General features: G+C 41.4%; 3 protein-coding genes across 4 annotated transcripts in view; 1 reads left to right on the top strand and 2 right to left on the bottom strand.

The window, feature by feature from the left end:
* The window catches only part of FLT1 (fms related receptor tyrosine kinase 1), a 110002-nt gene extending 109588 nt beyond the window's left edge, over nt 1–414 (bottom strand). Inside the window, exon 1 of the mRNA XM_083855079.1 lies at nt 329–414. Within this exon, the coding sequence (XP_083711205.1) occupies nt 329–386 (58 nt within the window). The 5' untranslated portion in view covers nt 387–414. The remainder of the gene's footprint in view (nt 1–328) is intronic.
* Nucleotides 415–38040: 37626 nt separating this feature from the next.
* POMP (proteasome maturation protein) lies at nt 38041–49096 on the top strand. Its single transcript, XM_083854742.1, has 6 exons — nt 38041–38102; nt 39459–39556; nt 40309–40369; nt 41749–41850; nt 43538–43631; nt 45328–49096. Exons 1-6 carry the CDS (start codon nt 38100–38102, stop codon nt 45393–45395), a joined length of 426 nt encoding a protein of 141 aa, XP_083710868.1. The 5' UTR covers nt 38041–38099; the 3' UTR covers nt 45396–49096.
* On the bottom strand, nt 48179–60650 carry SLC46A3 (solute carrier family 46 member 3). Of its 2 annotated transcripts, none has more exons than XM_083854740.1 (5): nt 60305–60650; nt 54363–55232; nt 53866–53949; nt 52277–52433; nt 48179–50677 (listed from the first exon to the last, which is right to left on the bottom strand). In XM_083854740.1, the coding sequence occupies exons 1-5, from the start codon at nt 60498–60500 to the stop codon at nt 50590–50592; spliced, it is 1395 nt and encodes a 464-aa protein (XP_083710866.1). In that variant the 5' UTR covers nt 60501–60650; the 3' UTR covers nt 48179–50589. The 2 variants fall into 2 exon arrangements, with proteins under 2 accessions (XP_083710866.1, XP_083710867.1); XM_083854741.1 differs by lacking the exon at nt 60305–60650 and adding an exon at nt 57936–60293 and having other exon boundaries at nt 54363–55236.
* Between the last annotated feature and the right edge of the window lie 11136 nt (nt 60651–71786).

Raw genomic sequence — 71786 nt, 5'->3', positions numbered from 1 at the left:
ATGCGCCGGTTGGTTCGGACAAGTCCCGAGGATGCACTGCGGTCCCCTGTGCCACCGCTGCCCTGCCGGGAGGAGCAGAGGCACCTCTCCTCATCCCCGGGGCACGTAACGACCGCTGTGGGATGCGGCGTTTGCGCGCTCCCTGGAAAGCAGGGATCACTTTGCTGGCCCCGTCCAGAGGAGAGGGGCGAAGGGGAGGCAGGTGCCCGCCGGCTCCATCCCACACTCGGGATGCGGCGGGGCGCTCAGGCACATCCCTGCGGGCCCCTCGCAGAGAGCTGGCCGCAGAGCGGCTCTGCCCGGGGCAGCGGTCCCGGCGGTCCCTTACCTGCCAGCAGGAGGGCGGCTCCCAGCAGCACGGTCCCTGAGAGCAGCTGCCGGGGCATGGTCCTGCCTGCGGGAGCGCAGGGCTGTTCCCCTGCCGAGGGCGGCGAGGCAGGAGCGGGGGGGCCGGCTGGGCTCCGGCGGGCTCTCCTGGGTCCCGGGCGCTTCCCGCGGCGGCGGCGGAGATAAGGGCAAAGCGAGGCGCGGAATCCGCATCCAGCAGCCCCCGAATCCCGCCCGCCCGGCCCGGCCCGACCCGGGGAAAGGGAGTATCCGCTGCGGGCCGCCCTGCCAGCTACACCTCCCGCGGGCATCAGACAGGCGGCAGCCCCGGCCCCGGTCATTTATAACTTCCCCACCCCTCGGCGCGCACCCCTCCGCCCCCCCGCCCACATCCTCCGCCGGGAGCACGCCCTCTCCGGCCCGGGCCCCCGCCCGTCGGCGGGCACGGTGTGGCTGCCCCGCGGCTCTCCCCGGCCTCTCCCGGCCCCCGGGGAGCCCGGCCGTGCCGTGCCGTGCCGTGCCGTGCCGTGCCGTGCCGTGCCGTGCCGTGCCGTGCCGTGCCGTCCCGCCGGAGCCCGGTCGGGGCTGCTCCCAGCCGCCGTGCCCGCAGTGCTGCCGGGCGGGCAGCGGGACTGGTCCCTCGCACGTCGCCGGGCTCCCCTGGGGAGGGCGTGCAGTGGACTTGCCATTCCTGGAGCAGATGCTGAGCGCTGGGGTCCTGGTCCTGCGGAGCCCCGGTCCTGCAGAGCCCCTCTCCCGCTCCGCAGGAAAACCTCGACAGCGCCGCGTCCCGTCACCGGCGGCGGGCCCGGGGCCGTTTCCAGCCGCTCCCCGGCCGCCGGGCGGGATGCTCGGAGCGCCCCAAAGCGCTGCCCGTGCCCCAGGGGTTCGGGGCTCCGCTCCCCGCCTTCCCTGGGGACAGGGAGCCGCGAGCAGACCTCTCTGAGCGGGGCCCGACCAGAGCAGCACGGGTCCCCAGCCGGCAGCACCGGGAGCGCTCAGAGCAGGGAAGCCAGGAAGGGGCAGCACTGGCTAAGGATGCTTAGAGAGCCTGCCCTGCCAGCTCTCCTGCTGGCCTTTACTGACCCTAAAACATCCAGAGCAACGCTGGAAATATATTTCTGCCCCACTACGCACATACCCCACATTTCCCATACATGTTTTACTTTGTGGAAGATCAGCAGAGAGCCCATGACAGCAAGACTCAAGTCCTGCGTTTCCACTTTTTCCTTTTGTAGCCAGAGAAAGGCTGTTGCGTGAGTCAGGTCTTCAGTTTGACCCAGTGTGGCCCTTCCTATATTTTTATGCTGTGAAATAAGTCACAAGAGTGTCTGCATGGGGCAGGTGAATGTGATCATTCCCCTCTCACAGAGAAGGAAACGGAGGCACATGGAGAGGTTAGGCAGCTAGTCCAAGGTCATAGGAAGCTGGTGACAGGAGACACAAATAGAACTCAGACCTCCCATGTCCCACCAGACCATCCTGTGCAAGAAAAAAAAAAAAAAATAAGAAGTTGATGTTGTTTTTAACTTGAGAACTGTTTAGCCTTAAAGTTTAAAGTCTGTGAGAATATTTCCTGCACGCGTCTGTTTGACTCCTATTCATAAATTACACCCTAAGCTACAAATTTAAGTCTGCATTTTCCAATCTTCCTGCCCCCAGCTGAGACCTTGAAAATAAAATAGCTATAGATACCTTCCCCCTCAGCTGTTTCACCGTGGGGGGAAGAATCCAGAGGTTTCTTTCCCGAAGAGGATGACTCACATGAAGTCACCTCCTCCACTGGAGACGACAGCAGCTGGGAAAACAGTCAGCCAGGGAGGACAGACCAACAAGAACTAGGACATGGAGCATCCTGACAGCTTAGACCCCCTAGGAGCAAGGGCCCCCCTATGGAAGGACCTCAGGGAACAGTTTGTGCCTGCCTTTGGCCAACCCAGTGCTGAGTACGTGCCGAGTCTGAGATGATGCAAACCCAATCACAAGCTCAGCAGCCGTGCCACACCAGTTCCTCCCCATCTCCTTCACACCTCCTACATCACAGCTGCATTCAGTCATGGCCCTCCAAAGACCACATTTCTTTGGCAAGACATAAGTTCTTCCTTCTCCAACAGATGTCATCAGCTCCTGATCCACTCAAGTAGCTGAGGACCAGGGAAGCCAAACCTGCAGATCTGTTCCTAATCTCTTTTCACTCATATGTTAAGGTCAGGAAGAGATGAGATATGGAGCTTGTAGAATGGAAAGACCCTAGCAGTGAGATATGGGAAAGAAAGAAGAAGCAGACATTCCCATAAACCAGAAGGAAGGTACAATAGGAAGCTTGTGCCTGGAACTGGACTGTCTAAACACCTAAATTGGAACATCTGGACAGCTGTACAATGCATATGTGAAGGGGAGGGCTGTGTGGAATGTACTTTACCTTTTTTTTGTACTACTACCCTGCAATTCTCAACACCCAGTAGGATGCAAACTACCTTTGAAGAGTAGTTTAGGTGCCATGGCTGGAAAAAACACCAATGAGACAGCCATATATCTGTCCCAGGCCAAAGTCTATCCTGAAGGCAATATGAACTCTTCATACCAGAATCTTGGGCCTTGGTTTGATCCTAAGTAGTGGGTGGCACATGTGAGGTCAAATTTATGATTGGAATTCAACCATTACTCACTGAGGCAAACCGCTCCAGTACAAGCACATCTCACAGCAGAGCCAGGGATCATGGAGAATAGTGTGAGTTTCTAAAGTCGGGGGAAATCCAAGATAGGCCCACATGGAACTGATATCTTGCACAAGAGAGGCTGACTCAGCATGGGACAGAGCCAGGAGCCACCTGGGGAGTACGAGCATGAATCTAGAGACATCCCACACAGCTGGAAGCTGGCTAATGTCCTAGGCTTCAAGGAGGGCAAGAAGGATAACCCTGATAACTACAGATCTATCAGCTGAACGTAAGTCTCCAGTGTGACTCCTATTAGTGACTCCTATCAGTGAATCCTGGAAGCCAAATATATCAGCATCACCAGCTGACCAAGGGAGGGGGTTGTCCCACTCTGCTCTGCCCTGGTGGGCTTCAGCTCCAGTGCTGTGGGCAGTTTTGGGTGACACAATATAAGAAGGACATAAGATTATTATAGTATGTCCAGAGGAATAGGACTAGGATTGTAAATGCCCTCAAGAGCAAAACTTAGAAGGAGGAGCTCAAGCGTCTTGTTTGTTCAGCCTAGAGAAGAAGAGAATGAGGGGATACTTCATAGTGGTCTATTGCTTCCTTACAAAGTGAAGAGGAGGGGTGGTAGCTTTTATCTTCTTTCTGGTGACCAGTAATAGGCCCCATGGGAACATCACAAAACTGTGTCAAGGGAGGTTTAGGTTGCATATTAGGAAAAGATTCTTCATCCAGAGCATGGCAGGGCACTGAAACAGCTTCCCCACCACACCAAGCCTGCCAGAGTTCAAGAAGTGTTTGAACAATGCTCTCAGGCACATGGTGAGATTCTTGGGATGTCATGTGCAGGCCAGGAGTTGGACTTGATGAATCCTGTGGGTCCCTTCCAACTCAGAATATTCAGTGATTTTATGTTTCCATGAATAAATGGATACATTTTCTGTTTCCTTCAGCTCTGAAATGTGGGAATTTTCATTTTTCTAGCATTTGTTAAAAATACTATTACTACATACTAGGAAGGAAAACAGCCAAATTTAGCAGCTGAGAGTAAGCCCTCTGAAACATATCAGGCAAACATTTTGCAAGACTGATCATCTGCTCCATCTCCAGCACTACTGAAGCTGAAAAAGAGAGAGGAGAAACAGCCTTCTTAGTAGACATTTGTTTCCAGTGTTCACTTGCAGCCCAGCAGTACCTTGTATTGTTGAATTTTACTCTGCTCTGCAGGAAGATCAGAGTACGGCTTTTGCCTGAACAACCCACACATCTGACACTAAAATCATCAAGTTGTCAAGCAGCAAAAGCACCAACTCTCCCATTTGCATCCTTTGCCCATCCCTGGCCAGCAAGGCTCATTGGAACAACACAGAAAATGAGCCATAGGAAATCTGATTGGGAAGATGAGTAATCAAGGCTCTCAGACCTTAGGTCCATGTTGAGCAGCAGACTACCATGATAAAGGAACAGGGACATCACCCTGAGCATATTGGATTTTTCGTAGCTGAATATTCAGCCAGCCCATTGTCTCTTGTCTGCTCTCTGTCTCTTGCATGTCTGGCTTCAAGAGTTGGATGGAGTGGCAACTCCCCTATGGATGTAACACAGTCAAGCCACAGGGACATATTCCAAGGTTGTGGTTTCTACTCCCCTATGGGAACAGGGCACTTAGAACATCCTTGGCTAAGGCTTTAGCCAGGTATTCTGGGAAGAATTGCTTGGACAGTTCCTGTGGACCTGGCAAAAATAGCAAGCCTGGAAAATCTCATTCACACCAGGAGTTGATACCCTCCCAATGTGACCTGACTCTTTCTAGTCATGGCAACAATTCCTTATTTACACCAATGCTCAGAATAGTTCCTTGTGGCACTGGTTCCAATGTTCAGAGCATTATACAAAAGGTTACCATCACTACCTGCAACAGCAGGTGCCTGCCCACAGAAGAAGACTGCACGAGTCAGAGTTATAGCTGAGGGACCTCATGATGTGTGTTGTACTCACAGCAGAGAGGTAGACACCTCACAGGAACAGACTAGACTGTCTCTGAGATGGTCCCAAGCTCTTGTTGTCAGGAGAGAAGGAAAGATGTCAATGCAGAGCAGACTGGATCTCCCTCTGCAGAATCTGCACCTGCCAATTTAATTTGACTGGATGCTTCCAGGACTGAAAATTTAATCAAAGCAATATTTCAGTTGACCACCTGAAAACATTAAAATTTTTGTAGAACCAGTCTGAAAGGTTCTAATGCTCCCTGTCTACCATACTCCATCCCCATAGTCACTGTCAGTTCCACTGGCAGAGTTGTTTCTGAGGCTTGGAACTGTTTCTGGGGCTCAATTTAAAAGTTTGGTGAAACAGTCCAGAATGTAACTTGCTTACTTCTATGGAGAGTCACTTATAACCTGGGCCATTTTACTGGTACAGCTTACAGCGAGCACATCCATACAATGGGAGATGCCATAAACTGTGAGGATTAGAAGAATATTGGCACTTTCTGTACTGATCCAGCTACTGGGGAGACTGTAACCTGGAGCAAGAGGTGAGATGGGCTGGTCTACCCAAGACCTTCCTCTGACTCTCTTTTCCTCTTTCTTTTCAATGAGGTGTTTCCAATCACTATTATTTTGACACCCTTTGTCAGGAACAGAGTTCAAGAAGCATTCTGTCAAGGAAATCCCTTTTACCATCATCGTTACCTTTAGTTTTCTCAAGGAATGTGAGAAGTAGAAGACGAGACCTCTTCTCTGTACTATGATGTTTGCTGGGACATCAGCTTATACCTGCTCCCTGGGCACATGGATAGGTAAATGTGTGCAGAAACAAAAACTACAGCTGTGGTGGTACTTTCTCTCAGCAAGGCTGAGCTTTACCTTATGTTCTGTAGGCTCTTGACTTTATACCCAGTCACTGTTCACCTGCATCACACTTAGGTTCATTTCTGAGGGCAAAGCAGGCAGCTGTCTAACCATAACAAGAAAGTAGAGGCAATGGGAACATGTAATTTGATGCTGCTAATTTTTCATTACAGTTAGTTAACTGGCATGAGAAATTAATTAGGTTACCTGGTATTTTATTGGGAAGTTTGGAATACTTGGGCCTGGAGAGTATCCCTCTTCCAGGATTTGCAGTGGCTGGAACTCAGCTGCTCCAGTACAGGGTCACTGCCTTCACTGGCAGTAGGTGGAGAAAGCCAGGGGAGAGAGTTCCTGACCCCAACTTGCCATTCTACATTCTGGCTCCTTGCTGGTGCTGGTGCTCTTACCTGCCTGTTTACTGCCCTTGGCTCACTTGAGAATCAGTTGGCCCTCACTGGTCTCTGGCACATCCAACCTGATTTTGGCTCTGCCCACATCTCCTCTTCTGGTCAGGACCATACAGCAGAAAGGCAGTGATTTCAACCCCCTAATAAAAGCAAATTCTACTACAATGCACATTTTCTTACAAAATACTACACAATTGGTTTTATATGTGCACTCAGCAATATTTTACTGAACAGGAAAAAAAAAAAGAGTGGAACAAGATTTTTTTTTTTCCCCTGAAAAACACAAGTACAATAGAAGAATGCTAGTAAGCATTTCCACTGCATGCTGGACCCCACTCACATGCACTCACACCTGCATCAATATGGGAATGAGCAGCTTTCAGCACAGCAGGGTTAGTGTGGTGGTGACATAGTGCTCTTGGTTTCATCTCCCAGGCTTCTGAAATTTAGTTCCCAACCATTTCTTCTTCTCTTTATCCAAGAGGATATATATATAGGCCTTTCCTAGAGCCATAAGTGCATGAATACACCAGGATAAGTGTTTAGAAAGAGTCAAGACCACATGAAAGAATCAACAGCACATCCTCTCTGTGGCATTGGGCCAAGGTCACTGCCTTTCAGTGGGAAAGACAACCAGAAGGTCAGCAAAAGAACCACAAAACCAAACCAAAACACTTTGAAAAGGGAAAACTACCCAAGAAAATATTGAGCCCTGGAAAGTAAACCAAATTTACTTTTCCTCTTACCACCCCAATCACTAACCCCTAGAGGTTTAGTGTTTCCCTGACCATAACACAAACCAGGCCTCCTTGCTGGGAGCCCACGCAGCTGCTGCTTCAGAGAAGCTGGTGAGTCAGTGATGTGCACAAATGCCTATGCCCTGATTGTTTTGGAACAAATCAGATACAAAATGTGAAACAAAAGCAAACAGTTATCTGGCCACAGAAATGGTGTTCACAGCAGTGTCTTGGGAGCTGTACTGGAAATGTGGGATGCTGTTGTGGTTTGAAAGCAAAATGAGTGAGAGACTCCAAGTCAGAAATACAATTTAATAAGAAGAAAGGTAAAAAGGTAAAAATACAATAAAATAAATGCAATAACACAAAGGACCACTGACAGAGTCAGAATACAACCTGAGCTGGGTGGTGGAAGCAGTCCAGATGAGGTGCTCTTCCTGAAGCAGTGATCCTGTAGAAAGGTCTGGTAGCTCTGCTCCTCTGGGAATCCAGTGGGTAAGGGCTGCCTGTACTGTCCCAAATCCCAGATTATATCCAGGTGAGAATGCTTGGCTCCTCCCCCTGGGTGGAACATCTCACAATGGGATGATGGGTTGTGAAGTGGGTCCTTGATGTCCCATTAAACAGAGATAACTCCTGGAGGGAGTTACCTGTGAGTCCTGGGCAAGGCATTGATGGGCCATTAGCAGAAGACAGCCCAACATTAGAGCACTGTCCCACCTGGTTTAACAGTTCATGAAGATGGTGATAGAATAAATACTTTGTGTACATCCCACACTACAACCCAGGACAGATGCATACAGCACTCCTGTATCTCTTGTCATAGTCCTGCAACACCAGAATAATGCTTATGGTTACACCACATGTGCCCCAAATAGCAGGACCAGTGCACTCCATGCTCCACATGCTGGTTCACTTACACAACCACAGGGAAAGGCATTTCAGAAGACAGAGTTCAGGACACAAGTTTGGAGCTCTGGGTCCAGGGCTTAACTGGGCTAAATCAGTAGCAAAGCAAGTCTGCTGAACAGGTGGAAAGAAAGAAGATCCAATACAATGTTTGTCTGGAACCCCACACAGCTGTGTCTAATTGTAATGTTTGTCCAAAACCATGTCAAAGATATCTCCAGATCCATCTACAAGTAGCAAGGATGACATTGTACAGAGGAAGACTAAGGAGAGCTCCACTGGTCCAGTGGGAGTAAAAGTTTCCTCCAAAATGCACTAAATTGTCTTTTCTTTCTCTAGTCATAACTGAGATTTTGAAGACAACAGTTTTAAGACAGCTCTTTTCCACAGAACACTTCCTTGAAAACAAGCAAAAAAGGTAAAGCATAAAAGTGTTAAAAAAATAAATTAGCTGACAGGAATAGTTGATTGTTTCACTTCTGTTTCCACAAGATACTCATGGTGATGTGGGCAGTCATTACTTAATTTACTTCATTTACTACTGTGATGCAACAGTGTCATTTCCAAGCTATGAAATGAGTAGCTTTGCTTCCTTCAGTGCAGGAAAATCTTAACTGGCAGAACAGCATGAATGGGGGATGCAGAAAAGGGTCACCCACTGACTTGACAAGCCTCAGAGCTGCCCAAATGGTGCTTAGAAATTTCATCTGGAAATGCTCTCTTGTCACTAGGTGCAGCACAAAGAATCCATTACAGGTCTAGGAGGGAGAATGATCTGTGCACAAACTCACCTCACAAGCACTAGGACCTGCTGATATGGTTCATGTGTGTCTTTACCTTGCAAAGATAGCAAGTTATCCCCTGAAGCTAAGGTGGGGGTTGTTGTTGGCAAAAAAGGGGCAAGACAAATGGAGCAGACCAGAAGATTTTGGTGATGGGAGATCTCTTGACATATGGTCAGGGTTTACACTGACTTTTCCTCAGTCCCAATAGTGGGCAGAGTGAAGATGGAGAAGCCAGAACTGGGTTGCAGCCACAGAACCCAAACCTGAACACTGCAGAGACAACCATAACATCATTTGAGGAACAATTTTGGAATGTGTATTATATTTTACACACACGCAGTCTTTTTGAAGTCAAATTTGCCCCAAAGATCCATGTCTATACAGGACTATGTAATTTTTAACCTGATAATCTCTCCTGGGGAGAACTGGATTAAAAAGACATTCAAATGTCCTATTAACAAGTGTGGCTTTCCTGGACAGCCATTGTGCAAGGACTAACATCCTTAGAAGAAACTGATTAAAACCTATTTTGTGGAATCAGACTTTACAGGTACCTTGAGTTGTCAAAGGGTGGAGCTCTCTGTTTGTTTGTGTTGTGGTTTGAAAGCAAAACGAGTGAGAGGCTCCAAGTCAGTAACACAATTTAATAAGAAGAAAGGTAAAAAGGTAAAAATACAATAAAATAAATGCAATAACACAAAGGACCACTGACAGAGTCAGAATACAACCTGAGCTGGGTGGTGGAAGCAGTCCAGGTGAGGTGCTCTTCCTGAAGCAGTGATCCTGTAGAAAGGTCTGGTAGCTCTGCTCCTCTGGGAATCCAGTGGGTAAGGGCTGCCTGTACTGTCCCAAATCCCAGCTTATATCCAGGTGAGAGTGCTTGGCTCCTCCCCCTGGGCGGAGCGTCTCACAATGGGATGATGAGTCGTGAAGTGGGTCCTTGATGTCCCATTAAACAGAGATAACTCCTGGAGGGAGTTACCTGTGGGTCATGGGCCAGGCATTGATGGGCCATTAGCAGAAGACACCCCAAAGGCAGGGGCTTGGGAACACTAGAGCACTGCCCCACTTGGTTTCAAGAGTTCATGAAGATGGTGATAGAATAAATACTTTGTGTACATCCTGCACTGAAACCCAGGACAGTTTGGACTTTTTTAACTCTCACAACTGGAAATAGACCCTTTTTTTCTTGGAGATTTTTTTTTCCTGGTTGGTTGGTTTTGTTTCCCTTAAGGAGATAAGCAGGCTGCGTTCTCATTGACAGAACAAGAGAAGCTGAGCCCCCTTCAGGCCAAGGCAAGCGGAGGGACAGGAGTCTGGGGATGCTGCTCAAGCACTCCCCGCTCGCCCCAGAGGATGCGGAGAAGAGGCTACTGCCGCTTCCCTTCCCTGCGAGCCCAATTTCCCGGGGTGTGTACGGTCAGCAATAAAAAGAGAAACGCACAGTCCAAGTTAATTTTCCACCCCCGAAAGGAAATGCTGCTTCCTGTATTATGCAAGGCCGGTGCCAACAACACTGACACAGGAGCCTATTGTCCTTTTCACAAAGCCGTGGTGGGGAAGGGCGCCTGAGAAAATAGTCCTTTTGCAACAGCAAGGAGCTTTTGATCTTGGGGGGTGAGTGGGGGTGGGAGGGCTGTGGAGAGAAAAGCGGTGCGGGCCGGGAGCTGGAGGGATGCGGGGCAGGGCACTGGGCTGTCCTCCGCCGTTCCTCCAGCCCCGCTCAGGAGACCAGGATGGATGCGCAAAAGTGCCTGCCAATATCTTTCCTCTTCCATCAAAGTGATCACACGGCTGCGGCCCCGCTTCCGATGTGTGCGAGCCGGAACAGAGACACCGGGAATTAGGAGCATCCTCCTCCTCCTCCCCCTCACTTAACCCTCTGGTCTAATGTAGATCACAAAGCCTCTGTCACCGGGAAGGAGCGAATGCCTCCCTCGTCAGTGGGAGGCACCCACACGGCTCAGGGGGATGGATGGTACCCACATGGCTCAGGGGGATGGATGGTACCCGCACGGCCCCAGGGGATGGATGGTACCCGCACGGCCCCGGGGGATGGATGGTACCCACATGGCCCCAGGGGATGGATGGTACCCACATGGCCCCAGGGGATGGATGGTACCCGCATGGCTCAGGGGGATGGATGGTACCCGCACGGCTCGGGGGATGGATGGTACCCGCACGGTCCGGGGGATGGATGGTACCCGCACGGCCCGGGGGATGGATGCCCGCACGGCCCGGGGGATGGATGGTACCCGCACGGCTGAGGGGGATGGATGGATGGATGGTACCCGCATGGCCCAGGGGATGGATGGATGGTACCCTCACGGCTCAGAGGGATGGATGGATGGATGGTACCCGCACGGCTCAGGGGGATGGATGGATGGTACCCACACGGCCCGGGGGATGGATGCCCCCAATCCCCCCGCCCCGGGCTCCACCCTGGCCCACCTGGGCACGGGGTACACGGTACCAACTGCAGGTCTCAGCAGTTTCTCAGCAGGAAAAGATAAGTAACATCTGAGGAAGAGCCACGGTGTTTCCAAAAGCAGTTTGGGACACTTTCCTGTCCCGATGCTTTCCTGTCACCGGCTTTAAAAATATCATGGCTTGCTTTCCTTGAAGTAAAAAAACCCTTTTTATTCCTGCTCTAGAAGGATCATGTCAGCCCAAAAGAGGGGTACATAGATTCAATGTTGCTGATGCTATCCCTTGTTAAACAATTCTAAAAGAGTTAGTCTTTCCTTAAGAAAGGATTTGAAAGAACAATTCTTATTCTTAAAATAGTTATTATAAACTTTCTTATTAGCTCTTATTAAAGGCGAGTTCCTGCCTTTCTTAATGGGATACAAAACCCATTTCCAAGGGAAGTCTATGTCCAGTAAGAGCAGCAGGGTCAGTCTCTTGCTTTGAGTGTTTTCTGGCATCTGCCTTTTTGCAGGATGGAATCACTTTGGCCGACTAATGACTGACAGTGGCTCATTATGAGAAAATGCAAATAATTTTCTTTAAATGTGCCTGCTTACAGTCAAAAAGAAAACATAATGTTCCTCTTCACACATATAGATAGACTGAGTTAAAGGAATTTTAGGGAAAGAGGATATGAGGAAACTTCAAGAATTATTTAGAAACTCTTCTATATAAAAATAGAACGGGATTTCCTATGTCCAAAGAGCAGAGTTCTTAAAAAAAAAACAAACCCAAACAAACAAAACATCACAAAACCAACCAACAAACAAACAAACAAAAACCCCCAACCACCTTCCTCAAAAAAACCAAAAAAAACCCCCAAAAAACCCCCAAAAACCCACCTAAAAAACCCCGAAGACCTAAATGGTGCCCATTTTCTGCGTCTCCTTCGTTGTGAAAGCAAAACAGAATAAAAATCCCAAGGTAAAGCAGATCACCCGGGTTTCCAGTAGCTTGCAAGGTGCTCACGGCTGAGTAAAGCTGGTTGTGCAAGGTGCTCAATGTCACTGCTGTACAACCCCACAGCTGTACTCATTCAACCCCTGCCCCCCTTCTCAGAGACACGGTTTGGGTTTTGTTGCAGTTTACAACACTTGTCCAGCTCCGGTCCGTGGTCCTCAGCTCCCACCCAACGTCAGACAGTCATTTTAAACGCGGTCAGCGTGTTCTCCATGCTCCTTCCAGGCTTTCTGTAAAGGCTGGGAATGCTGCATGCAGGAAAAGCTGCGCCTGTAGTGGTGCCTGCCCTCCCCCAGCCCTCAGATGTGAGCAATTCAAGTTTATCTCCCACCGACCCTGCCATAGACTCCTGTTATCTGGAAAAAGCCCCAGAGGCACAAGTCCTTAAAGGCATTGAAGTGCCTAACTCCCATCAGAATGAGGGATGTAGTTGTCTAAATGCCGCTGATAATCTCCAAAGTAGCTCACGATTTGTGTAACAGTGATCACGTAGGTACCCACAGTCTGACACGGGCAAAGGATGAACTTTCTTTTATTATCGCTGCTGCTGTTATTCAGCATCTCTAAACTCACGAGTCCAAGCCGGGAGTTAGGAGACTACTAGGAGAAGGACAACAAGGAGAAAAGTTTCTGCTTGTAAGATTTCACAGCCAAGAAAGAGCTGAAGAAACAGCAAGTTGGTCTGACACAGCAGTGGGAACAGGGGGAGATTGCCATCAGCACATAGCATGTTACTACACCAGCCTCCTTCTGCTTTCAAGGGGTTTTCAGGCTTGACCAAAGAAGTAAATTTGTAATCTTAAAAGTGTGTCACTCCTGGCCCTCTGGTGATGGCTGGTCACTGAGTATCAGACAATGCCTACGGTAACATCTGTCACCAAGCCGTGGAAAAAAAAAAAAAGTTAGTTGCCTGCAAACATCTGTCACCAAGCCATGGAAAAAGAGCTGCCTGCTTCGGTCTCTGTTGGGAACGGGCTGGAAATGGGAGGGATCGTTTCCTTGCACTCCCCCATGCCTGTGTGTGTAGGACCTCCTCATGGCAAAACACAAAGTGTGTTTGTGATTTCGGAACCTTGGGAAATGGCCAGTCAACGCTTTACACTGGACTCAGCCAGCGATGAACTTTAGATGCCCATCATTTCTGAGAGATGGATGAGGCTTATTAAGAGAGGAAATAGGCACAGCCCTAAAGGATAGGACATACAAAAATAACGCCTAAAAGTAAACACTTTGTATTTTCAGTTCCATGAAAGCTATTGTTGAAGTTGCCACAGAAATATTTCATAACTCTGAAACAGAAAAACACCAGAAAGGTAATCTCCCCTCTACCTGGAATATCTCAGAACAGTATAAACTTCTTACAAATTTCAGAGTCTTTGAAATTATCATTAAATCCAGATCCATAATTGTTCCTCATTAATATGACTCAAAAAAAAAAAAAAAAAAAAAAAAGAAAAAAAAAAAAGAAAAAAAAGGAAAAAATAAGCTGCTGTTAGTGACATATCTAATTCAAACACTTTAAAATATGAGTCAGTTGAAGGTGTCAGTCTGACTGCTTTGCGAAGGGTAAATGCAAGAAGTTCGCCTAAAAATGAAATTATGTGTCTAATTTCACACAGTATGAGTGACTGGGCCAGAAAATGTTTTCTCTCGGTGAAGTCATCAGATCCTCTGCAGACACATTGTTTTGTCACACACACAGTGTGACAGGCTCCAGTGCCAGAAATGTGCCACATGTGAGCAGGGGAACTACTGAAACCTATTTTCCAGTGCAAAGTGGAGCTCCTGTGTTTGAGAAAGTGTGAGCTCTGCTCGATGCCTTTCCCATGGCATTTAAATGCCCCAGTGAGCTCAGGGAAATGCTGCTGACAATAAGGCCGTGAAGTCACACTAATGACTTCCCCTCTATTGCTTCTCATTTGGGTTGTCTCTACCTAGCCTTTATTTTCATGAAAACTCTTGGAATATAATTACCTTAAAGCCTTTTCCTTTGTATCAGCTTTAATTCAAACAAGCCAACGGATTCCAAAATGAGAAGGAATTTCTGTAGAGGTAGGAGCCACGTAGGTGTTCGTGTTGCTCATACAACTCTCATTTCTTTAGAAAACAATGCTAACTGCTTAGATTGTTTGCCGTCACAGAACCTTATTCCCCTACTTTAGAGATTTTTTTTCCAATTTCCAGCCTAAGTTAATTCCTGCTGAGATGATATTTTTGTGATTTCATGCTGTCTTTTTCTTTCAAGCTTAAATAATATTTGCAGGTATTTATTCCTGGATAAATACTTATGTCAGACACAGAATTAATTTTATTTTTACTATAATCCTCTTCTCACAGGACAGAAATGTCTCCATAAACATTCCCTACACCTATCCCAGTTTTAAATCAGTTTAGTTGAACATGCAAAAACCCCATATCTTTTCATGGCAGTTTCACACTGATGGGTCACGACAATTCTGAGATTCTGAATACATCTTTTTTTTTTTTTTTTTTTCCCCTATGTCATTACCAATATATGATTGCTAAACTTTCAGCAGATATTTCTGAGGAATTTGCTCAGAACAAAAGTCAACTTTTGTTGGCAAAAGTACTTTTCTGCTTCCTGGTTCCATGAAACTATGATTGACTCACAGGTTGACTCACAGACTGTCCTAAGTTATTTTAAGCATCATGTACAAAAATATTAAATTTTGAAAGTTGGTTTTATTGGGGATTTTTTGCTCTCTCATAAATATGTACAGATAACTTTGTAATGTGAGACTTGCAACTAGATGGAATGGAACCTAGGTCTGGCCAAGGAATGACATATGTGCTTTCTGCAGAAAAGAATATTGCAAGATACACCAAAACAATACATACTGTTGTTCCAGGAGATAAACCTCTAGAAATGAAACTGAAATTTCAAACCACCAAAGTTGCCTACTTTTTCAAAAGACAGTTGCACAAGAGAAACCAAAAGCAAGGCACTTGCAAAAATCCAGTCTATTCCAAAACAAATAGGAGGATCTGAAAGGGAATGCTTTGGTTTGTGCTTCACAGGAAATGTATCTGTATTTCTGTCTCTCCTCTAAAATAAGGATCCTGAAGCTATTTCAAAAAAGTAACAGATGAACTTTTGCAACACTTTGAAAATAAGAAACATACTCATTTCTGAACCAGTCTGCTTCTCAGTGACCACATGTACTGAGGGCATGAAAAGTCTTTGCCAGCTCTGTCTGATCAGGACAAAGTGGTCCTTGAAGACCCATCATGTGAAATACTTCTTCCTTCAGCCCGGCTGAGGAGACAAATTTTCAGATAATTCTTCGTGTTCCTTAAGCAACCCTATCATTTTGGCCTCCACACAGGGCCAAACACAGGTGTCTAATCCTCCCTGTAATAACCTGTCCATCCAGAGATGAATTGCTCCAGCAAGCCCAGGCCTCTCAGGAACAATGGCCAGAATCCAGAAGGGATCCCCTGGGGTGTGTACAATGACCAGATGCCAATGTTTGGACAACTGAGTTCTCCCTCAGGCTTCTTTCTTAGCATGTCTCAGATATTTCTATCTTCTTTTCTAGCCAAGACATTGCTGGATGCTTAATATCTAGTATTTTCAAAGGAATTTACTTGCAAAGGCATTTAGACCTAGATTTAAATCAAGTCCTTGTAACTGATGTTTTCTACTATCTGCACACCTCTGGAGTGAGCCAACAGAAATTATATGCCACATGGACCAAAGTGGGCCCCCAACCATAACTGCACCAAAGGATGCAGACAAACCTCAACTCCTCCTGGTAATATTGGTAACCTTTGAACTGGAAATACTAAGGAGATGGATGAGTTGAGCTGACTGAACAAAGCCAGCCTAGATCAGGAAACAGTACAGTCATGTTTGGTTGATGTTACTTCTGAGTTAAAAAACCCTACTGCAAAATGCTCCATGGACTTGGCCTGGTTTCCACAAGGAGGATTTACCTTCTGGGTGATTTTGTCTTGTGGAGACATAATTTATTTTTTTTTCCCTTAAGATGTTTTCCTAAGCCAAGGTGGACTAGCAGTTAAGTTGGACGGCCTTTAGGCTGCCTATTGCAGCAACCAAGCCTTGTTGAAGATAGTGAATGCAGTTGCTTCATTGTCAACTACAAACACACTTCCCAGAAGGCAGGAACACTGAAACACTTCTGAATCTTCTTCCTTTCTGAGAAAATGCTTTGGTTTAAAAGCTCTGATACTGGTTCTCCAGTCTTTCTTTAGGGTGCTGAAAGCCTTCTTCTGTCAGTTTATTATGCTGTGTTGCCAGGATATTGAAGATTTTCTAGAAGTATTCATTCTGTGCCTACCTATTCTTTTTTACAGTAGAGTCAGCAACAATTCAAACCAGAAGTAGTAAGTAATTGATACTGATTTCTACTGCTGAAACCTAAATCGAACACAACTTCTACTTTCTTACATAAACCTTTGATGAAGTTCCTTGTTATAAGGGCTTATCATTAAACCTCAGGTATTCCCAAATACATTTGTATGGTGATAACCTAAATTCTGTCTTTAAACCTAAAAACTGAGTGAGGAACATCTGCTGCTGCTTTTATTCTCCCCTTCCATTTAGCACTCTGTTTCAGGGCTTGCCAGTGTTTTTTACTGCAAAGAAGATCCAATCTTTTAGGCAAAAAAGACAATCACTAGTGGGGTTGTTATAGAGATTTTCACTTAATTCTGTGAATAGTTGGCTAAACTGCTTTTATGTTTGTTTTCTGCTGCTTCATTTGACTTGCCTGCTTGAGTGCAGAATGCTTGTGTTTTTCTGGCTCACATATGGAAATTAAAATTACTCTGTGATTTACTGTTACCAGGATCAAAATTAACCCACAAGCAGTAGCTTGAAGAATTGTGGATGAGGAACTAATATTTCTTTTAGAAATTGAATCTCTGCTTTCCTTATTTGCCAGCAGTAGTATTCTTTATTCTGCTTTGGGTAGTACTGTAGAAGGCTTGTCTGCTTCTGAACAGTGTGTAGCACACGGTCAAATGCCACAGTCACTTTGGTCACATTTCTTTGTCATTGTGTTTACAACTTCCTTTTATTTCAGAGAACAGAGGCTTAATGATGTTTCCTCATCACAACCATCACAACCATTTAAGTGTTTCCCCATAAGTTAATCCTCACCTGCACATTTCTATTTTTTTTTTCTTTTTGGCATCTTTCACTTCTATTGTGCTGGGAAACGTGACAGTGTATAGTACACTGTTTCATTTTCAGTTGGCACTCTTTAAGTGTGTTTTGTCTATAGTTTCATTCTGTTGAGTTTTATTTTTAACCATTTCCAAGGTCTCATCTTGTTTGGTGTGAATTTGCAAGTCAGAAGGCTGCTGATCTGAAAGTCCATTTCACTCTTCTCTCCTTCACAAATGACTACTTCTTCTTTAGTGACATTTTCCATATATTTCTTTTCTCTTCTTGTTAGTGCTTTGGTTTTTTTATTTAATAGAGGCTTTTAACTTTATCCAGAAGGGGTATTGTTTCCTTTTATTCTTTTCTTCTTTCACACTGTCCTTATACACATCTAGACTTGAGTTATACTTGCTGGGAAATCAATCATTCTTATTGAAGCAGCTGAAAGGGACCTGGCATCTTCCTATCTTTTTGAAAGAAAGAGAAGAACAAGAAAATTGAAATATAATGCTATAATTAAATAAAAAATTCTCTCATGGAACGGAAAATAGAGTCCTTGCCATCTGGCTTAAGTATCATAACTATACATTTATCTTTTTTAAAATCTCTCTTTCTAGTTGCTGCAATTACAGAAGAAAAATGTCCAGGTCATAATTCACTTCACTCTTTTAAATGTTAATGTTTTAAATATTTAAGCCTTTAAAATTGTTCTTAACAGCTTTATAGAGTAGTTCCTCAAAGCTATCATACAGACCATTTTCCAGAACATACCAATACATAATTTTGTGCTTTTCTACTTTGTGTTTCCAGCTAATTAAAAAAAGAAAACATATAGTATGCTGACAGACAGCACTGGGCTTGAGCACAATAACATAGAAACAATAGTAACGTGATTGCTATAGAGATGGAAGTAGTCATTAACTGATCACAGGGAAAGAAAAATAACACTAGCACCAGAATCAAAGGATATAAGAGGAGTTAATGCTGTAGAAACAGGAAAGATTTTAAAAATAGTCCCATAAAAATCAACCGATGTGGTGATTTGATGATTAACAGCAGGCAGATGAACCAATCTTTTGTCAATGTATTTTTCTTAGAGGAAATATGGAGAATACCTTAAAATATTTTTCTTCTGCTCAGACTACTGGAAGTTTATGGAAACCACTAAGAAATAAGCCATATTTTTGTATTCCAACCTTAAAATTTCATTTAACCCATTTCAGTAAGCGACACACCCCCGAGCACCATAAACAGAACTTGCAGAACACATTACCAACATAGGACAAGAGAAAATTTAGAAAAATTATCACAATTTATAGAAATGTGGATTATTTTAATGACTACTTACCTCCAATCATTTATCTTTTTTTTTTTTTTAAGTATTATCTTTTTACTTTTAGAAAAAGGTCAAGAACAAAAGCTATATACCCCTTTCCAGTCAAAAAAGACTGGAGCCATTCATAGATCCATGTTGCTGTTCAATCACCTCCCCTAACCTAGCCTGACTTTCTTATTCAATAGGATTTTAATCAACCAGCCAGAATCAAAGCCATTATTAAAAGACAAAACTCAGCTCCTGTGTCTTATAACTAAAACAAGGTTATGGCAAGCCCAGACTCCAGTAAATTCAAAAAGTGATGACAAACTTATCTCACCCTCTCCATTGCAATGACCCAAAGGCTGACTAAAGAAATCAATCTTTGAAGTAGTGGATCATAAAGTAATGGTGGATATTCCTTTGGGTCCATGGACTTCAGTGGAGGAGCTGTGAGAATCATCACAGAGCACAAGAAGTAGCCATATAGAGAAGAAAACAATCATAAAGTGGGCCTCTGTATCTTGATGGATCTTGTCAATAATCAAGCTGTCCTATGTCAAAATGCTTATTCAGGAAAGAAACATGCCTTTCACAGCCAGAATTTCCACCACTGAAGTACTGGTGTTGGACGTCCTAATTATAAATGCCCAACAAAAAATTGATTAAGTGGATCTGGTTTTCAGAAAGCAGCAGGGTTTGAAATTCAAGCCTTTTGGAGACTGGCATGTAAGCTGCCCACAAAATTAAGCAACAAAATCATCTCTGACAACTGATAAGTTTCCCAGTTACTTCATCATTTCTTGAGTAGCAGTGACAGGGGAGCCAGAGATGACAGTACTATCAGGAGATGGGACTGCAATAGTGGGGAAAGGCTGTAAACCACAGAGATACTGGTGGTGGCACGGAAACTGTTACAGTAAGGAGGAGGAAACTCGAGGAGAAGTATAAAAATTCCGTCCCAGCCCTTGCAGTAACAGTAGAATTGCCCTAACTTTCCTACTACTGAAAGTAGTAATTGCTTGATCTCAGACTTTCAGACCATTAACAAAATAAATCAAAGCAAAATGATACAAGAGTGAGAATGGAGTGTTCAAGTTTATAAAGGGAGCTTAGAGACTTTTGTTTCCCTGATGAGCTGTTGGATATACCATATGTAGCCTCACCACACTCAGCCACCAATCTCACAGTCAGTCTCCAGCCCTGCCCAATATCACAGTGAGATACAACCCAGCCCACTGAGTGCAGAAGTACCTTGCACCAAGCTCCATCTGCAGCTATCCCTCAGGATAGCAAGATGTGATCTTCTGTCCTGTAACATAGCTGCAAAAGAACAATGCCTCTTTAACCCTTTGATTTTTTTCCCTCCTGTACTGCTGATCTGAAGGCAGACCAAACATATTTTCATTAGATGCAAAAAGTACATTTGTGAGAGGAAATTGGGAAAAGTATCCTTAAAAATTTACAGTATCTCCTGCTGACTATTTTTGTGATTATATTGAATTTATCTTTTATAATTTTATATAATTTTGATTTTATTTATTTATTTATTTATTTGGTATGACTTCATTCCCTATTCCATTTTACTCTAGATAATGTAACTTACTGCTCAAGATCTATCTGCCTATGATAATTTAATTTTTCTGTACACTCCGTAGTGGGGCATCTCTGCGAACACTTTGGCAAAACTTCAGCAAGTTTATCTTTGCATTCCTTTTCCCACTGAAACCCATCCTCTGAAAAACCTTTCAGAGCAGCAGTGCAATAGGGAGGTAGTATTACACAATTATTTGGAAAACAAATTCACCATCAAAATGTTGGTGTTTTCCTCTGAACAGAAAGCGGAGGCACAGTCTACTTAGTAGCCCAATCAAGGGATTACTATGGAGTATATGTTACTTTTTTTTTCTCATGGACTCTTCAAGTCTTCTGATAAAGACTTATAAGTGTGACACAGGATAAAAGTATGTACTGAGGTTTTTGTCTTAGCATCAATGCACATTTCCTTCATTCTAAAGGTGCCAAGAATTGACATTGTTAAATGAAGTTAATGGAAGGTACAAACATTCCTCCTTTGGAACAATAGGACATAATTACCTACTGGGTTGTCTTGTTTTAGATATCTGTGGTTGAAGCAATTTTACATAATATATTTTTTGGGGTCAGAATGAAAAGAAGGTAAGTCAAAAGGAAGTGGGAGCTGAAGTAAGAGGTAGGATATAGCCTTGGAATAAAAGAGAGCAGCACAGCATATTTTTAGATGCTTGGGAATGGAGCCCAAAGAGAATAAAACTAAGCAATCAAGGACACTGCTTCCCCTTCCAATCACACACACTCTCTCTATATTGTATCTAATCACTTACAGTTATGGAGTCATTTCCTTAGGAGTTCTAAGGGAATCATGTTTGGATTCCAAAATGTGTAAGCAATGCATTAATTTGATACTATAGAAACTTGCATGGGAAGTCCTTGACCAAAACATTCAGCACTACGAGTACAGTATCATTCTTTCAGTCCCTTCAGAGTTTTCCACCTGGTATGTCATTCAAAGATACGTATTAGCTTAGAAAATTCACCCCAAACTGATAATGAATCTTTGCATGACTTCATTGTCGCATTAAGGAATGTTTTTCAAGATAAATAAGAGGAACCTTGACTAATTTTATTGTTTCTGAGTAAACGCCTGTAGAAGGAAGAGTGGGTGGCAGAATAAGATCCCACAAACCATTCAGCATTTATGACAAAAAGGCAAATGTGTTGACAAGTAAAATGAAAACTCAGTGTGTTACCACTGAGTCACACATTGAGAAGCACGTCTGCTGACACAGAGCATAGAAAATATCAAGTGACAAGTAAGCCCTTACAGAAGCAGCAGAAGGTAAATGGATTTAAAATCATTACAGATAAAGGGTAAAATCAGGTAACACCTGCAGAATCTGGCACTCATGCTGTCACTAGGACAGACAGAAACAAACAAAAAAACCCGAAGTAATTTGAAAAAAATCACTTATGGACTAAGTGTAATAAGTAGACGTATTTTGTTAGCAGTAATATCTGAAACTCCACCTTGTTTGAAAAATCAGTGTAGTTTGGAATGGCTGCCCTATATATGACTTAAAATCCAACTGGACATATGTTACAACAATACAGGCACTCCAGTAACATATAGAGAAGTAATGATTGTTATTTCACTTTTAAAAGTCACTATGCCCTAGGGCACAATTAACAGGCAATAAATTCCTACATGCTACTGAAGTTCAGAGATTAGTGTTTGCCTGTCAATGCATGGAAACACATTTACACCTAATAAAAAAGGACTAATTAGCTGTTTAAATAATAGGAAATGTCAGTCAGAGGCCACAAAAGGCTATGAACAATAACTAAACCCACCCCCCAAAAAGTGACACGTGTGTTTACAGACAAATATTAAGCATTCAAAAGAACCTTAAATGTTTGCCAAGTCATCCAAAAGAGAAGAAACTTTATATAAACAGTGAAAGCAAAAGTTAGTGCTAGAAACTCACTGGAGTAGGGCATGTGTCAGTCCAGCCTGTGCACTTCTTCACAGATTGATTTAGAAAAATGTTGTACATACTAGACAGGAATTCAGTGAGAGTTTGGAACATTAGAGATCATTAGAATATGCTTTGGCTTTGTCTGGCTGTGGGATTGCAGGTGAATCAAAGAGCAAGACTGATCTCCAGGCCAGGAAACTTTATTTGGTAGTGGCAAGGATGAAAAACTGGAACCTAGCTACTGCTAATATTGAATTTGTACATCCAGATATCTGACTAGTTTTTTAAGAATGCTATAAATAGTATTTTGCTAGTTTTAACATCTTCTAGTGTTCTCCTTCTCTTTTTTCCTATTTTTCTCTAGCTTTAAATGTCAGAGAGGTTGAAGTGATCATTAACCAGCAACTATGTAAAGAGACTAACAGCATAATTTCTGATTGATTTCATGGTTTGGTCTTCTACACAGTGCTTATAATCTGAGAAAAAGAGGCCGTATCACTCAAAATTGAACATACACCATGAAGACATACCTTTTTTGCTGGTGTAAATCCCCAAATGTAAAACAGGTGCATCACAAATTGATTTTGGTCTCAGATATTTGAGTTTGCCAAATTTAACTGAGCACATCTCCTACCCAAGGCATTAAGCACCTTTCACAAATGTTAGTGAGAAAAATTTGTGGCTCAGTGGAGGCACTTGGAAGGCATACATTTAAACTAATATGTTGCATTAAGAAGTGACAAATTAATGCAAAAATCATCAAATCCAGTTTTGAAACTAAAAAGATTTTTGAACCAAAGTTCAAAGGCAGTCAGTGTTGGCTGAATTTGTGGATCTTTCCCATTCTGATTTCCTCTTTGTTTCTGGTAGGAGTCAGCCCTCAGGCAAAGAACAGAAATGATCTCACATGGTTATAAATAAATGCAGAACTTGCTTGGTGCCTGCGATTTGTGCCCTCTCTTCCATGTTGCTTGCTCTGCACCTGTATTGCCGTGCAGCACTGAATGAGAGCCAGTGCTGCATCAGTAAGAGCACAGCCAGCAGACTGAGCAGAGTGGTGACCCCTCTGGCCAGTGTGTATGAGACAAACCTGTTGTGTCCACTGTGGGGATCTTCAGTACAAGAAGCACAAGCTAGAGCAAGACCAGTAGACAACCTACCAGAATGCTTAAGGGTGGGAGTACATGATTAGGAAGTGAGAATGAGAGAATGGGTTCACTCAGCTTGGAGAACAGAAGGCAAAGCAGAGATCTGATTGCTATCTACAACTAATTAGGGGGTGGTTATGGCAAACAGATTCTTCTCAGAAAGACAAGTTGCAGCTGGGGAACTGTTATTAGATGTAAAGGAAAAAACTTCCTAATGGGCTGCCCAAGTGGGAGAAGAGGCTGCAGCAGAATCTTCATTCTCAAAGCTGCTCAAGGCCCTGACCTACACGGTGCAACTTCAAAGCTGACTCCATTTGGAGTGGGGGAATGGGCTTTGGCCAGATGAAGTCCTAAGATCCCTTCAACTCAAATTATTATATGATTATATGATTTACAGGGTCATGAGAGAGACACAATGCAGGAAGACACATGCTGAAATCTAGTTTAGTTTTAGTAGCATTTAAGTGTGTGTTTGAATTATTGCTGCAGCAGAATCAAGAGAGAAATACAGCTGCAGGACATAGAGAGATACAGTGCCAATATACAGGTTCCAAATACTTTGAAAATGAGAAGGATGTTCTGTCTAGCCTGCCAGATTGGAACCAAAGAGATCATTAGTCATTTCCAACATTTTTAATAGGTTCTTCTGATTTGGGGCAAATATCTTAATCTCACTATAAGTTAGCTGCTGATTTATTAAGTAAAAGTATACTGTTAATACTTAGACATTTGTGAATCCTTTAATAATACTAAAAGAAAGTGCGCAAGTGGATTGTAACAGGGCAAAGGAAAGGATGCATCTCCTTAAGTTCTGAATCATTCATATTACTGTAAGACAAGCTGTGCTGTAACAGTGTCATGGATAGAAAAGCTGGAAGGTTAAACTCCAGGGATCCATCATGTGGACATCTGGATTTGGTTATTAGAATCTCACCCAAGAAAATATGATGCAAAACTTCTCAAGCCTTCAGACATAGCATTAATCAGAAAAGAATAAAAAGTAGGATGGATCTTTCTTTTCCTCAGGGTCTTAATAATTGCACTTGGTGATGGGTTTTTTTGGCACCATTGCCAATAATACATTTACAAGACCACATTGTAATATCTGTATTTAAAAACTAGATCATTAAAAGCGTACAGCTGCCCCAATGACTTCCAAGAAATAAACCTCTGGATGAAAAACAAATGGTTCCAATTTAAACTTGGGTTAAATATGAATGATTCTTGGGAAAAAATATCTCTGGAACTGTCCTAAGACAAGTACATTGACTGCTTACAAACACAGAGATCTTTGCAAGTTCTTTAAACAGCAGAAATCTCATTGCACTGTGCTCTTTCAATGCCATAATCACCACAAAAATGAGAAATTACTTCTTCCACATAATGCTTAGTAGACACTATGTCCTGTATTTCCAAGTGCTGATCTGTCTGCCTGAGTTCTCTAGAAATCCCAATGCAATTATTCCCCAGGTGAGTCAGTAGGTGAAGCAGTATATAAGAGAAGCAAAAGTGAAACTCTACTCATAAGCCTCAATTCAGTAAAAGAAAGAAATCTATCTTGGAGTGAAACTCTTCTCCCAAAAATTTTATCATTGATATAAATGTAAGGAGTTGTCTCAAAAGCAAATTAATCTACCAATTTATCTGCTGCCAAGATTAGTTTCCTAACCATGCTTCTAGAATGTCCCATCTCAGCTCTCTCTACTGATATCTTCCGCTTCAACATTCTTCCTGGAATAACTGTTAGCCTGAGTTAATTTAGTTAGCTAAAGATGATTATAGAATCACTAGGCTTGAAAGGACCTTTAGGATCATTGAGTCCGACCATTACCCCAGGACGGACAACTCCACCTCTGTATCACATCTCCAAGTGCTGCATCACATTTTTCTGATACTTCCAGGGATGGTGACTCAGTCACTTCCCTAGGGCAACTTCTTTCAGTGTTTGACAATCCCTTCAGTGAAGAAATTTTTCCTAATATTCAATCTAAGCCTCCTTGGCCAACTTGAAGCCATTTCCTCTTTGTCCTGCCACTTGTTACGTGGGAGAAGAGACTGATCCTCACCTGGCTACACCCTCCTTTCAGGCAGTTGTAGGGAGCAATAAGGTCTCCCCTGAGCCCCTTTTATCCAGGCTAAACACCCCCAGCTCCCTCAGCTGCTCCTCACAGGACTTGTGTTCTGGACTTCTCCCCAGCTCTTTGCTCTTCTCTGGACATGCTCCAGCACCTCAATGTCCTCCTTGTAGTGAAGGACCCAGAACTGAACACAGGATTCAAGGTATGGCCCCACCAGTACCAAGGAAAGGAACCATCACTGCCCTGGTTCTGCTGGCCACACTATTGCTGATCCAAGCCAGTCACTGGTCTTCTTGGCCGCCTGGGCACAGCTGGCTCATGTTCAGCTGCCATTGACCAGAACTCCCAGGTCCTTTTCCACTGGGAAGCTTTTCAGCCACTGCCTCCAGCCTGTAGCACTGCATAGGGTCATTGTGACCCAAGTGGAGGACCAAGTGCTTTGTCTTGTTGAACCTCATACAATTGATCATCAACCCAGACTGTCCAGATCCCTCTGCTTAGGGCAGAGGCTTCCTACCCATGATGTAAATATTTTCTACCACAGACTGACTTACACTCTTATAAGCATATATCTGTATTCCCAAGGGTATTTTAAATCCTCAGCTACGATACAAAAAATTAAAGGTTGCAGGGCTGGTCTGCAAGCTCCACCTCTTGACGTTTCTTAAGTTTGAAGTATAAACACCTTGTAGTAAAAATTATCTTTTCATTCCCTCTATGAACATTACTGAGTAGATCATGACACTTCTCTTATATTGCAATGTCTGCATGTTTTGCACAAAGAGAAATAACTAATATTGATAAGCAGCATTTTTTTATTTTTTTAACTAACAGAAAACTTGCATGGGAAGAAAATGACTTCTAGCTTAAGAAATCAGCAAAATCTATGTATTCATAGATAAATAAAATCCAAGACACAACATGAACACAATCCACTGTCATTGCTTGCAGACCTTAGTGACCAGATGTGATTCAAAATGCTTAAACCCCACACTGATTGGCTCTTGGAAAAATCATAAAGTAGATTCAAGTGGGTAAAAAAAGCAAATATATCATTGCAACTTTTCACCAGAATCTGGGTTTCTACAAGGTCTTGGGCAATCCCAGTGATCCGGAGTGTGTGAAGCATGTGGGCTTTCTTATGCCACTGCCTGGTTTCCTCTTCCTTGAGAACAATGGTATGAATGGGACTGGGAGGGCAGGAGAGCATCCAGCCCTGGAGGACAGCTATTCATTCTGCTCCAGCCAGAGGCCTGTCAGCATTTCCACTGTTTCACACGAGTTCCAACTTCAGACAGAGATGACTTCATTTTAACCACTTTTCTCACATTTAAAAAAGTCAAAATTAGTCAAAACAAAAACAGCAACCATGTGTGCTCAGGGATGTGAGCGGAGAAATAAGGATAAACAAATCTGCTCTCTTGCATATCCTACCAGCAGTTCGTCTCAGCATGATCCTTAAAAACAGCAGGGTGCCTAGCCTCAGCTTTTATCAAATAACATTTATAGGACACCCCACATTCCCTACCAGTGGACCACAAAGAATCAACAGGGAATGAATAGGCTGTCTTTTATTCTTGAAATGTTAGGGTCCAGCTTACTCAAGACAAACCCCATGATGTATTTTATTTTGTTTTCTTGTGCTTTATAGCATGGGAAAGAATGGACGAGCAGTGACCCTTACAGGCTTACGTATGAAAAATTATGGTTCATCTTACAAGCATGTTTATGAAAACAACTGTGTGTAAGGACAAATGCCTCTCAAAATCAGTTCTGAATCTGCATGGACACAAGCAGGTAGCTGTAAAGTGGTTTTACAGGAATGTCAGTTCTTCAGTATAGGAAGAGGGAAGACATGCTCTAGTATGTCTAGACAGATGTATCCAGGGCTGTTGTCCCTAGACAGCAGAGGATATACTGCCTTTAAAGAGGAAAAAGATTGGCTTTGCTATAAAAGAACAAGTCACTTCCTGGAGAGGAAGATACAATGATTTTTTAGGAAAATGCAGACACATTGTGAGCTCCAAGGAACAGTGATCTAGAGAGGAAGGAAGAGGCTACAGTGTGAGGACTAAACATTACCTACCTACAGACTTTGTAATTAAGGCTCATAGCTTGTTATAAATAACTTCTAGTACAGTCTTCACCTAGATTACAAGAAGCAAATACTATTTGTCTTTATTGTTTTTCTCTTCTGCTTCTCCCCTGCTTGAAAAGAACAACCAACTTTTAAAATATGCCTGTAATATGGATGTCACTGCTAGTAAGGAAGAAGGCCAAAGTGGAGTATGCATTGCAAGGGAAGAAAAAGGCTCTGTGCTCAGGAAAAGATAAAGAAAGTAAGAGGATATAGAGATAACCTGATAATGCATGCCATGACTCCATACTTGGACACTGACTCCCTGGACTCTCAAAGCTTCAAGGAAAATCTGGCACTGTTGCGTTCACAGAATTAATGCAGAAAATAGGAAATGTTTTCCAAAATTTTAATAACGTATTTTGCAAAGTCAGCAAGTTATGTTTTACTACAGGAAAATTAGGAAAAGCAAGAAAAATATGTGAGTGGGAGACAATGGAAAACTGTTTTTTAGCTTTCTTGTTTCAGTAAGTAAGCACATAACATCCTTCCTTTGGTACAAGACAGCTATGTTTTCTTAATATTTTATTGTGAATAAACACAGATGTAGGTTCAAGGAGTTCTGTTCCATAATTATTGCTGTGGCTTTTAACTGCTGAATAAATGTATTGAGTTGAGTTTCTTTCTTCATAACTTTTCAAATAATAGAATTATTTTAGCAGTATTACAAAGGATAATGTATTATCATAACTCAGTAGCTTGTGGTTTTAAATGCTAGGAAAGGAAGTGGGGGAGAGGACAGATGTCAAATTCTTTGAACAGAGAAATAATCCTGAAATCTATTCTTCTCTTTCTTATCGCCTAACATTCACATCTTATTATGTTCAAATATGCCAGACAGTAGTTAATAATAGATAAGTGTATCTAGAATGAGGGCCAAGCACATCACTTCATGCTCCTTATCTCTGTAATCTTCCTTCAGAGGAATTCTCTCCTTCTGGAATCTGGGGCAACTTTTTGGGAAGCCACGGTGATACCAAACTCAGCAAGTTATCAGTCCTTACAACATCTGTGAGTTGCCACTGGAAGCAGAGCAGATGGAGATATCAACTGACAGCAGATTTTTTTCCATAATATCTGTCATTAGACTAAAGAAAGTATGAGCTCAAGGCATATTAGGTTTGAAATGATGGATGAATAATTTCACAGGCTTACAGGAAAACTGCCAGAAAAAGTGTTGGGAAATGTGACACTAAAACAGAATATTAGATTATTGCATTAGCCTCTCACTACCAGACTAGTGAGAAGCTAGCTGAGATCCTGGAATCACAGAATCAGTTAGGTTAGAAAATAATTGAGATCATGGAGTCCAAGTTTTGACCAAACACATCCTTGTCAAACAGACCATGGCACTGAGTGCCACAGCCAGTCTTTCCTTAAACACCTCCAGGGATGGTGACTCCATCACCTCCCTGGGCAGCCCATTCCAATGACCAATCACCCTTTCATCATTAATGGATGAATTGGTGGGTTCCAGTTTGCAGACCTTCAGGAAAGTGTCTCAAGGAATGACCATCTTTTCCAGTCTGTCTTTGAAAACCATCCAGGAATGTGCAGAAGCACATATTTTAGGCTGGATCTCAGAACTACTCCAGGGAATAAACAAAATGTGTTGGCAGGCTGAGCTAAATAAGAGTAATGCAAAATGCTAAGTACGCTTGATGTAAGTACAATTGTCTCTTTATTTAAAGATTGGAAAAATCCTGATTTTTACAGTTTTGGAAGCACACTGAATAGACTTTGTTTTAGGAATTCTTGGGACCAACCCTGGCATAGTGTAGTTATTGCATTTGTATGGTGAGGCCTTTGTATGGTGCTTTAGTCTTGTGTTCAGAAAAATGGGTATGAAATAAGACAGAATAGAACCACAGTCAAACATATCTACCATTCAGAGAGAGAGAATAGTTGAAATAGCTTATCACCCAATTCCAGTACTATTTTTCAACATATAATGAAAAGTAGGTTGTTTCTCTTGGGCACAGAGCAGATCCACATATTCCCTCTCTATTACAAGACCAAAAATCTGTCCTCATTTAGTCAAATCTTGTGCACTGAGAAGCTACAATCCAGCACATCATTTAGGGTATGATCCTTATTTATGCTCTTTAGACATAAATATCCCAGAGGAGAAGGCTCCAGACACTCTTCCTTCCTCTCTTTTTTTCAAAATATTTTTTTATCTTTTCAGGATGGCCAGTGTGCTATTCCCAAAGAAAACCCAAACCCTATAGCTTTTACTGCAATCAGCTTTAGTAGGAATCTAGAGGGAAAATCAAATCTGGGGGGGAAAAAAAATCATGATTTTAGTGCAGTTATAGCTGTTCTTGAAATTAGGTGTAGATTCAATTTCTTGCCAGGGCAGAGCCACCAAGAATGAATATTCTTCCTCAGTTTTCAAGCAGAATGAGAAGGTATGGCACACAGCAGGACTGAATGCTAATTTTGAAGAAACTTGTCAAACTGGAAATGTCTATTTCCAAGGTGGCAGAAATTTTTTAAGAGCTGAGTAAACCAAAATGTCATAGCCTAGGTGATTTTCATCCCCAGTTCTCAAAGAATCAGCACAGCAATCACAAATCTTACAATAAGGGTTTTCAAGAAATCTTATAAATACTTATTTAATCTGTTAGTTCGAGGTACACTTAGGAGATAATTTTAGGAAAGAGAGGGAAGGAGTATTTTAGATAGCAATAATCTGATCATATAATCTGATTATAACAATATGCAAAATTGTATGATTAACTTTGAAGGAGAGTGAAATTCGGCATTGGAAAACAATATAGACTGAAAAAAATATAAATTTTCAAGAGCAGGCTATGTCATAGCAATAAAATATCCTTACTTGACTGTGAAAAGGAGGTTTTGATAATAGTAAAATACATCTCTCATCTAGTGTAATTTTAGTTTAGTACGTGAGACAGCATTATAAGGAAAAATGTTTAAGATTGAGAAGAAGGGTGGTAATGGTAAAACTGAAATTTGAATAGAACTTTACTCAGAAGACTACAGTGAAGTGCCTTGAAATGTGATGATTTAGCATATATCAGAGTTCCTTGGGATCTATTTTTAGGATCAGTTTTATTTCATATTTCCATAGCTAATCATTCCTCAAGAAATAGAAATACGTTAATTAAAGTTCACGGTAGTCCAGAAAGTCATGAGTTCTGAAACCAGAGGAACATCAGACTAATCACACATGAATGGCATGAGAATAATAGAAATGTTACAGAATAAAACAAGATCTTTGACTAGAGATTAAAAAAAAAGACTTCCCACAACAAACTAAGTGCTTGACAATCAAACATCTGATTTGAAGAGAAAGCCTGAGAGTATCCTATAAAGCATCAGTGTGAAGCAGTTATTAAAAAAACCCAAATGTGATCCTAAACTGTATGAGAAGAATTGTATTACTGTAGCTGTGTATGCACTGATGTGACCTCATTTGAAGCACTCTACAAAAGTTTGACTACTTATGTTCAAGAATGTAAAATTGGAGCATGTTCTGGGAAGAGTTGTTGGGATTATCAAAGGAACAGACGACACAGAGTTTTCATGTCCTCTTCATGGAGAAAGAACCATGTGAACTAAAAGCCAACAGAGCAAATAGGTATAAACTGGCTCTAAATGATTTCTGTCCAGACATAAAGTTTTCATGACCGGAACAATGAGGTTTGAGCACAACTTCTCATAATAAGAACAGTCAGAGAAGAAGGAAGAGGAATGAGATCAAGTTAACTTAATATTCAAGTTTATTAAGATGTTATGAAAATAATTATACAGCATGGCCCTTTGTAACATCAGTGGACAAGACTCAGTAAGTCAAGAGGAGCCGTTGAATCCAAATGTCGACCTCCTTCCCCCTCCTCATCTCCCTTGAGCTTGTATATTGCTTTGATCTGCCCACTCTGATCCTTCACCACAAAGGTATTCACGCAAATTTACTCTCAGAGGAGGATATGACAGTCTGTCTTGAAATGTCCACTGTATATATTTCCCAAACCCTTTCAGGACTGTTTGCTTCTTTGAATAAATGGCTTGGGGTTTGTTTTTCCGGTAATCTTTCACAACTTAAAACGTCCTTCAGAAGAAGAAACCACACAAATTTTCACAGTTAATTTGCATCTTCTTCATTCCAGCCTAAATCTAATCATTTAAATCTTTCTTTCTTTCTTTCTTTCTTTCTTTCTTTCTTTCTTTCTTTCTTTCTTTCTTTCTTTCTTTCTTTCTTTCTTTCTTTCTTTTTCTTTCTTTCTTTTTCTTTCTTTCTTTTTCTTTCCTTCCTTCTTTCCTTCTTTCTTTCTTTCTTTCTTTCTTTCTTTCTTTCTTTCTTTCTTTCTTTCTTTCTTTCTTTCTTTCTTTCTTTCTCTTTCTTTCTTTCTTTTTCTTTCCTTCCTTCTTTCCTTCTTTCCTTCTTTCCTTCCTTCTTTCCTTCTTTCTTTCCATTGAAGGTCACTCTGAAGCTGATCCACAATCTTCGTCTGCAAAAATAGAGCTAAAAATAGAGAATTTACCCAGTGGTATTACCTTAAGTTATCTCTTTTCTCTTTAGTTTCAGTTCAGTATGTCAAATACAGAACTTTCTACGACTTCATAATGGCATGTGCTTCAATAACTGTGAAAAAAAATTGTGTTGGCTCTTGGCTGCAATATTCTTTACTGAGTAAATGTAAATTTGCCACTCTTTGAATTCACTGACAGTTTCTGTCACAAGCCTGATACGATATAAACTGAATTGGAAAGCTCATTGTAACAAAGTTCCAGCAACACACGATCAGTACCTCACGACAATTAACTGGAGCACAGGAACATGACTTAAGCTGTTTGTATGACACATACAACAAAAAAGTAATTCATGCCATGGAACTGATAGCTGTAAAGACTCAGAATTAGGAGATGCAGTACAAATATCAAAACAAGTTAAGCCCATTATGTGGAAAATCTGCAGTAAGGAAGTACAAATAAAATCATCCATGGAAAATGTATACTCATAGTTTCAAAAAATAAAAAAATAATAATAAAGTAGGAACAAAAAAATAAAAAAATTGTGATACATTATTTTCTTCTTAGAAACACTTAACTTCCAACACCCTTTACAATACAATATTGTTGAATGCAATAAAAGCTTTTCCTGCAGAAATAGTGGAATAGTTCTCCATTACAAAAACAATGTTGTTTTTTGCTCCTTCAGTGAACTCCATTCTCCAGTGTGTGGGATCATTGCACCTGTGTGGAACTCTTTGTAAGTCAAGCAAGCCCTCTACAAGTGTCAGGGCTCGCATGTGAGCTCACTGTAAGCTACAACCTCTGTCTACCTCGAAGCCAGTAAACTGCAGTTTTCTGTCGGGAATGAGTCATCAGATTTAAACCTAAGCCCAAGCCTGGCCAATGTTTGAGAGGTCAAGACCTATTTCTGATTTTGCTGGCTAAACCTAGGCACTGGCTGGCTCACATCCTGAGGAGTTCAACTCATTTGAGCCTTTGAGGATTCAAGCCTTAACTATTTCTAAGCCAGACCCCACCATGATATCCATGTGCCTAATTCTTAAGTAGCGCATTATGGCTGGATCAGAAACTTTGACACAATTTCCTTTTTAAAATAACAGAAAATGCACACGGAGAATATTTTTGATTGACAGTTTCTCAGAGGGAAAAGAAAAAATATTCTTAGTGATGCAAATATTTTTGCTGAAAATGCCCGTTTTCTGTGCTGAATGCCAACTTTTCAGTTTGGTGATTATAGTTTCATTTATTGTATTCAGCCATAGGAGGAAATTAACGTGACTTCAGATTACTTAGCTGCTTAATGGATATGGTTATGAGTCAGAGCAGTGTCTAACTCCCCTTTTGCTGCTAGGCATTTTGGCAAACTCCTGTGGGACTTTTTTTCCTGCACAGTAGCAGAACTAGGAAGTAATGTTCCATTCAATTCTTTCAGCTGTGACTACCATTATTAATTACATTCAAGGTTTCCCGTAGGAAGACACCCTCACAGGAAATGTGCTCTTAGTCTCACCTATATGTTCAGAGTGTGTATGCTTCTGGGAGAAAAATCACTCCAGACTAAGGGGAAACACAAAAATATTTTCCTTTGAATTCTCATGAGGGACTTGGTTTCAGACCAGAAGTCCTGACTACGTGAATACTGGCTTGGTTAAACGCTGGACTCAGCCTGAAGGATTAGTTTAAGAGTGTCACAAGGAGACAGAGATTACTGTAATAGAGCTTACTGAAAATTGTTATCAATCCATTAACTGGGAAATAAGCCTACCAGCATTCTGTCAAGTACTACCCATATAGCTTCAGCTGTTGCACATACCTTGCTTTTTATCTTTTGACCTTGTTTTTTCATAATTCTCACAGCACTGCGAGAGAAAAAGTACTCAAAGCCAGCCAGGAGTATCTGAGCGAGGCTAAACAGAGGCGGCTGGCGAGCGCTGAGGCGTGTTCGGGTACTGAGCATCCCCTAGTGACCGGCTCCCCGAGTGCAGCATCCTGCTTTTCCGAGTCTGCATAAAGAGCGCAGGGACGCCCAGATTCACACAGTACAAACAACGAATAAGTACAAATAAAGTACTCCCTGACTTACAAAAGCACTCCTTTTTAATCCAAGTACATTACTTGGATCAAAACACGACTGGCTTCCCTTGTCTGACCCACCAAAAAAGGAACCAAAGACGCTAATACAGATATATTACTTTTCTCTTAAATTTCACTGATGACTTATAAATTAGACAACAAAATGAAGGTTTGTCAGTATTATTTCCTCAATAGATGTTACAGTATGTTTAAAAAGTCTGTATTCATATAGAGATCATGATGTTCTCTTTTTGGTCACCTATTGGAATGCTTGCTGCTTTTGAACAACGAGGATGGGAAAGCTTTGACTTAAAGGAGATCCTACAAACTGTAGATTGTGCTGGTAAACAAACAGGAAAAAATAAGCTCCTTCAGCAATAAGTGGTTTTTTTTGTTTTTTTGGTTTTTTTTTTTTTTTTTTTTTTTTTTTTTTTTTTTTCTCCCTGCAACAGTAATTTTTTTTTCCAAATACTTTCACCAGCTTCAGGAAAGGGTGGGTTAGAGACAGGGGTTTCCTGAGCCCTTTCAGAACATGGTTTTAACGAAGCCGTGTGTTCAGAAGAGCCCCTAGAGAGTCTTGTTTTGGAACAGTCTGACGCCTACACATTATTATCTTTGCTACGTTTTGCAGTTTTGTGTGAAATTTATTTTTAATCTTTAACAAAACATGCCCCTGTTTATCTTAAATTCAGAAAAGGTTTAATAATGTAAAACAAAATAACTTTTTAAATAATTAGATTTACAATGAATGCCAAAACATAAAAGTATAAAGCAAGTTAACAAGAAAGGAGTTCTTAAAGATCAAAGAAAATGTGTTTATTTGATTTGATTAAAAACAAATAAAAAGTACTTTCACTTTAACAAGTTATAACTGGCTGTTGACAAAAACCAGTGAAAGAGTTTCCCAGTCCCACAGGATAAAGGTTTTCTTCTGATAGAGGTTCACGTAGTCAGAACAGATTGCTGACACTGATACGTCAAAGGAATTATATTTTGAAAAGTGACAAAGCTGCATCAATCTTAAAAAATATGGATACAATGACAAGTTTCCTTGGAGAACATACTCCTTTTGCAGCCTTTGCCACCCACAAAAAAATTTTAGGATTAGGGTTAGGGTTAGGTAGCAAAGGCTGGCCCATACCAGCCTTCTCTACCCATGGAAGAGGAGATCTGCAGGAGCCAGCTCTCTTCTGGGAACTCTACTGCTATTTAAAGCAGGTTTTGAGCTAATATTGTGCCCCTGTGTGACAATTTTTGAATCCACCTTTCTTTCAGAGGCTTCAGTAGGAAATGTACAGACCTCCCATGAAATGATACCATGCTGGGATCCAGGCAAGAGAAAGCCAAGCAACTGAAACCAGAATTTGCTTTAGGTCAGACTGTCTAAACTTTGTTAAATGAGTTTTTTTGTTTGTTTGTTTGTTTGCTTTTAATTCCAAATTAACTGATAAAAGACTATTTGAACAGCATCTTTTTTTAAATAGAAAATGAGTAAACACTTCACCCATTTCCAAAAGATAAAATATCCATAGTCTAAAGATAGCTTGAATCTTCATTGGAGGTCCACAGCTAGACCAAAAAGACCAGATTTGACATTCCAAAAATGCTGTGATAAAAAATATCCAGAAAACACTTGAAAGAGTCATACATTTCAGATCTCCTCTACACAAAGTGATGAAAAAAATTCTCAAAAACCAAAAAAGGCGTTTGGAGTTTATCTCTAAAGGCAACATTTGAAATTCATCATCCTAACTCTATGGAAGTCACCAATTTAGGGGAGCTAAAGTTATTTTCACACTAATTTTAAGGTGTGCACATCCTCTTAAAAGACAGTCCCCAGACAAGACAGCCCCTTTAGCAACTGCAGTCAGTGCATCTCACTTTCTATCGTGTTACCATCTGCCAGGAGATGCCTTCAGGCAGAGTGTCCAACCCTGCAGCCAGCAGGGCTCCCTGGCACAGGGCGCTGTGTGCCGGGGCTGCTGTGTCTGCTGCAGTGCCCGTGGGCTCCTGTCTGCACCCCGGTGACCCCAGTGCTGGTGGCAGCCCTGAAATCACCTGCAACACGCAGAGCAGCCATACCCTCTGCTTCTGAGCTGTCAAAGTGCTCACCACTCACCACAGGCTCCCATTTCTGATCCCAGCTTTGGTCAGCCTGACAATTGCTCATGCAACTCCTATTAATTTGCAGTGGGGGTGCAGAGATTCACCCAATCCACCCACTGTTGAGATGCTCGCTGTAAGATCGTTAAAGCAAAGTTGGTTGTGAAAGAAATCAAGCCTTGCTCCAATTTGAAATACTTGGTAATCTGATGAAAAAAAATCTGTGTGTGATTTGTGTTTATGTCTGGAAGTTTTCCCTAGTGTGAAAGCCTCTAAAGGAAAACCAGTTCTTTCTTGCAATGTATGTCCTTTTATGTTATGCAGCCTAGACTGTGGATCGCAGTGATGTCAAAAATGTACATGGAGTGATTGCATCCTGTCTGTGTCCTGCAAGAATGACTTTGAAAGTTAGATGTTTCATCTCTACAGTCATATCCTGATCAACAAACTCAGTCAATAAATAAATACATTTAGTGACAAAACCTAGCTTTCTGTAAGCTGCAGTTAAACAGGAACTTGATTTGTTTTTTGTATTCACATCTATTCTATAATAATGAATCCAGCACCACAATAACCAAGTACCCATTATAATTATAAGATCAGAGAAACCTTTGTGGTACTCATTTTTCTAAAAATTATTTTAAAACTCCAGTCCTCCATTCTCATTCTTTTGAAGTTTTTGCTTTAAACCTAAGACTTAAATACAAAGGGCCAGAACTTGAGTTGAGAATGTGAGGGGTGGGGGGGTGGGGGTTTAAAAGGTGTACACATTTTGCCTAAGAAAGAAAAACTGAATATAAAGTCTACTGATTTTTCATTTTTTTTTTTTTTTTACAAATCTGTTTTTTTTTTTACAAAAACATATATAAAATTCCTGCTTAAATATTGCCTCTGTGTCTATGTGTGTGCGTGTGTAAGGGAGAGAGATAGCGTTTAATGGCCACATACAAAATTTACAAAACCAGGTCAATTTCGGTTAGTGAGGGCAACCCAAATTAAAACGTTAAAGGGTTGAATGAGCTACATATCTCAGAAGAAAATATATAAAATAAATATCCCAGATACACATGTAGAGCTATGCATTGAAATATATGGAAAACTCTCTGGAAGCAAGCCTGGTTTTCACCACCTCAGGCTGTCAGCACTGTGATGCTTTTGGAGTCACCCAAGCAGTTTTTGTGGCCTGACAGGATGGGTTTGGCCGAGAAAAGCTCCCCACACCAGACACCACACGCATGGCTGCCGGGTCTGCTATGGGAAGGTGTTAAACTTCAGCTCCTGCTTGGGGCCACGGTGCCACTGAGACAGCCGGCTTTTGCTGGCATGTGAGAACGAGCTGTAGTTTTAGCCTGGAAAAGAAGAGGCTCAGGGGTGACTTTATTGCTCTCTAACGCTGCCTGAAAGGAGGGTGCAGCCAGGTGGGCTCAGCCTCTTCGCCCACATGAAGAGCCACAGGACAAGGGGAAATGGTCTCGAGTTTTGTCGGGAGAGGTTTAAGTTGGACATGAGGAGGAATTTCTTCACAGGAAGGGTGATTTAACATTGGAACGGGCTGTCCAAGGAGGTGGTGGAGTCACCGTCTCCGGAGGTGTTTAGGGGAGGACTGGATGTGGCACTGAGCGCCATGGCGTCCTTGACATGGCAATGTGCGGTCACAGGTTGGACTTGCTGGTCTCATGGGTCTTTTCCAACCTAACTAATCCTGTGCTCCTGTGAACAGCGCCTTCAGCCCTGCCAGTAAGGAAGCCGTGACCACAGGCAGCACTGGCCGGAACACGGCCCCCGAATCTCGCACACCACCCTGTGCGTGGCCGGGCATCCGCCACCATCGGCCACCGCCCGCCGCCGCCCCTCAGCGGCCCCCGCGGCCCCGCCCCTCACGCCGTGACGCACGCGGGGCGGGGCGGGGCGGAAGTGAGCGGGCGGTGGCGGCGGAAGTGGCTGCGCGCGTCGGGGGCTCAAGATGGTGAGTGCGGCGGCAGCGGCGGCGCCGGGCGGGCGGGGGTGTCCTTGTGCCCGACCGCACCGAGCTGGACCCAACCGGACCTCCCGCCCCGCCAGCTCCCCCTCCCCTCACCCTCTCGGTGTCCGCGGGGACGGCGGGGCGGTGCTGAGTCACGGGGGTCCGGCGCGGCCATGGCGGGCTCCCTCATGGGCGCGGGGGGCCGGGAGGCGCGAAGGGCGTGGGGCGGCTGTGGTTAAAGTCCTTCCCTGGCAGCGGGGCGGGGCGGGGAGCCCCGGCGGTCCCCAACCTCCCGCAGCGCAGCTCCCGGGGAGGGGGGTCTCGCCTCGGCCCTCCGTGGTGGGCACTGCCTCAGACGGGCCGGGCGCCGATGTGACTCGAGAGTGTTGCTTTTGGGGAGTGTTTCGTGGTTTTCTCCCTGAGTTTAACTTTGGTCTCTCTTGTCACGACCCCCAGGTACCGTATGTCTTTAATGCTTTCATTTACAGCGGTCTCACAAAGGTCTGGGCAGTGCTGAGTGTGTGAATTGGTAGATGCTTTATGTGCGTGTGACAACAGGCACGTTAGGACTGTCTTACAGCTCTTGTGTCACTGAGAGCTCACATGTTGGTACTGTAGCTGTAAGCATGAGTCTTCTGTTGGATCTGACAGTGCTGCTCATCACTCGCCTTCCAGAGATTATTGCTGTCACCTTCTGCTGTTTTTTAAACATTGCCCTATTGGTGGAGCAATTTTTATGAAAAATCCTAAAATCACTTCAGTAAATTCGGGTAGGTTAGAGTGAAATTAGTGGCCTAGGTTTCTAAATAAGCAGTACTTAATAAATCTGTGGACTTCTGGTAATCCACTACAAGTTACTGTTTTCATTTGTTCTTTCAGTTTAACTGGCAGACTAGGCTGCTCGAGTACACCTTGTCCTCCTTATGGCGGCCTCAAATCATTGCAAAATTTGATCTTGAGTCAGTATTGCAGTAAATGAAGGAATGCTCCTTTCTGTCCTGTCAGCTGTCAGGACTTGCCTCTTTCCTTTCCATCCCTGCAGCCCAGGGTGGGAACAACCAGGGAGTATATTGTGAGTTTAACTTGATCTGGGTCATTCAGATCCAAAAATGTTGTCAGTACCTTTAGTTTTTATCAGACTCTCTGAAAGAATTCTACATTAGTGTAGGGTTTATGGTTTTGGGTGTTTGTGTGTGTTTCTGTTTTGCCTCTATTTTAGAGACATGAATTCTGGGGCTTGTCCAGGAGTACTTTAAGGAGTCTTTGAGCACTTCCTTTCATTTGGCCTAATGGCCCATACAAAAGTGGTCTGATTCTGTTGAAGTAATCCTCTTTTTCTTTTTTTCTTTTTGTTTCCAGAATTCCAGAGGCACTGCTTCTCTGTTGAAGGATAGTATCTCATTTACAGAAGTTTCAGCTGCAGGGCTATTTGAAGGTCATGATCTTCTGCGCAGAGGGTATGATTTATTTGTGCTTGCTGAATTGTGTTTTAGACATTGTTGAGCTTCAGTAAATGTTAAATGTTGGCTTTTTACGGAAGTTTCTTGCAGGTATGTTACAAACAGGTGTCTACCTCCGTGATACTGTTCTTTAGGAAAGAAACAGCAAAGTATTGTTAATTGTGAAATACCTGATAGTTTTAATATACATTTATATAAGTGTGCCATAACACTGTGGGAAATGGTTAATTTCAGCATTGGGACTAACCCCAATAGTAATATAATAAAAATAGTTTGGAGTTTGCCATTTTTACATGAGTGTGAAACTTAAGTCTCTGTCTTGGATAATGAATGCAAAATAAATTCGTGGAGTTTAAAATTCCATACACCTGGCACTGGGGGAAGGTGTGTACACATTGCAAAAGCTTGGAGACTTCAAAATAAGATACAGCGTAGCTTGGATATAATTAGGTCTGTAATGGTTTCATTTATTAGTATTTTCATCTCTTTCTGAAAGGAATCAAGAGAGAAAAACACATTCTGTTTTGTCAAGCATAAAGGATGTTTGAAACTCTTTCTTCTGGTAGTGCTGTAGTTAGAGGTTTGACTTGCTGCTTCACTATTAGTCCTTTTTTTCCTGTAGTTTAGATGTTGCTAGTTGTGTGTCTCTGTGGGCTGGTGTTTGTATCTGAGATTACTTTTGGAATGCAACTTAAAAAACCATATCCCAATTAATTTGAAGTTAATGCCTTTTCTACTTGTTCTTCTAGCTTTACAAGTGTGAAGAATGAATTGGTGCCCAGCCACCCACTGGAGCTGACAGAAAAGAATGTAAGCATAAAATCAAATGTAGCCATCTTCACTCTTTTCTAATTATGAAGTTTAAATTAACAGTGTGGTTATCTGGACTGCTTTGTGCAGTAGCAGGTAATGAGCAGGGTCTTTAACAGAACGAAAGCGTTCAACAATAATAACATTTTATTTTACAAAGAACGTTGTCAGCAAGTCTGTTTTAATATTAATCTTTTACTTGTATTTCTCTCCACTTCAAATGTGTAAGCAGGGACTTGTGTGGTCAGGTTTAGTCATCTGAGAGTGTGTATGCAGCTGCCATGGGTAGGCCAGGGCACACCTGTCACCTCCTGAAGGCTGATCCTCCCTTTTTGTCTGTAGATTTACCATCTGTCTTCATTTTCAGACTTTCAGCCTGTGAACATACACATATTCTTCCATAAATTGCTGGATCCCACCTAGGCATTTTACACCTACAGTTTGTCATAAGTGTTTTTACAATCTTATCTGGCTCAGTCATCGCTCACGGACCATTACAGGTGGTGTGGGGAAGGAAGAGGGAGGCCAGACCCGCTGGCTGAACTGAATGTCTCTGGTGCCTGTTGTGTCAGTGCAGAAGATAGGATGTATCAAACTGTCCTGAAGCAAAGATATTATTTTGATAGAATGTTCCAAATTGCTAAGTTAAACGGCAGGACAAGGTCTGACTGTAATGTCTAATATATTCTTATTTTAGTCAGTGTTTTGTTGTCTTGCATTAAAAGGATGATGTTAAATTTCTGAGCTTATTTATAAATAATACAAATGTTTCAAAGCTATTTGTTGATTGAATTTTTAAAATGATTGCTGTAACAACTCTGTTCTTGCCATACAAAACCTGCATAATTAAAAGATGTCTTACTGGTAAGTTTGAGAAAGTAAGTTGGGAAAAATACGAGTTTTCATTGCTTTTCACAATCATAAGGAGTGTAAGTGGTGCTCTGTTTTGCTGCTTGATCAGAAAAGAAGTACATCAAGTGTTTTCAAGTAGTCTTCAAGACTAACTAAGGACATTGAATTGGCTTTTGTGATCTTAAAACCGGACTTAGCTTCCTATTCATCCAGAAAATATTGTAGTACAGTAGTGCAAAATTATACCACTTGGTGGTGTTATATCTCCTGATTATCTAAAATGACAAAATTTCTGCTACTAATTTGGAATAAAATCCAGCAAAAAACCCCCAATTTCAGCTTCATAGAACAAATCTTACTGCATCACTCTCTTTCCTGTACTCTTGATACATGTTTGATGGTATCACTGAATTTTTACGTACAAACTTAGTAAGCAGGTTCTTTTAAGTAGGTTGTCATAAATTTCTTCTATGGCTGTACTTTAAAGTAACTTTTTCTAAAATAAAAATCAATACTGTTTGTGACAGTTCCAGTTAAATCAAGATAAAACAAACTTTGCCACTCTGAGAAACATCCAAGGAATCCATGCACCTTTAAAGCTGCAGATGGAATTCAGAGCAGTGAAACAGGTAGGCATTTTTATCTAACTGGTATAACTTAAGGCATTTGAAAAAATGTTTATCTTGAAAGATGCTTTCAGAGACATATCTTTCTTTGTTGAGATACCTTATGTTTCCAAAAGAAATTAATTGACTGTTAAAATTCTGCTGTTAAAAACAATGAACCAAACAGTGCAATTACTAGTTTTAAGGACAGTCAACATGCTAAAGCCTTTTAGCTGCTGTTCTGTTATTGGTTATTTGATGAAGTGGTAACTGCTCTAGATTTGCTGTGGAATAGCTTCCTGTAAGCCTTCAGAGAAAAGCAGGAGGAATTGAGTATTAATTCCTAAAATTAATACTGTCCCCTGTGGAGTGTGTGACCTTCACAGGAAGGAGTCTCTGCAGCTGTAGGGAAAAGAGACTGAGGGGTCTGAAGGTAGTGATTTGGGAGTAGGTGTAGAGGTAATGTGAAACCTGCAACAGAGAGTTTGCTGTGTGCTTATTGTTCCTCAGCCTTTGTTGTAAGATCAAGGGAGGTCTACAGAGAGTTAAGTTCAAAGGTTTTAACTCTTAATTGGGAAGCTGAGTCTGTCTCCTTTTCCTTCTTTTCTCCTAGGATTGAGGGTAGCTGAAGAAAGGGAAACATAGAAAGCTCATTGGTCCTAGTAAACTTTTTTGTCTTCTTGAAGGTTGTCAAGCTACTGAGAGTAGGTTTCCAAGTGAGTTAGAGCAATTTTGTTCTCTGTTTGAGTGATGAGGTGGCTACTAAACCATAGTGAACTGCGTAAAGCTTGGCAGAAGTTACTGGTCCTGAAGATGTGAAAGTCAGGATGGGAGATGCAAAAGCATCCCGTGGTCTCAGCTGTGCTGTCTTGAGGAATCTTTTTCCTAACTAACTCCTAACTCAGCACATTGCAGAGAATGAGGGAGGTGGGGATATCCTGTTAGTCTGTCTCCAGAGGTGCTTTTGGGAGATGGGTGTGGGAAATACGGTGATCTGAAGGTTTTTCACTTCCGGATTCATGTTGGGTATAAAAGTTTTCTTGTGGTTTAACTGTTGTACCTCTAGTAGTAGTGAATGAATTCTCAGAATGTTTATGCTCTGAAATTTATGTGTGCCACTTGAAATGTTTTTGGAAATCTTGTGAGTGAAGGGTACAGAAGACTGTTGAAAGTAACTGGGAGTGGACTTGAAGCTTAAGATTGGTTGGGATTGGAGACATGATTTAGATTAATTAAAAGGAGGATTATGTTTGACTGTGAAAGTCAATATAGGGCTTTCACTTGCATTCCTGACCTGTGTCAGAGATGTAGGGGGATTAGAAGGTAGTTTCCAAACTACAAAATACATCAGTTGCTCAGTACAGACCTCAGAGTGTGGAGGTTTGCAGTGAACCTCCCCAGCTTTACATGAGAGGAGCTTTACAGAGGAGGCAGGAAGTACTTGGTTATTTTTCAAAGTGCAGTATTTGCTGTACTACCTAGACCCTAGTGAAAACTAAAAACCTATTAGAAAGCTGTTCTTTTCAAACAGATAACCAGAAGAAGATGGTGGTGTTTGTGTGTCTGTGTGTGCCAGTAGTTCTCTTATTCCAGCGTTGTTTTTTCTGCCTGTTGACTTTTCTCAGTTACTTCAGACTGAGAAATCCAAATATGAACCCTTTCTATTTCAGACTTGTAGAAACTTGAACTCTTGCTTGAACTCTTTTTACAGGTCCAGCGTCTACCATTTCTTCACAGCTCAAACATGGCAATGGATATTTTGAGGGGAAATGATGAATCCATTGGTTTTGAGGATATCCTTAATGGTAAATACATTTTGGCTTTAATGTTATGGAAATGTTTAAAGGTAAAATATGGGAGCTATGAAGTTCTTTGCCTATGCTGAACAAGAGAATTAAACTCCCAAAATACAAAGAACAAAATTAAATCCTAAAAGCAAAGAAGAACTGGGGAAGGAGAAATAAATGTAATTTAGCTGTAAATTATGTGGAAATTACTCTGAAATATTGAGCAAGACAGTATTTGCTTGTAGGCTGGATTTCTCAAGGAGTAGATTATGCACATAGGTTGTATGCCTCTTTCTTCAGGAGCTTTTAAAGTACTTGTGCAGATTTTGTCAAGCAGAGGTTACAAAGTTTTTTAATTTCTGTAATTAAGAAGAAATGTTAGAGAAGAGGTACAGAACTAATGAAACAGATACTTAGCAGGGGAAAGGCTCCTTCAAATGAACTCAACAGGCTGCAGTTGTGTGGTAGCCTGCTGACTGTTAGTATGTGTGGAATAGAATAAACCTGGCAAAATGGCATTTGAACAAATTATTTCTACCTGGTACTTAAGGGCATGGAAGAAGACAGAGAGTAGCATGGAAGGATGCAAAGAGTGTATCGAAGTGTGATTGGAGAAGGGAAATAGTTGGGGAGATAGGAAGCTGGAAATAATGGAGGAACAAAACTGAATCTAGAGGCATGGTGTAAATCTGGGGTTATTTTCTGAGATGGATATACAGGGACCAAGGGAAGGAATCTTGGGCTGTTGTGGTTCCACAGGGGTAAGGCAATGTCGAACATGTAGAAATTTGGTTATTTATCACTGCTCACAGCAAAGCTGTTAGATTTTATTGTAGAGTACTGAGGAGTGAGTGGGTTACAAGTGTTTTTGGTAAGGCTTAATTTATCAGGAAGTGGAGTAGATATTTTTGTTCTCTCTGGAGGAATCAGAGGCATTAATATATCTTATTTATATGGAAGGAAAACATGATCGATGCACCCATAAATAAAAATGTATTTCTTCCAAACAGCTACAACATGTGTTCTGGCCCTGATGGTTGTGGGGTTTTTTTTATTTTTTATTTATTTTTTTAAATTTATTTATTTATTTTATTTAATTTTGTATAGAAAACAAGTTCGTGCTGTCAGTATTGGTCTCTCTTGTGTCCTCTGCACGTTCCTTGGTAGCCTTTGAGTACAGTGGCTAATGTCAACCATACTTTACAGACCAGAGGAAATCTCAGAGATATTTACAGGTGTAGAATTTCTGTGAAACTAGGCAGTTGGGTGGAGATGAGAAACCAGGAGTATGTCCCAGCTAACAGAAGGGAGGACTCTGAACAACTGCTGTGCAGACAAGTTGTGCTGGAAAGAGGTGTAGGGGAACTAGGGAGAAAAGCTTCAGTCAGACTTGAGTTTTCTCAAACACTAAACTTTTAGTGTAATCCCTTTGAGATTCAGGCAGTTGGAGTCTGTGCTTATGCAGAACTGGTTGGTTTTACTTGAAATGTGTAAGTGTCCTTATGACGAGTTGTTCCACAATATATTTGTTTGTTCTCTGATCAGTGCTTTGGATAGAGGTTTCTGAGTTACAGATCTGCCTCTGCAACCCTGTCAGAAATCAGTCAAGTAACTGTTGTACTAAGCATTATAATGAAAAGAGACGTTCACCTTTATTGTTGTTGGTCTTTGTAGCTTGGTAAAGGCCTCATGCTGTCAACTTTTCTTTTTCCAGATCCTTCCCAGAGTGAGATTATGGGGGAACCACACATGATGATGGAGCACAAGCTTGGTTTATTGTAACAAGATATACTTCACAAAAATGTTTTGTGTGTGTCTTTCTAGCGCAGATCTAAGTACATGGTACTAAGTTGACACTCACAGTGTTAAGCAGACCTAGTTATCACTTGCCTTCCTTAATGAAAAGGCACATTAAATGTTTAAAGTCTATAAATTGTTTTGTGCTTGTTATCAATCATACAAATGTCCTGTAACTAGGTGGTTTAAATAATGCCTTTTCATAAACTGCTCAGGACAATAGCTTCTTAAATATGGAAATGCTATATATGTATGCAAGAAATTCAAAAATACCCAGGCATTTTAAAACTGACTACTGTGGTAAATGCATTTAATGGGGGAAGAGGAAGGTATTTTCCGTTGCATAACTCTTTGTTCATGAAAATTTCCATACACTTTTTAAACTATTGAATAAAAGTTTGCTATAAATGCTGTTGCGTTCCAAAATATATTTAATCCTAAATCAAGAATCTTTTATCCTTGACCCAGCGTTGTCCTTTTTATTGCAATATTTTTAAAGGTGTTTAACTTTGGCATTGCCAGTTACATACATTGTATCCCTCTTTTCACAGCTATTTATGAGTGAGCTGTTAAGCTTTTGTGTAGAATTGGAAATATTACTGGAAGAATAGGGTTAAAGGTCTAGATTTTTTCATGTGTGTGCTTGAGAGGGTATTGTGGTTTCTGAAAGTAGAAGCAAGTTCCACTTGGGGAATAAAGAGATAATTTAAAATTTGTTTGAACATAATCCAAAAGCACACTCCCAGGTCAAGGTATTTCAGTATAAGGAAAGAATGCAGAATTATGAAAGTACCTAATAAAGCTGCTGCAGTAAGAACATGAAGATATGGTGGCACAAATACAGAAATAATTATTTGTGGGTTTACAAAAATCAGGTCTTAATTAAGGAAGAATGAGAGATTTATACTTAAATACACCTTTCAAAGGAGTAGGCCACTGGAAGGGTTTTTGCATGCCTAAGTGGTTTTATTTATTAAATTCAGGCTTGTAACAACTATTTCTGCTGTCATACGTGTTTATATGTTGTATCAATCCTGCAAGACAGCTAATACAATGTCGCATATCAGAAAGTCTGTGATTCAAAAAATTATCTATTGTCAGATATTAAGAACTTGACACAGAATTTATAAAACAGGAACTGTCTTTATTCAGCAGGTTTTAATGACTTGGTTAAATGTAATTAGTATTCTGTTGTAGATAATTTTAACAGGAATGTTGCTATAAACCTCTTTTCACAACCGCAAATATCCCTTGTGCTTTTCAGAGGGCTTATAGTTACTACAAATTCCCTGTGTGGGCCAAAGCCTCTAGCTTCTGTCCTGTAAATTTTATAGTGCTTTTATGTACAAAACATTGCAGCATTTTGGACACATTAAGATGATAGTATGACTCACTTTAGTGGTGGTCTTATTTGGTTTTATATTTAAACTTGTTTCATTTAAGGAGTGAAGCTTCTAAAATTTTATTTCACTTGAGACTTGTAGAGATTAGAGACTTGTCTATGCAGTACAAGCTGTTAAATTTGTTGGAGGTTTTTTCCTTAGAGACGTTAAGCAGAGGACCAATAAATTGAATATGCAAGTCTAGACCTACTCACATTTTTGTTTTCTACAGCTGTCCGTGTCCTTCTGTGAGCTGGTAGTCTTTTTTAAATATCAGAGTTGGCTGCTGTTTTGTGATTGACAAGTTCCTCTGCAGCTTTGTGGAAAGCAAAACTAAACTGTTGTTTATAAAGCAAGCTTGAGGTTCAGTAGTTTTTGTACTGCTCCAGGCTCAGGCCAGAAGAGCTGAGGGATTACATTTTCAGGTCTGGGACAAGTTAAAGGTGCTGGCATGGATTTTTAGGATGTCTGCCATCTTACCAGCACTGTTCAAGAACAAAGGGAGCCATCCAACCATCAGACACAGTTACTGGTACCTTACAGCTCCCACTTCAGTGTATTGAGCTGGTTGGCTTTTCCCAGTGTTGGCTGAAAGATAAATGCTGTTGCATCTGAGCAAAACTACATTAAGACAAGTAATTTACTAAAGTTTCTCATTTGTGCAGTGTAAAACCAGAAGCAGATTAGTGTACTTTGTAATAACCTTGGGTGAGATCAAGCCATATTCAGAGCCAGGAAATAGCATTGTTCATTATGTCTGTAAGGAAGCTAATCCTAGAGGTTAGCCAGGCTGGAAAGCAAGTAGTATGTATAAGAGGCCTGTGTGAGAATTTATGCTCTTAGTAGAGAAATGGGAGTCAAGCAGGACTGAGGCAAAAAGCTTTTGAGGTAAAAAGGAAGGGTTTTGTTTTCTATGTGCTGCAGGCAGCTGGGCTTCCTGCCTCAGCCCATTCTTCCCATTTTGTACAAGCCTCCTTCTGTAAAGCAGGTGCTGCACAGAGCAGCAGCTAAGTGGGGTGTGCTGGGCACTGGAGTTGGGACAGATCTGGCCTGGGTAAGGGGAGGAAGGCACTTCCAGCTCTGCTGCTCTGGCAGGTGCAACACAAGCCCCCACCCTGACTTCCTGCAGGCAGCAGTGCTGTCCCTACTCTGCAGCTCCCCACCTCCTCATGGTGCTGATGTTCTTGGCAGCATCCTTTCCTCCCCCCAGGCACAGGAGGGAAACAAAAGCACATCTTCCTCTCTGCTGTTTGTTTGTTATGACCATAAAAAATGGATGGTACCATAGTGCTGCTCCTGTTTACACCAACTATCCTCTATCAGTCATACCACTGGCCATTTGTCAAAACAAAATTTAAAAGCACAAGAACTACACATGCAACAGAATTTAAAAAACCAAGCTTTATTATTATGTCAAAATAATTTGTATTTATACACAAATAAAGAAATTATTATACACTTAAAAGATTTTGCTTTAATAATCTGATCCATATTAGTACTTGGTTCCTCAGCTTGTACCATGTGAGGCATTTTAAAAACACAGTTCATATCCTCCATGTGTTTTGACCTAAATTTATAGCTAGTTCTAAATGCTCCATCTACCAGAAATACTTTGCTAACAGCAAGTACTTAGTGCAGTTAAATCATAACAAAGCCATTCCTGAAGTGTACGTGCTTGTCCTCAGTTGGACTGACAGCACCACTGTGGAAGTGGCTCCCTTTATTGAGAGCTGAGTGCTACAAGAGGTGTGCATTGAAGAAAAGCAAGTGAAGGTACCCACCCCTTCTGCATTTCCTTTTTATTTCCAGGCAGTTTTGTGTGAAATAGTTAATTTCAAAAAGCCTTACATAACTGCATAATGAAGAGGCGAGGAAGACAATGTAATGTTTGTGCTAAAATCCTTTACATCAGTGTTTTCTTAATCTCTCCACAAGTCCTCATTATGTTTTGGACCCACTGGTTATTGTAGAACTCAGCTCATGTTTCCAACAAGTTGGCAGTAGCTTGGGCACCTCAGAGGCATTAAGCAGTTTTATTTTCTGGCTCTTGTCTAAACTCCTGAGAGAAAGCTAATGATCTTTAATTGCCAACATCAGTCTTGGGAGTTTGGGACAGAAGTGTAAGAACTGGCTAGAGGTGTTAGCACATTCCCTCTGGGTTGGATAAATGGCCCTGTTTTCACCTGTGACGAGCAGATAATGGTCTCCTGGATATTGTAAGCTCTCCCTTTAACTTATTTGAACCTTATTCCAGGCTTCTCTGTGATCATGATACATAACTTGGAAAGAGTGAAATCGTTCAGTTATAAAGGATGTATAAAAGTATCATCATGATTTGGTATTACTGATTTTGGTGGAGTACCACTGAGAAGTTCTGCAGGAGTCTGTTCAGAGGATGAGTATCAGTGGCTCTAAGCAGCTCATCAGTTACACAGCACATGCTATGTCTGCAATTTTATCCTATGACTTCACGCATGTGAAGTCATTGTAGTTGCTTTCCTAGAGGTTTAATTCTCTAAATGGCAACCACTTTACATTGTTTTGCTTTTTTTACCTAATCTGTTTTGGGGGAAAGGAGTCACACACAATCTTGAGAGATCAGAACAGTATTGGCTGTCAAACTCTTAACAAAACCAACAGATGGGAGTGGTCCTTAACATGGTGTTATAGTCACACTTCTGCTGTGCTGTGCATTCCAGAGTCTAATACTCAGGATAATTTCTGGTTAAAGATCTTAAGGGAAAAGGTGAGGAGTCAGTGCTGAAACTGATTCCTAGGTTTGGCAGTCTCACCAGTTTATACTGGGGCCCTGGGCATATCACTTGTCCTCTCTGTTAATTTCTCTTTATGCAACGGAGAGGATAGTATCTATTATGGAAGGATGTTTTGAATAGCATTTGTAAAGTGCTTTGAAGATTAGAAGTGCTGTTCAAGTGCTCATAAATTATGCTGCATTAGTTGCAAGATGATGAGATTCGTGATTCTGATTTCATCACTTCATTTCAGGGTTGTTAAAAAAATAAAGATCAACAGATAAGAAATGCTATCACAGCTTTTCACTAAAAGAAACATTTAAGCCAAGTAACTGGAAAACAAGAAATATCTCTGGGACAAAACAGAGATGTCTGTATGCAGTCCTTAATATATGGAAAATGATAAATGTGCAATATGGCCTCTGCAAAATGTAGGTTTAGGCTGAACTTCACACTCTGCAAGATGGAAATTTTCTGACAGTTGTGTGTGAAAATCCATTTCAAGAACTAAGTCACAGGCAAGGTCTACACATCTTATGTTAAACTTACACAAACACCCCGCTAGCTGCAGAAGAGAGCAAGTGTACTTACTGCAGGTGTAAGTACTGCCTCCAGTTTGCTTTCTGAAAAAGCCTGGTTTTTAGTTTAGTAATTTTAGACAGTTTGGGGGCTTCGCTATTAAGACAGGCCTTTCAAGATGTACACAGTGGACCACATCCTCAGCTGGCACAAGCTGCTTTGGCTTCAGCAGAATTGCCAGTGTCCTCCTTGAGAAAGGGTAAGTGGAAAAAGTATCATCCTACCATATTTTTTCCTTCACGTTGAAGCAGCATTAATCTCAATTGCCAGCCTATTTCCATAGTTAAGAGCTAGTTTTAGTCAAGTGCTAAAAAGAGACTGGGTATTGAGTGGTACCAATTTAGTGCTTATTGCTGCAGGACCACTTGGAGATTGTGTTGTGTTATCTCTGTGGTTTCTGTGTGACATAACGATCTCTGCCACTGCATGTCAGATCAGAAATCCCAGGTATGTGGATCCTTTTGTTCAACTATCAGCACTCTCTATGCTGGATACTTCTTCAGGTACCAGCAGAGCCAAGTCCTCCCCATTCCAGCTTGTGCACAGAAGCCAGCTGTAAGACAGAGATAAGGCAGGTACCTTTAGCTGAGATAGTTGAGTACAGCATGCTGATTCAGCACCAACAAACACAGGATAGCTCTGTGAGCCATCCTCTGTGGCACAAAGCTGGTGATGTGTCTTAGGTAACAAAAGCAATGACACTATTTGCCCTAATTACACAAGTCAGACAATATCATTGCTGCTGCCTTTGAGCACAGTACTAAACGACTCTGCCTGTTTCAGACTGGAGCTAACCTTTCTGCTATCCAATTGTAACACTACATGACACTTTAAAAAGAAAGGTGCAGAGAAAGAGTATTCAAAGAGTCAGATATCTGAAACTAGTAACAGAAGGTAAAGAAAAATAACTTTCAGAAAATTATGGTGATGTACTGCAGTACTGATTGCAAGATGGACTGATGGTAAATATCTGTTACCTTTTCTGCAGTAGAGTTTGTTTTCTTAATGGACCATTTCTCTACTTACACTGAACTAAAGATAATATTTACTAGAACAAGTATTTACTGTGCCTTTGTTAATATAACTGAATTTCTCAAATATTTTATTACTTTACTGGAAAGTATTCTACTCACACACACAAGACCCCTTTGCTTCAATTCCCTCAGGTCTAAGACACATCACTACCTTAAATTACCATTAGTGTAGCTTCTCTGTAAAGACTGGATAAAGAATTATACTGAAGCAGTAATAGACTTGAAATTATGTGGAATGTTCTAACTCTACAGTGCCTATTTACATCTTAAAGTGCAGCTGATGCAGAGATAAAAGGGGACTGAGATGAAGTCTAAGTATTAGGAAAAAATACACAAGTCTCCAGCCAGAACCCCACCCTTTTAAGAAAAACATATTTTCCCCCAACTGTGAATCTATCTAATGAGAAGGGATTCTTCTGCCATTTAGATTTTTGTTTCAGCATCCTAAAAAGAAGTAATTTATACTGGAAATAATGTAAACTCATCTTTGCTTTATGTGAACTCATGAATGGTCTTTCACTGTCTGTATTACTACATGGTCACTAGATATGATTAGATACAACTGCTGTAAAGGCCTATTTTTAAAAAATGTTTAGAGGTTTATTCTTTTGGACTTTAAAATCTTTTACAGATTTTAATGGCACTGGGTCACAAGGTACTCATGACCAAAGACCAGGACAGATAGCTTTCCATTAAACCCAGTGGGTAACTGTCATGTTTATAACCCTCATTAGCATCTAGAGGAGCTCAGATTGCAAAATTAAACTCATGCCTTTCACATGATCTGTGGGAAAGGCTTTCCTGGATGAAAGACCACATAAAGGTGTCAAACCAAGGGAAGGCACAAGTGCAGTCAAGGGTATGGTGTATCCCACTGGCAGTACATCCAGGATTAGCTTCAGTTTGGGGGAAATTCACAGCACAGAGCTGAGGGAAGGTAGCTGGATCAGGGAAAAGGTGTGAAGCTAGAGACATTTCAGCAGCAGACAGGATAGGATACTATACTAGCAGATAGGAAGGTTTGAGAACTACCACATTAAACTATTCACCTTCAATTCATGTCAAAATAGACATTACTGGCAAAGGCAGTCAGAAGAACTTTCCTGATCCATACTTACCACAGGACAGACAGTGGAATTAGACAAAGGCCTGCCGATAGGAGGAAGCTAAAGCCTGAAAACCATGCAACAGTAGTTGCATAGAGAATATTAAAAACTGAAATTGACATAGTGCCGGTCAGAACTTCTAAACAGGCAATACAAGCAAACACAGCACCTGCCAAAAATAAATGGGCAAATTACAAACAAAACAAAACAAAATCTCTTCAAAGTACTGAAGTTTTTAAACATGGTTCAAAAGATACATCTGTTGACAGTATTTTTGCAAGTATTCAAGTTACGAGCACTAGAGGATCATACTTTGCTAAGACACTTTTAAGTGTCTTCTGTGGCAACTCCTACAAAATGCTAGTTCTTCTAAATGAACAAGAAAGACAACAAATAAACAACACATTTTGTTGATGGAAACTCATGTTTTTCTCTACTATTATTCTGTCACCATGCCTACTTTCCTGCATTTTAACCTGTTCATCCTCACTATCTGTGTTGTGCACATCTCCATCCTTTACCCCTTCCAGTTCTTCATTCCTACTTTTCCCTTTCTTGTTTCTTTCTTCTCTAATCTTCATTCTTATATGTGGAAAAGACTGATTCATCAAGGAGTGCTGGTTCAGCTTAAAACTGCACTCTCATTTTTGGAAAGAAACAAACAACATTTTCTGGACTGAACTACCCTTTGGGATGGCAGTCTATCCCATCAGTGTCCTGTTGAATACATTTTCCCAAGTTGCATTCATAGTCACAGGACCATAACCAAAATCACACTAGGTAAGCAGAAAAGCATAACAAGAGGCAACTTGATTCCTGCATCAGACTACTCAAGTAGCCAAAGACCTGAAGAATGCCAAGAAACTCAATACCAGAGGTGTATTTTAGCACTGCTAGTACAAAGAGATCTTTGTTTTAGTGTATGAAGATTAACCTTTTAAAAAATAAAACAACTCAGGAAAATATTTCTATAAAGCATGTATTTCCCAAAATCTAGAAAATACACACTTCCCCAATGCAAAATATGGGTATTAGAGCCATATTTTGAGGCCTGACATGCTTTCTTCTGTGTTCCATAAGGAAAGGACTTTGAGAAGTATTATGTTACATTTCTTGGGACATGTTTAGAAGCTACAGGCCTGAAGTTGGGTTCCTGCTCCATAGCTGAGGATTGTTTCCAAGCGCTATGAAGATTGACTACCTACTGCTTACCTTTCTAAATTAGTAAGTAAGAAATTGACTAAAAAACAGAAGCATATCTTTCTCTGCATGCCAAAATCTTGTGAGTGTAGAAGCTCTTGTGAAATCACACTTGTGTAAATCTTGAGCATTCTTCTGCTTCAAGTTCCCCATGGTCTTTAATTTAAGAACAGTATTTTGTTTGAAAGTTGAAACTTGCAGTAGTTTTTAACACAATGTTGTTTATATTAAATTCAGAACCAGAAGTCCTTAATGTCAAGACACAGGCTCATATTATACACAACTTGAAGGAAAAGCAGTCTTAAAATACCAATACAGATCTGTTTGTTTAAAGGTAATCTTTGTGCATCTCTGTTCTGAAGCACCAAATTATTTTATTGTTTAAAAACAATTCTACTTACCCTGTTCACCAGGGAGAACCACTTTTGACAGCATGGATCGGAGAACAGGTATAGGCATAAAGCAGAACAAAGATGGCACTCTCACTGTAAAGCAGCCATGGGACATTGAAGTAATTAAAATCCAGGATTTTACAAATATATTGCAACTGTATTAGTCATATACTTTTGAACACTTAGTTCCCCAAATAGTAAAAGGCAACAGAAAAGTCAGACTAGATGTGCACTGAGGCATAATTACCCAAGAACAGAGAAAATAATAAATCAAATATATTTCTATGGCACTAACCCCAAATCATAAGCAAGTAATTCCATTGTTTCTCCACACAGTTCATATTTTAATCAAATTCTAGATCAGTCTGATCAACCATTTATATTTTACCTCTCTATGACCCCTTCAAGGTGGTATGTGCAATATCCAACACCTGCATTCACTACAGATAACACAACAGTATTTTCATACACATTGTTGACCATGGAACAACTGATGCTGAACTCACCTAAAAACATGAGCAGGGTAGTTTTGGCAAAGGCAGCCATAATCATTCCTCCAATGTAAGAAAACATCCCAATAAAGACAATATAAATGTCTTTGAGACATTTGGAAAATAGGTAAACTCCTAAAAAGCTTGTCAGCGAGACAGAAGTGAATGCAGCTGCTCCATATCCAATGTATACTTCATTCCAGCAGAGCGGCTCATCCAGTTCATACAGTGTAAAAAGTGAACTCCCACCCAGCAGAGTAAACAAATAAGTCATAAATGTAAAAAGTAACACAATTATTAAAATTCTCTTTTTGTAAGGGGCAGTTTTAAAAAGCATGTACACTCCAGAAAATGTCTCCCTAAGAAGTTCTTTCCAGGGTACAGGTGCTTCATGCTGCAACTGAGATACACCTGCAGTATTTTCCAGAAAAAATACAATATAAATGATATTAATGACATGGAGCAGAGATGCTATCACAAATGTCCATGTAAAGCCTAGTTCTCTTAGAAAGTAGCCAGATGACAGTCCTGCCAATCCAGACACAACTCCAAAAATCAAATCCACTACAGCTATTCGTGTTGTTTTCTGCTTCTCATCATGACACTCTTCTGCTATGTAAGCAAAGCCTCCTCCAAGGAAAGTTGCTATACTCCCAAACATTCCAGTAATAAATGCAACTGCAAATAGGATAGAGAGTGGCAAGGAAAAATATGACATTGCAGTGAAGCTAATACCAGAAATCAAAGCTCCCATTGATGGTAAAACTAAAGACCTTTTGTGTCCCTGGCGATCTCCATTAGCTACAATGACAAAGGCAACTATAAGGCTGGGGATGGCCCTAGTTAAGTCCAACTGCATATTAAAAACAGAGGCTTTCTCTTGAACTTCCTGCAAAGAGAAAATAAAAATAATTGTAAATACTATAATACACTTGGAAAAAAAATCTGCATCAATATTATGTGCTTAATTATTACTATGCAATATAATGAATATCACTGTACATGTTTATAGATTATAAATTATACTATTATAAAACATTATACATGCAATGTAGTTTTATAAGATTATATGACATTATGATATACTAAGCTATAATAAAATATTGCATATTCAGACTTTTGTAATTTGATCTTCAGTATTCCTCAAACATTCCCTGGTACATTTTAACCCAAAACTTAATGCTTAAGACACAGTGTTACTAGGGAAGTTTCAATACAGACAAGAGAACAATCCTTTTGAACATACACTTACAAGAGCTGTCAGTATCTTCAACTGCAAGTATCTCATTCAATACAGGGTATGGCAAAAGGGCACTGGGCTATTTTAATACTGCTCAGAAATCAGTAGTAAGCTAGTCATTGATTAAAGAACGCATCCCATGATCCCTCCTCACAGGACATCGTTTTTACTCCCAAATAATTCTACTGAGGGAGTTACAAGAAACAATTCATTGACTAGAACACACTAGGCAAGTAAACAGATCACGATTTGCTCTAACACCCCACTGTACAATCTTACTGCTACTACTACAAACAATAGTAACAACCAAAAATATGAAATACAGCTTTAAATGTTATACTGACTCACAGCTATGTGAATTAATGGATTTTGCAAACACTGCAAAGCTCTGGGTTCAGAAATTGTCCAAATCAGTGATGTCTCTACAGATACACCACAGCAGGTAGTCACATAAAGAACAGCAGCTAACACTGCTAACATAAACTGTAAACACCCACTATGGGGAAAATTTAAGAGTTCTTTTTAACGGAAGTATAAAAATCAAATGTAACTGAAAAACAATCATTTAGAAGAGAATGAATGGCTGCAGAAAAAGGAACTAAAGAGTGTTATGAAGCCAGCTGCTAAAGGACACTCAGCAAGCTGATTCAGATCTTGTTTTCAATGTATAGATGCAGACCTGACAGGAGAGCAGCCACAACAGCCCTTTCAAAGACAACCACCTGATCAGACAGAAGAACCACCTGTTCAGACAGCAGTGGAAGAGGAGGCAGCTTCATTCATACAAACCCTTTATACTAGCTAAAATAAAGTTTTAGATGCAGAGAGTAAAGTCTGCTGAAAGTCTTCTTGGAGTTTTCTGAGGTACAACACTGACGTGGGCAGGCATTGTGCTCTTCAATCAGCAACAGGTACAGTTGTGCAAGTCTGCCCACACCCTCCTCAGCCTGTATTCAAGCAATCTATACTCCAGCTTTCAGGCGTCTCCTCTGTAGCTAAAATAATCCTGACTGAGTAGCATCCAAAATTACGAAAACCCCCTAAAACTTACAGGAAAGTACTTTGGGAAATTTTAAAAGCTGCTGAATGCTTTATAAATTAATATTTATATTTATAGGCAGAGACCATGAATTTATAGTTCAATGTCTTCCTTTGCTTACAAGATACCAGGTTTTATTACAAGAGAAAAATTCAACTGATCCTGAGGTTCTCAAGGAAAGCCTTCAAGATCCCCAGCACTCTGAAGTCTTTTGCTCTCTTCCCTTATGGTGTCTCACGGCCTTAGCATTCATGACATCCTGTCCACTGGCCAGCAGTGCTGTCACTCTGGAAGGGTCAAAACCATGAAGGCTGAACAAACTAAGATGGAAAATGTTATTCTGATCTTCAACTCCTCTGCTGCTGACAAAGAGAACTCTGTATAGTTGCAGACTGCTTCTTTACTAGGATTTTGTTCAAAGACATGAGCATCAAACAAATGCTACTACATTAAATATAAAATGTTTAATGTATCATCTGAAACCACATTAACCACATAATAAAATATTATTGCCAGACCACAATGAAGTGTAAAATTGAAAGAATTAAAAAAAACCCCAAACTTTGGTGTCCTTGTTTTGGAAGAAGCTGTGCAACACAAAAAAACATGGCTACACATCCAGGTACCACACGTGACCATGAACTTGCTGAGATAAAAAAAAATTATGTCTACTGAAAAGAAGACTACAGACATAAAAAATCCATTTAGAGTGTAAGGCATGCAACTGCCACTCAATGGTTTTATAAAACCAAAGGAAAAAAATATAGAAAATGACAGGTCAAACCTTCAGCTGCTTTAAAATCACATAACTCCATAAAATAATCAATGGAACTCCATATATTTGAAGACAAAGGTCCATTTTTTTTATCTGCAAATTCACTCTACTCTGAAAAATCCCAGTGGACAGAAATAGATATTAAAATCACCTATTTCAAAATGAAAAGAACAAAAATGAAGAAGCAAGTAACTTACATAAGGATTAAATTAAGAGAGAAGTGCAGCACCTGAGATTGAACAATATAAAGGACACGATAAACTCACAGACTCATAAGATAAAATATTACTGAGTAGCAAGGGGAAATGAATGGACTGGATAATAAATCAGTGGGATGATAAACACTGTTTAATGATTAATAATATAGTTATTTCTGAGATATTCAAAAAGGATTATCCAAGTTGCTGATCAGAGTGCTTCAGTTTATATTCAAATTACCTTTAAACTCACTTTATTATGTCTATTTTTTTTCAAATCGTAAAAAAGAATTTATCTGAATTCTGCAAAGACTAACCATTTTGAACAATATTCTACCTTTAATGTAGTCTCCAAGTGATTTTTGTCTTCAATTTCCTTTTGCATTTTGCTTTGAAATAGGTGAGATTAGTCTAAAGCTTCTTCGTGCTCAGAACATAAGGACTTACACTAAATTAACTGTTAAGAAAAATGTTCTTTTAAACATTAATGCCAAACAGGGCCTTACAGCAAAAGTTACAACATCTATAAACCTAATTCAGTTAGGAAGGTCTTGGAAAATCTGGAACACCTACTTCACACTTGCTCGTGAAAGGGTTTGGAATTAAGTTACTGGATCTACTCTTTGGCCCATACACAGGACTATTACTCGGCACAGAGGCCGATTTGCACCTAAATTAATGCGTGTTTTTGAGCACTGAAATTGTTATGCTGTGGTAACTAGTGTGGTATAAAAATGCAGTGAGGCATCCAGACAAGAGTGTAATTGTTCTAAAGCTCATGCCCTACTGGCAATCACTGAAATGCAGGGAATGGAAATTTGGCAGGAATGGGAAACTAACAAGTTCTGTTGGCCATTATTCAACCGCTGTCTTGAAGGACTCATGTTCTGAATTATCAAATGAACTATAATTTGTAAACAAAAGACCTGTAAAGTGTGAATATGCCATCACATCAGAGATGCTATCAAAACTTCAGCTGAAATTAAGCACTCTGTTTCAGTGTTTTGTGAAAAGAAATATGAAGGCTTATATCTTGAACCATAGGTGATGGCAATTTGAAAATCAAGTTGAATTTGAGGATGTTGCTAAATGCAAAGTAGTATTTGAAATGTAGATTTCTTGATGGGCTCTGCAATTAGAATTGTGTGCTTAGAGAAAATGGCCAGACACAGCATCAAATGGGGAGCTAATACTAAAGAAAACACTTTATGGGAGTAACATACAAGCATTACTCTGACAATAACTGGTAATTACCTCCATGGGTCAGCCCAGAAGTCATGTTGGACCACAATTCTATTGACCTTTTTACCTTCACATTCTTTCTATAAGACCAGCTTCCATCACATGACAAAGAACATACGCCACACTAAAACTCTGAATTATTTCTTTGATCACCTTCACTGGAAGCATGTACCATTAACAATCTCCTTTTATATGTCAAATGAGGCAGATAAACTCAGGCGTTCAGTCTTGCACAAAGGCAGCACGTCAGAGATTGAAATATGGGATGTGAGCAAAAATTTTCAAGTACCACCTTTTCAGCAGTGTAAGGGAATGCCCCAACTTTTCTGCAATTTACATGGTCAGTCATTTACTTTTCTGACCCTACACTGGTTTCACCTTTCACTTTATCCAACCCAACTGCCAGTTGTTGTTGACAAGTATGGTTCTATTGTACCTCTTCTGAAAATATGTTCCCTCTGCTATTCCCACCTTAGGCACAGAAATCATTTGGCCATTGAGTGTGCCAGAGCAGTGTACTGCTTTAGGGGGAAAAAACCCCAAACAACAACATTCAAAAAGCAACAACCCCAAAACAAGATATGAGCTTTCTGTTGAATCAGTGCCCCACTCAAATCCAAACCACAAGCTGTAACTGCAGAACTGCGAGACACAACACATGGGGTGAGAGGGGAAAGGGAAATGGAGAACGACCATCTCTTCTGCTGGCAGCTAACAGGTATCTCTGCTTAAGTATCGCATTAAAACTACACTGGAAGTCCAATGGAAGAGGTATCAGTCAACAGGTAGCTATCCAGCACACTGAACTATGGAAAAGTGCTAAAATGTAACTGACCATGGGATCCTGTCATCCTGACGTCCTTGTATTCCAACAAGGCAGACTAGTACTCTGAATGGTAAACCATCAACTGTATTTGATCACGCAAAGATCAGTTAAATTTTTTTCCACGTGATAAAACCACAAGAATTTCTATTTTGATTTCCCCTGTTCCTCGTTCTTGTAATTCCTCTGAAATACAGGTATTTTAAGCTAGATCCCATTCCTCAGAATTACAGGGCACTTGCTAAACTTCACCTGGTTACAGAGAACAGCAGGAGGCACAGAGACAAGGGGTGACTCAGAAGCACAACACGCACAGTGGCCGTGGGAGGAAGAGCCTCCAGTGGCATGCACGATATTGTCAGCCCAACACGAATTTGGTCCCCAATTCTCTCAGACGATTTTTCAACTCCCGCTAAAATACAAATTTGTCTCAGTATCTTCCTGGAGACAAACCTTTGTCTTTAAAGCACTATCACTACCTACAGCGTGACATTAGAGCGAGGAGCCAGTGAAGTGAGAGCGGGTTACAGAACTACGGCTTTCCGGAGAATTAAACCTCAAGGTTACAAAACAAGGTGTTTTACTGGGGCAGCACCTCCTGGCTGCAAGTTTATTTACAATTATGATTCCTCCCCCGCCACTTGCCTTCTGTTTGACATAAGCCGGGCTGCTGGTGTTCTGCTCGCAGTGACTGACATTGCTGTCGCTGATAAAAGTGGAGTTGTACTCCTGCTCCCACAGCCGCCGGTAGATGAACTGCTGCACCAGCGGCGTCGTCAGCGAAAACGCGAAAATGTAGACGAAAATGACGGGCTCCACGCACAGAACCTTCCTCATCTCTGGGTCCGGGCTTCAAACCCTGCGCCAGAGAACAAACCGCGGGCGCTCAGGGGGTGAAAGCCAAAGAGCCGGGGGGCGCCCGGCAGCCCCACACGCAGGGGGAGGCTCCGCCAGCCCGGGCCCCGCAGGGCTGTCCCCTGAGCACCGGGCCCGTCCCGCAGGGCCCTGACACCGGGGGGCGGGACGGGGGCGCGTCCCTCAGCGGAGGAGTGTCCCCCTCAGCGGAGGAGTGTCCCCCTCAGCGGAGGAGTGTCCCCCGCCGCGCCACCGCCTCCCCCCGGCGCCGGGCTCCGCCATCTCGGCCCGGTGTCCCCGTGCGGGCCCGCGGGCGGGGCGCTGCGGCGGGCGGGTCCCTGTGCCCGCGGGTGTCCCCAGGCCGGGGCAGGTGCCGGAGGGCAGGACACATCGGCGTCTTGGCGATTTCAGCACCGCGGCGCGTTGGGGCTGCTCACACAAGGAGGATCTGCGCGATCAGCGGCATCGCTGGCCCCGGTTAGCGACCCCGGCCTGGAGCTGGGCCTGCACCGCGGCCCAGGAGGAGCCCGCGGCCCCTCCGCGCTGCCGTGCGCGCCGCGCCACCCACACTGCTGCGAGGTTTTGTCACAGCCGCTCCCTGCTCTCGGCTTGGCAGCGTGGGTAAAAGCAACATTGGTTAGCCACCAGCTGGTCTCTCACTAATAGGATCATAAAGTTGTGAGGGTTGGATAAGACCTCTAATGTCGTGAGGTCTAACCATTAACCCAGCGCTGCCAGGAGGAGATGCGTCTCGCTGTCTCTGGGTCTGGCATAGCTGGTGCCCAGTGCCGGGGGAAAGGCTCCTGTCCCTGCTGGAAGTGCTGCTGGGGCACATTGTGCTGCATTTCCACATGGAAGGCTGTGCTGGTGCAGAACTGCAGTTGTGTGGTTCGGAAACGGGCTCTGCCCCCCTGCTGTACACAGCAAACACAGCACGGGGAGCACACAGCTCCAGTGTCCCCCCGAGACAACACCGAGTCATGATTCTGCCCTGCTCACAGGCGTGCTGTAGCAAAGATTCTACCCTGGTCACAGGCGTGCTATAGCAAGGAGAAATGACATGGCAAAGGACCACCTTTCAGCATTAAATGCTGATTCTCCATTGCAAGTACTGCAAAAAGTCCCTCTGGCTAAAAGCGCATGAGAACGTCAAAGTTTCCCTGATGTATTTGCTCTCTTAAAATAAGAAGGGCAGCTTAGAAACTTCATGAAAATTGAGTTCCTTGATAAAGTCATTTGAAGACAGATTATCTGTAACATGGGTCGTATGGTCTTGAGTAATGCTTTCACTTGTTCACTGCCATGTGGCATGTTGTTCAGTCCCAAATTTAGGGACAACACTGGCTTGTCAGGGGGCTCTTAGAATAGGATGGGCCCAGCATACAAGCTCAGTGGCCTCGATCATGTACCTGAGCTGCTTTGGCCTAGCATATGGGCTTGCCCACACAGGCACACAGGCAGACTGATTAAAAAAAGTGCTACTCTGGCATGGGATCAGCTTCTAGAGGGTGGTGTCCTTCTCCTCAACCTGTCCAAGTCCAAAGTCTGATTCATCCTGTGACAGCGTTTTGTTTGTCACAAGGTAAAGCCAAAACAACCATGTGAGGCTGCCAGGTGAGAGGGGCTGTTCAGGTCACTCATCCAGCTGTTAACATTTATTTGAGCAGTGTGAAGTTTAAGCCTGTTGGAACTTTCTTTTGTTTCACAGAGGCCCAGAGACCAATTAAGTTTCTTGCCACATCCAGCTGTGTTGAAGAGTGTATCACTTACCAAGGAGCTCAAGTGTCTGAGTGCAGCTCAGTTTGCTGGCCAAACTTGTTTTAATGCTCAGTTCCCTCAGGACAGCCTTCCCAGTGCCAAGGAGTGGAGCTGTGGATCTGTGTTCTGGAGGAGTCCTCTGCTTCTCTCCTTCCTAGTAACTGTTTAAGTTTGGACTTGGGTTTACAGAGCCAAGTGGCTCCAGCAAAGCTGTGATCTCACTAGTGCTGAAGGCAAAGCTGCAACCTGAGCTGGTCACCTCAAAGCACCTTTTTATCTTTGTGCAACAGCTCAAAGCCTGTTCATGACTATCTCCCAGTGCTGACACAACATATGCCCCTCAGACAGATGTATTGGAAGAGACTTGGCCCTCACTGGTTTCCAGAATTCCCCTGCAAGGGGAACTAAAAGCAATAGATGTGATTGGACTTTTAAGATCAGACCTAGCTGGGTGATGCTTATTCTTTGAAGTTGAGCATTTCCAAATAACACAATGCACGGCAAACTACCTTCCTCTCTCCCCTGCCACCAGTATTTACACTGGCCCAAATTTGAGTGACATGACCATGAACAGGCTGCACAAAGGTCACAGGCATGTGGTGGCTGCAGCTCTGCAGTTTGCACTGGCTTGCATTTTATGACATCCTCAATGTGTGAATCACTGAAGGAGCACATGCATTCATTATAGAGGTCAGGCTTTCAGGGACCACTTTCTAAGCATCCAATAAAAAATAATTTAAAGCCAAGCAAATTACTGATCTTTGAAGGTGGTATGTTGCTTGTCTGTCAGGATATGCAATGAAGTTCAAAACATTAGAGGACTTTTGAGAGATCCCACCAGCACTAGTCAAAGCCATTATGTTACCTTCAGTAATATAAATGTTCAGATAAAGCCTCCCACACTTCATGGAATTATGGTCACATGAATCATTGATACTAGAAACATTTTTTTTTTCCTATCAGAGTCTTTTGATGAAGATGAAGACATTTGGGAGAAATGCTTTGCTGAAATATTTTGCTGAAAATATCAGTAGTGCTTTAATAAGTAATATTGACAAGTAAAATGTGATTTTAATTGCCTTCTAAGAAGTTAAGTACTTGTTAAAATTGAGTTGGCTTTAATTTATCTTGTTAACAATCTACTGAGAACCTTAGCCCTCTACATGCCATTTATGGATTACAGAGTAACATTACTGTACTGTTTGTACTAATGTTCAACTCGTGTTTTCAAGGCTATCTTGATAACAATGGTTAACTCAAATTTTAAAAAGGAACCTAAAAAGGGAAGAGAAGCAGATGTTTGGCAGATAGTCAGTTTTATACAAAATGCAGTTCTGCAGAAACCTTTCATAGCCTTTGTCATGCCCGTGAGCAGGGCAAACAAAGATATATGAAGGAAGTTCTCCAAATATTGGAGAAAGGAAAAGAGAGTAAGTCATGTAAGTCTGCAGAGGCATACCTAAGTTTAGATGTAACTGTAAAGGTGCGGGCAGCAACATCCCACTGACTTTGTGTTCCTGAAAATTGGGTGTTCTAAACACCTCTGTCACAGCACCAGCACTATTGCTAACTGTAGTCTCCATGCCATATGGCGCTTTTTACTTGTCTGAAGTGTTGTGCTGAAAATTTTTGCTTGTTTGAATCCTCAGGCATATATAAGGCATCAGGATATATTTATTTTTTCTGAATAAGAGAATCTTTAAAGAACTGGTGTTCTTGGTGGCCTCTTATCTCATACACCACATAACAGCAACCATTTCTAAATGGTGTGGTTTATTCATTAGTTTTGCTTTTCAGTTATTTACCTCTCGTTCTTGTGTATTTGCAAGTCCTTCTGGCACATCTCTGATTATTTTATATCTCAGACTTAGATATTTCCATTGAAAGCCCTTCACACTGGTGGTTTTTCTGTTTAGATAACTCAGTGGAAAAGAATTTAGCAGCTCCCTTTGCTCTGTGTTCAGGTGCAGCTTGCGCAGACAGCCTGTCGTGGTGCGTTTGCCCAGTCCTAAACAAAACTACAAGAGCTACTAGATCTGCTGTGACTGGCTTTCAGATTATTTGAGGATTTGAAATTTATTTAATGCAGCTGCTTGGTACTGTTTGAGGTGATTTGGTCTTTTGTTTTCTTTTCTGTTTTGCTTTCAATCACATTTATGTACCAGGCATGTGATAGCTCTTCACTGTAGATGGGCTGATGTAAGTTGTTTTTGTCTGACTGCATTGCTTAATAGAGAATTTCTAGTGAGCCATTTCTCAGCTCCAGCTCAGCACCTTAGACGTGCTTTGAAAAATAACTGGTGGTACTGGTAGTGCTGTGCTGCCTGCCACTCCCTGTCCCCTCCCTCCGGAGCTGTGCAGTGGGTGGCGATGATCAGCAGCAGCGCGCTGGAGATATCCCTGCTTACCGTGACTCAGCAAAGGGCTCGTCCCTTCCGTCTCTATTTCACTTCACCCGTTTGCAGAGGTGGACAGAGGCATCCTTCTGCCAGAGTCATCTATCTGAACTTTTAATCTGAAACCACAGGTTTCTTTCCTTTTTAAAATTTCCATTTATTTAATGTAAACAGTTCCCTAACGAGGAACTGAAAGTGAGCAGCTGAGGCAGAGCTGAAGTGGCTGCCTCTGAGTCACATGCTGTTCTGTTGCAGAAGGCTATTAAATTTCCTCTGGTCTTAAAATTTTGCTAGAGCAAAGTTCTTTCCTCGTTTGCTAAATGGAAGTGCTTCTCATTCCTAGTAAGTTGTTGGGACTTAATGCATTCCCTTTTCAGAAACAAGGAATGATCATTCACCATTGCCCTCACAAGAAGCACCAGCTTTTTGAGGAGCTTCACAAGGAGCAATAAGCAGAATGCATTGTGTTTAGGATACAAGTATTTAAGCTGAGTATCATCAGGAAGGTGGTGACAGCCGATGAACTGTTCTCACCTTTCCAAGTCAATGAGAGATTTGCTGCTGTTCTCCCAGAGGACTGTGTGCATCAGGCTTGAGCCTGAGCAGTCCAGCTGAACTCCTGAGATCAGTGACAAAGTCCTCATCACTTGAAGGAGTTTGAATTAGGGTGAGTGAGACTGTGTCTGTACCCCAGACAGGGATTTCATGTACTTTTTCCAGTTTTAGATATTCAGGGGAAAAAGAAAGTGATCTCAAAGGGGAACCTGTGAAAGGTTTCAGAGGAAGCAGAAGTTCAGTCTGCTTAGCTGTGGTTTAGGTGGAATAGCATTTTTCCTCCACCAATTGACCACCAAAACTATTCTTGACATTCAAAGCAACAGGGGACACAGTTATAAGTCCTTATTCCTATCCATCCAAAAATACCCAAATAGACCGTTTCCCAGATTTTCCAGACATCTGCCCAGATCTGTTCAGAAAGATCTGCAAAGTGATGTTCAATATGTCCTGTTGCTTTAATTGAAATAACTCCTTCCCTGGCACGATTCTGCTATATGTTTGTGCACATAAGCATCACTGTGTATTTATCCCAATTAAACTCCTTTTTTTTTTTTTTTTTTTTTTTTTTAATAGTTGAAGGGACAGTAGGTCTCCTGGTAATCTCTTAGGTATCATAGAACAGCAGCAGTAAATTCCCTGGATTCTTTCAGATTATGACAATACCTGAAGCAGATTTGTCATATACTGTTGTCAGACAAGTGCCTTGCAAGATTTCTTATATGGGAAGATGGGGCAATATTGCTGAAAATAATATAGCACTTCAGTCCAGCTTTAGGCATCACCATAAATGAATTTCTTCTAGAACAGTGTTGAATGCTATTTATTGCTCTTACGGGGAAAGTAAATAATAAAGCATTTCCATTCCTTTGGAAATAGGAGCTCATAAAGGAGAGGTATTGACTTTAGCCAGTTGAATGATAAGTGGGAAGACTCAGGTTAAGCACCTTGAACGGGTCTTTCAGGGACCTATTAAAACAAATAACCTCACCATGACAGATGACATTCCTGGTTCAAGAAGTTCCTGAACTGATGATTCCTGGAAGTGGGGAAGGTATCCTGAGAACAGTCTGCATATGTACTTGTTCTTTAACCTGTTTTCTGAGTATCTGTTGTTTGCCCCTGTCGGAGAAGGGAATTTGAAGTAGGTGAACTTTTGTCTACTTGATGTGTCCAAACTTATTTCAGTATGACTGCTGTGCTGATAGAACTATAGAGCTAGAATTTTGAAAAGATTTCATAAAAACTGGGAGCATAAAAATAGGAGCATACAAGGCAAAGGCTGTATGAATTGCCAAAAAGGAGAAGCTGCTCAATAAATTTGCATGAAGATGCACACTTTGGACTATAACATGTACAGTTACAGGCAGTTTTGCCCTGAATCACTCAGTACAAATATTTGATAACTCAAATGCTGTGAGTTTGTCATAACATTCTGGAAAAACTTTTTATTTTTTGCATGGACCTGGGGGTGGTTGTTTTTTCTATGAGAAGGTGCAAGTATTTTTCATATAGTCTTGAAAGTGACTTCCTGAGCCTGTTCAGAACTTGCTGAGCTTTACGCTTACCTCGCTTCTGTGAGCAGCAAGTTTCACCTTCTGTCTATCAAAAAAATTAGGTTTGTGGTGGGGAAATGGGAAACCAGTTATCAAATGCTCTTGCGTAACAAAATTGATGGTGACAGTGTGCCTTACAGACACTGAGCCTTCTGTTCATAACTATTCTGTCTACTTTCCCTGAGTGTATTTATATGGCATGCCCATGGCTGCTAAAACTGCTTAATGGGAAAAAGAACAGCTAATAGGTCCCACTTAGAGACTTAATTGCAAAATTAATTTGGCAAATAGGAAAAGTACTACCTGACTCTTGGAGATCTTCTGTCTTTTTTTTTTACTTCTCTGCTGCTGATTCTTGTTGACTGTGTTGTGGTTTTCCTCTTTGCCACTCCAAACTCCCTGGTGCCCTGTGCCCTCGTTTGGTGCATCATACGCCCAGCTTCCTACATCTCCTCTCCTCTGGCCTCTTTGGCTGAGGCCTTGTGATTGCCTTGGGAGCTCTTTCCTCCCTGGCATGCCTGTGACCTGGGAATACCTGCTGTTATTTCCATGCCTTGTTCCCCAGCACTGATGCCTCAAAGAAGCAGCTGGGCCTCCTTCCAGAACTGTTTCCAGCTCTTTGCAGATGTCAGGTGAGTCAAGCTTGGAAGCATGAAAAAGAGCTGGAAACCACAAAGCCATGCTGTCACCAGCAGATCAGGCTGCTCCCCATGAAACCAGCCAGTGTCCTCAGCTTCCCTATCGCTTTACACTGTTTTTACTCTCTGCCTTCTCTGTTCCATCCACATCCATTTCAACACTGGGAGTCCAGTCTGAGTTGAAGTGATTATGCCTTCTCACACCTTTTCTTTTTGAACTTGAATAAGCTCTGTTTATTCTATATTGATAAGAAAAACCTTTATAAGTATAATATTTTGAGCCTGAACTTGCATGCCTTCTCCAGGGCAACATGGGAAAAGTTCCTCTTTCAAAACTGAACATTTCTATTGTTTTTGAAACAAAACCACATTAGTGAAGACCACTAAATATCTTTAGTGATTCAAATAGATTAACGAAATAGATTTACAAAATAATATACTGTATTCAAGTGTAAATAATCTTTACCTGGGAAAAGCCAGACTTGTGAAGCAGTGAGTACTTGAAATATTCTCTTTTCCCCCTCTTCTTTTGTTCTAAACTTTCTGAAGACTGGACTGACATCATAATACTGTTGTTTTATAAAACCCCCTGAAAACGTTTTGAGAGATAAATGAATGCACACTCATTTAGAAATATCACACTTTGAAGTTTGTTCTTTCTATTTCGAATTTCCTGACCGTGGCTTTTGTGTAGTTTTTACAAGACTGAACTGGTAAAGAGCCCCCCTTTGTTGCTTGTATTTGTGTTTCTTGAGGGGCAGGCACTCCTCTGGAGCTCCAGAAGAGCTCTGTCAGTGCAGGAGGTACCAGCCTTGCTCATGTCTATAACCAACCCACCTGTAAGCTTGGGTTCATGAGATAGTGGCAAGTGAGTTGTGTTTCTTTGGTCTGGCTTTTTGGCATGTTCAGAAAATATCAACAACAAATATAAAGATTTGTTTAAAAGATCTTTACTTACTGTGTGAATCCAGGAGAGGTTGATTTGTGGTATCTCCGTGCTCAGCTATTTCTTTTTAATCTGTGAATAAGAGTATCACTTCTGACTGTCACTGTTACTGTCTTCAGGCCTTGGTTTAACAAAAGAGGAAATCGAATTTTAGCATGCCTTTTCCCAAACCTAACCATTAATACTACTTTACATTGATGAGATTTATTGCAGATAAAAAGTGTCTGACCAAATCACTCCAATGCTTTGCCTACATGACAGTCACAGACCATGTTCCTTTGCCCTGTAAGTTAAATACTAGTTTTTAAAAATAATTTGCACTATATCTGATTCTTCTTTCCTGGCAATATTGGTACTATTTACCTGTCTTTGAAAAGCTGCTGAAATGAATGCAGCCTAAAGCATTCTTTAATTGAGGGTAGCAAAGTACATATTTTTAATACGTAAGGATCCTGAAATTACTGGTTAAAGACTGATTTAATTCTTCATCCTAGTGCAATTCTTCAGTCTAAGTCAAATACAATTTCACAGTTCATTCATGCTGAACTAAACAGAAAATATTTTATACCTTTTTTTTTTGTGAAATCACCTCACAAACCCATTATACTAATTACCTATTTAATGAGCACAACTGAAGAAATGGGTGTACTTACAGGGTTCAGGGAACACTGTATGAGAGAGGGAATTATACTATTCCTAGAATTTCAAGAGTGGATTTTGTTTCTAAGCTAGTAGAAAATTCAGTCCAGTTTCAGAATTGGGTGCTATAAAATCCCATAGTAAATGGTGGAAATTTATAATAAAATTTAAAGAATCACATATACTACCATACAGGAGAGCAAAGTTCTGAACATTCCTCTTTGATTGCATCTATTTCCGTGGCCAGATTTCTTGCAAGAAGCAGGTTTTAAGAGGATGCCGAATGGGTCAAAATACTGAGGCTAACTGTGACAAATTTAAGGGGAAGCATGTGAGATAGAGGTTCCTCTGTTGCCTCCCCTCCCACACCAATCTTCTAATGAATGATGAAAGGCTGTTGAATAGTAACATTATTGTTGAGCAGCATATGGGAGAAAAAAAAAGTTAAAATGCAGTATAAAGTCTCTCCGAAGATGAATTTACAATGGAAAAAAAATTGTCAAAGTGGAATTTCTAAATCTATAAATCCTATTAAAAAAAAAATAAAATAAAAAGGAGAGACCTAGTGATATTTCATGGATATTAGCAATAATACCTGTGCTACAACCATATAATCACTGCACATAATGGAAGGAATGCAATGGATGCAGATTAGGACACAAGTATAGCTATTATAATACATTAATGTGTTCTGTAGTGATGAAGGAATTTAGAAAGACAAACTGAGTGGCTGTTGCTTGTTGATGATATATTATTCATTCCCCTTCAATAATGGCCATCATATAGAAATATCTCAGCAGAATGATGAGGCTGCAGGTAGAAGACAATTGCAATTACTTCAGAAAGGCGAAAAGTAACAGATGCTTTAACAACCCTGGGGACCACATCTGATGGAGGCAGCTGCAGCATTGTCATATTAATGTCTATCAGTAAGACAATCCTCTGTATGATAAGAAGTCATGAGAAAATAAGCTGTCATCCTCAGTGTTGTGACCCTGCCAGCATTATCAGAGCAAGCCTGTCTCAATTGCTGAGTGCCATCAGCTAGACAAAACTGAAATCAAGGTAATAATTATTCCCTAAAGTATTTTTTTTTCTGAATATCAACCATTCCTTCAGCTAGCAAAACCTGACAGTCTTTATTTTCTGACTGTACTTGTAATTTTTCTTTTTCCAAAATACTGTCTATAGAATTTTCCCCTGCTGATGAAAATATGTTAAATGTGATCAAATTTGCTCCAATTTGCATGAGAGCAATAAAAAATCATAGCTTTCAGCCATGACTACACTGTACATTTCTGCACAATAAATCTTACTCTCTCACACCTATTTTTCATGCTGATGAACCTTCCTGAATGCTATGTAATATCACACAATCTGTAAAATGGCTATTAGGGAGCCCTGGTTATTTTTCCAGTAATTTCCTATATGGGACTGGGATGGGACTACCTGGCAATATTTGATTTTGTGGCTATCATGATATCCTATCTTGCCTATCCCCTTGAGGCTGTTGTTATTTTCTGGAGTCATCTGCAGGCAGTCTGGTACTGCTTGCAAGTAGACAGCTCTGGGATTTTTTTTGCCTTTCACACTTTGAAACTTTGCTTGAGAAAGCTCTGCTTTCATCCATTTTCCCCCCTTAAAGCTGTTGTCAGCTATTCTCAGCAGTTCTTTGGTTTGACAGTAAAGTGCAAAGAAATGCTGCAGCCTTATCGTCCCTTGACTGGACTGCAGTCCTAACAAGCTGGAAGTGATATATTCCCACTAAAATCTCACTGTATCCTCTTCTGCCTGGCTTTTCCTGATGTTTGGCCACTACCAAGGCAGTGGTACTGTGCAGGATTCCTCACAGAACTCTGTGTATCTTTCTGCCCTGACCATGAGCACTTCTCTAGTGGAAGATGCTATGAAGTGATGCCCAGCTGCTGAGCACCTTAAACACGGTAAGGTGGATTGTACCAAAATATCTGTGTGCAGGAAGAATTTCTTCACTTTTTGATTCACATATCTTTTGTGCTCTCTGTGCATCTTCTGGATACAGCTGCAGCCTCTGCACTGGAGATTAATGATACAAAGGTAAGGAAACTACAAACCAGGCCTTGCAGGGCCCACAAAACAAGGCACAAGGCCAACATCAGGGATACCGTGATAATCATGCTGTTATCTGCACCTAGTCATTGGGTATTTGTTGGCCATCACTGCCTTACATCTCCCTGTGATTTACAGGAACCTATCCCCTTCTGTTGTATGTGTACAGGGAATGTATTCCCAGATGTCTGAGTGCAGCAATACATGCTTCTCATTAATGCCACTATTTGCTTCCCAAAAAATCCCTGCCTACCTTCAGTAGGAAAAAAGTCTGGCTATAAATCAAGGCTGGCATTGCTGAATGGTCTGAGATCTGCTGTCAGCTTTGCCAAACTTTTACTGTTAAATAGTGGGAAAACCAGGTAGGTAATTAGTTTATATTTTAATGGTAAATTATATTGATAGCTAGTATTTTCCATTGTGGTTTTCTGAAGTCAGATGCATCTGAAAATGACTGGTGTGTGTAGATCTCTTTGATTTGACAATTGGTGTCCATCAGTCCTGTGAATCTAGATGGTCTTACGCTTTTCAGTGTAGACATCAGAAGTTGCTTCAGATCACATCCTTTCTGTTTTGGGATTTTCCCATGACTAATATGAATGAGATGACATTGTTCTGGTACAAGGAATACAATGAAAGTTCAATGTCACCAAATAGGATAAGAACATAATACTGCCACCAAAACTGCTGGA

The sequence above is a fragment of the Zosterops lateralis genome (genome assembly GCF_965231275.1).
Source record: "Zosterops lateralis genome assembly, chromosome: 2".
NCBI lineage: Eukaryota > Metazoa > Chordata > Aves > Passeriformes > Zosteropidae > Zosterops > Zosterops lateralis.
The sequence above is the reverse complement of the archived record's forward strand: the minus strand, read 5'-3'. Positions and strand labels throughout refer to the sequence as shown.

What these genes read in the sequence shown, in the direction of transcription:
- POMP (XM_083854742.1), top strand. An exon ending in AATTCAGAGCAGTGAAACAG is followed by an intron (nt 41,851 to 43,537) that starts GTAGGCATTTTT and finishes CTCTTTTTACAG; the next exon opens with GTCCAGCGTCTACCATTTCT. An exon ending in TTTTGAGGATATCCTTAATG is followed by an intron (nt 43,632 to 45,327) that starts GTAAATACATTT and finishes TTCTTTTTCCAG; the next exon opens with ATCCTTCCCAGAGTGAGATT.
- SLC46A3 (XM_083854740.1), bottom strand. Translation starts at nt 60,500, where the DNA reads ATGAGGAAGGTTCTGTGCGTGGAGCCCGTCATTTTCGTCTACATTTTC. An exon ending in TTATGTCAAACAGAAGGCAA is followed by an intron (nt 55,233 to 60,304) that starts GTGGCGGGGGAG and finishes CTTTGCAGGAAG; the next exon opens with TTCAAGAGAAAGCCTCTGTT. An exon ending in GGTTCTCCCTGGTGAACAGG is followed by an intron (nt 52,434 to 53,865) that starts GTAAGTAGAATT and finishes TATTTTTGGCAG; the next exon opens with GTGCTGTGTTTGCTTGTATT.